The 72,089-nt window shown below is 37.2% G+C and overlaps 1 pseudogene; it reads left to right on the top strand.

The window, feature by feature from the left end:
• Window positions 1–7,861: 7,861 nt before the first annotated feature.
• Window positions 7,862–24,275, top strand: LOC122031804 (annotated as a pseudogene).
• The last annotated feature ends 47,814 nt before the right edge of the window (window positions 24,276–72,089 follow it).

A 72,089-nucleotide genomic window follows, 5' to 3' on the forward strand; every position in this document is an offset into this window, starting at 1 on the left:
AGTCCTGGTGTGTGAAGCCAGGGAAAAGGAAAGTCCTAGTGAGTGAAGCCAGGCAGATGAGAAGTCCTAGTGAGTGAAGTTAGGCAGAAGGGAAGTCCTGGTGAGTGAATCCAGGCAGAGGAAAATCTTGGTGAGTGAAGCCAGGTGAAAATCCTAGTGAGTGAAACTATGTGAAAGACCTGGTGAGTGAAGCCAGGTAGAAGAGAAGTCCTAGTGAGTGAAGCTAGGCAGAAGGAAAGTCCTGGTAAGTGAAGCCAAGCAAGGAAAATCCAGATGGGTCAAGGTTGACCAAACATCCGGTGGAAGTCCAAGTAGATCAAAGGGATTGACCGGATACTTAGCACGAGGAGAAAAGTCTGAGTGAGTCAAAGGGATTGACCGGACACTTGGTGAGAGAGTCTTAGCTGGTCAAGGGTGACCGGATGCTAGGTTTTATGTACCAACAAGTCATGGGTGACTGGATGTTGGTTTAGGAGGCTTTAGACTTGATTTTAGGGAGAAATCATGAGCTGGATCGATCAGCCGATCAATTGGCTCATGCCCAATCAATCGGCCGATCGATTGGGTGAGTCTTCGTGACAAGCCTCTTCCCAATTGATCAGTGGATCAATTGGGACAAGTGCGCGATCGCACAAAACGGCGCTGGATCGATCGGTCGATCGATCCAGATCCCCCAATCGATCAGTGGATCGATTGGGAGCTGTGATTTCGCGCGACAAGCCCTGGATCGATCAGCCGATCGATCTAGGCTATTCCAGAGAGAGCACAGAGGTGCTCTGGATCGATCGGTTGATCGATCCAAAGCCTCCCCGATCGATTAGGAGCAATCCAATCGATCAGGATCCGACCGTTGGCACAGATAAAGGTCGTTGGCGTGCGTCTTCTTCGATAGAACTTCACCAATTCATTTCAGATCTTCACTGTGCTCCCAGAGCTTCTCCACAAAGTTCAGATCGCCAGTTCTTGAAGGATCTTGGAGGTTTTCCAAGTCAAGAGGCGGATCTACAGCTGAAGAAGAAAGCTAGGGTTAGGGTTTTCTATACTCATTGTAAGCTTTTGCTTGTATTTGTGTATCCTTTCCCTTTATTCTTGTAGTGTGAACTTGTAGGGCTTCTCCACCTTTGGTAGTTATCGAAAATGAGTGTTGATTAGTGGAGGTGTGTGTGAGTGTGTGGATCCTTGGACTAGTCACCTCCTTTGGAGGTGGATACCAAGTAAAATCTACTTGTTAGCGTTGTGTGTGTTGTTTCTTGTATATTTCCGCTGCACATCTTTGAAGAAACAAGTAACGTCGACCACGAGCACGCGACGATCTATTCACCCCCCCCTCTAGCTACATATTTGGTCCCAACAGAGAGAACCACTTAGAGTATGCTAGCACTCTTGAGAGGTCTCGGTAATGGAGGAGAAGGAGAGAAAAAGAAGAGAGGAAGAAGAAAACACCTTGAATAAGCACACCCTTTCTTATTCATTATATGTGGTCGGCCACTTATTAGAGCATTTTATACCTCCATGTAATACCAAGAGTCATGACTCTTAGTCTTCCTCATGAGGTGACACACAAGGATGTAGCCTTGATGATGTGGAACATCATCATTGGTCGGGCCATGCCAAGTCACAATGAGGTGGCATTTAGTCAAGTCAAACTTGACCCTTCATCTTCCCTCTCAAGTCAAGTCAAACTTGACCTCTAATCTCCCATGGTTGATCAAATCTACCCTTTGATTCAAATCAATTTAATTTAATGAATCTCTATTCATTGGTTTAAATTTGCTCAATGAATTATAGTTTAAATTAGACTCATTTGACACATGAATCAAAGTGAGTCAAACTCAATTAGTCTAATTTGAATTACTCTTAATCCAATTTGGTTCATCACATGAACATAATCCTCTTGGTCCATCATATGAACCTAATCTCCATCTAACTAGCCTTTGTGTGTGACCCTATAGGTTCTTGTAACGTTGGCAATGCTCCTAAACCATTTAGAAACATAAGCAATGAGCGGTATCTAGCAACACATCATTACTACCCAAGTTACAAGAATGTTGAGATCCAACATCACCATTGTGACTACTAATTATGACTCTCACAATATGTGACAATGTCCTTCTATCCTTGACATCTAAATTGATCAATTGAGGCATAGACCGTGTCATCCTCTAATCAATCTATGTCTTGAACTCTAAGTAGACTCACTCTAATCTAATGAGCTCAATATCTTATATTTGACTTATTTGGGCATGATCATGCACTTAGTGGTCTCACTCTATCAAGAATCATGATATCACTGTCGTCATATAGGAGGGATAGATCCCTTCTACATCACTCACATCCCTCCGCATAATTTGTTACATACCCAGTAGTTGTCTTTATAGTCCACCCATTTATGGGCGATGTTTGACGAAGTCAAAGTATGCAACTCCTTATGTAGGGAACCATGGTGACTTTAGGTCCAAGGACTGATAGTCATACTAATAGTTATATGAGAAAGTATATGACACTCATATAACGATCCATGATACTTTCTCATGGTGGGTCATTCAGTATATATTCTCCAATGCATACCCATGTGCCAACTTGATATCTAATATCCATGACTTGTGAGATCAAGTCATCGAGGTGACCTACATGCTAGTCTCATTGCATTAACATTGTCCCTGAATGTTAATACTTGACTAGAAATGATTAAGAGTAGTGCTCTCTATATCATCTCATTATCAATTTAACCAATCGATTGATATAGATAAGAACCTTCTACTCAAGGATGCTATTATATTCAGTTATTTGACACCAATACAAGTAAGTATAATAATCATAAAGAAATGTCTTTATAAATATATATATATAGGAATATGATACATTGAGTCCATACAACAATCATCACATGATCGGCTCTAGGGCTCTCACTAACATAATGTTCATTCAAATCTCTAGTATGATAATGCTTGTGTAGTTGAATATAGTGTCAGTGCTGCAACTGTTCCATGTCTATGTTACTTGGACTTGAAATAGTGTTCAACATGAGTATGATCACAATCTCTGACATGGCTATTTTTACAAATTGTACATGTGTTCAATAGGATTAGTGATTATTCACTCTTAGTGTCACTGTTTGAGTGTCATTATCCAAGCATCTATATCCAACACAGATTAGGGTAGTTATTTCATGCTTTGGAAATTTTTATTTTTTTTAAATATTTGGTTGAAGGAAATTTCTATATCCAACACAGATTGGGTAGACATTTCCCTTATTTATTGCTTCTCTTTGTTCTCATCTTTTACTTTGATATGTCAATACCTAATATACATCCATGTGTTATCTTGCTGATTGAACATTTTGTAAATTTAGTTATAAGTAAAGTTGGGGTGTCCTTATAATTTTATTTTTGTTTTGTCTATTAAACTTTTCCTTCGGGAAATAAGCTCGTCGTATAGTGATTTGGCTGAATTAGTAGATGGAGTCTGTTACATGTTGACTGGAATTATGAGTATGTTTTGTATATAAAGATATTTTTCTAGGAACAAAGCATATATCAAATTCCTTGTCTATTTTTAACATTTGTCTAGACAAGTTCTTGTCATTTTGTTAATTTTGCCTATAACTCAGCAAGTCCGCAACCTAAATCGATATTTAAATAGCTGATTTGTTATGACCTCCTGCAGGCTCCAGGTTTAGATGCATTTTTTGCAGGGTTCGATGATTTCTTATTGCCGCCACGAGTATCTTTTAAGAATGTTCTTGATTGATTATTTATAAACTCAATGGCAAGGTCAATGAAATTCATTGATTAAATATAAACTTATCTTGCGAATTTAAAGCTACGTGCATAAGTTTTCCAATGGAAGTTACCAAGACAACTCTAAGTTGGTTAAATTGCTTGTATTGCATAAGTTTTAGTTCTTAGAGACTATAAGTTTGTATTGCATAAGTTTGTATTGAATAAGTTTTTTCTCTTCCGTTTTGCAGACATTAAGTGTTGTCCTAGAATTCTGGAAATCCTTCTCTCATGTCCAGATATTAGAGCTATGCGAAATATTTATTCTCTGGTTACAGTTCATGCAATACTTACTACAATTCTCTTTTTTCTTATATTTTATATTTTTCTTTGATAAATTTTGTTTAATTTTTTTCTTACAGGTACGTAACTCAGGCAATTCGTGAGGCTTGAGATTTTTGATGCAAGGAGTGAGCTTTGTTAGGTTCTAGTTGCCTTGCTAATGTGTAAAAGTCATATGGAGAACAGTAATGAAAATCATTTGATTTATGATTTGATACTACTATGTTTGATGAGTACAACTCATTTTGTATATTTTAGCTAGCATATTTTGGATTGAATGTAGTAAATATTTAGTTTTGTATTGGTGGTTTGCTTATAGTAAAAAAAAGATTGGTTGTTTGTTATTATCATGTTACAACATGAATATTAAAGACAATAGTGAGAAATGTTGTAAAAAGTCCGTAATCACAACGGAATTTTTTTTATGGAAAGTGATAAAAGACAACGGTTTTCTATATTATAAAACATATTAAAATTATATACCACAATGGTTTATAACTATTGTAAAATTTAAAATCACAACGTTTTAAATTATCTACCACAACAGTTTATATCTGTTGTAAAAAGAGTCTACCACAACGGTTATATCTATTATCAAAATTATCTACCACAACAGTTTTAAAGCGTTGTCATATCAGGTAAAATTTTTTTGAGCATATAAACAACAACGGATAAAAACCATTGTCAAATGTCTACAAAGACAACGGATTCAAAACCATTGTCGTAGGGCAATGCCTTTTACAACACAGTCAATTATAACAATTTTTTGACCCTACGACAATAGATAATATCCGTTGTCGTTTGCAATTTTTGTTGTAGTGTTCCTGTGCTCCTAAGTTTCTGCACACTTAGACATAAAGATCAGAATATAACAGGACCTAACCTAACTTGGTTGATCATACCAAAAATAACCTTGGGGTTTTAACACTTAGTATGACAGGTAGTTCAGAGGCTGTAGGGCAAACCTTAGCCTCTTAATTCACTTAGAGGAAAGGGGGGGGGGGGTGTTAGGAGGGCCTATGACCATTCAAAGACTCTAGAGCTAGGAAACCATGGGTGAAGACAGTGTGACAGAAAATACCTCCAGTTGAGCCATGCTTTCACCTTATGGTTGTTGGCACATGGGATCCTTCCGGTGCAGGCTAGATAGGATTATCTAGAGGATAGACGATGCACCTTCTGCCAATAGGAGGAGACATTGGATCATGTCTTCTTCAGATGTGAGCAGATTAGTCAACTATAGGGGAGAATCAAAGTGTGTCTATAGATGCAGCCTAAGAGGGTCACTTATCAGCGCATGCTATGGATGTTCAAACTATAGTATTGGGGGACCTCTATCTTGACTAAGGCACTTCACCTTGTCATGTCAGTGATGGTACATCATGTTTAGAGTGCAAGGAATCACAACATATTTGAGGGGATGCAATTTGATTTGGAGCTAATCTTCAGGAAGATGTCTTAGGACGCTTGAGGTCTACTTGGATCAAGTACTTAGGAAAAGATGATACAGAAGCCATGCAATTTTTTGGGTTATTAGCCTACCACATATACACACTCATAGATAGATCCCACTTGGGAGTATACATTTTGCTATCATATAGGTTAGATAGGACTGTAAGGGCATGCATTTTGTAGCAGGATGAATGTAGGGCTTAGAATATACACTTATCGAGAGCATGCATTTTGAGCTTATAGTGACCATGCATGTAGATAGGATATCGGCAAATCCACTAATGAGCATGGGAGCTAGCATCCTGTTGTTGTATGGAGTTTTTTTTATAGTAGGGTCCTTGGTTATTTATAGACATGAGTAGTTGACATAGGTTGTAGTAGTAGCTGAGTCCATTTCGAGCATTTTTGGTACACCACATAAAGATTTGCTAACCATACATTGCTTTGACACAGATTCTATAAAACTGGGGAGGCTACTCTAGTTAGCACCTTGTCAAGCTAAGGTAAACAACCTTGATAATTTTTTTTTAAAAAATACCTAATTCAGGGATAGCAACATCATGGGATATCATTTGGAGGGGTATATGCATAGACAGTTGGAGATGAGGCATCTCACTACACCGACATGGCCGATGGAGTATACCTCCTCATCAGATACACCCAGATACAGATGCTTCAGATACAAGGAGACCACTTCAAAGATAGCATATATGGACATTGGAGACTGGAGTGGGCATACAGATGAGCATCTAGAGTAGAGAGCTAGATAAGATGGAGGACACTTCAAGGAGCATCTCGTCGACATTGATGAAGTTTCACTAGATTTTTTTTTGAGAGAGTGTAGTGTGAGAGATAAGGAGAGAGGCCACGCTAGAGCATAATGTGGAGTGTGAAGACTCTACGAGGGAGAGTCTTATCTTGATGATGAGGATGTATAGTGAATATATTCACCTTGAAATGATCTATCTAGTCAGCAATAAACGACTTATGGTAAAGATGTTTCAAATCCGTTTATGATTGAGATTTTATCAAAAAACCTAAGAGGGTGAATGTACTCATCAGAAAAATCTATCTAGTCCGTAGGAAATGACTCATGATAAAGACATGTTAAATTCATTGATAGTTGGTAACTTGCTAAAAGTGACTATGGGAACATTGTGGATGCAATTTTTGGATGATCCCATGTATGTCGGTCGAGACCTTGGCTTGTGGCTTGAGCTAGGGGATGACACAGATACCAGACTTGTAGAAGATGGAGGATGATAGAGATGATGCTGGACCACATGTGGGATAAACATAGATGATGTTGGGCCATATGCAAGATAAACAAAGATGTAGAGACACATGTGAGTTAGAGAGGAGGCGATGTTTCTACTTTGAGCTAGATATGAAGCTTGGTCGACACCTCATCTTCTATTCCCATATCAAAGATGAGTGATGATACCCGAGTGAGTACATGCAGTCATATAACTAGTGCTAGGTTGCATTGGGCTCCAGCTCAATTTATCCCTATAATTTTTAGACTTTAACTATTCCTTTTTTGCCAGTTGAGAAGCATGACGTTCACCGACACCAATTACCTCGCACTCTTTCCAACGCTAATTGTTAGCCCAAGATAGAAAAAGATCTTTGCTACGTCATTAAGCACATATACATTATACTACCGTTTGTCTCCCAGATTTGATACATAATATGAAGGGATCTTGGTTGCTTTGCATGTATGTCTATTTTCTTTAATAATGTATATTTATCTTTTTCTTAAAAAAATAAATCAAGAATGATTTTTTAAATACAAATTAAATATAATTAAAGAAAAATCCTAGTAACCACTCATCCCAACACCTTCATCATTAGGCATGATAATTTTATCCGTGGGGTTGGAGTTCCGTGGAGAAAATCCGAAATGAGGACGGGGATCTCCGATTTATTCGGGGATGGGGACGAGTTCGAGGACTTTTTTCGGAGATGGGATCTGTATGGGGAAATTGTCCTCATTTTCGAATCCGTTTCGAAAATAATAATAATAATAATAATAATAATAATAATATATTATTTTTAAAATATTAATAATAATATTGATAATAATATTAATATTAAAAAATTTTAAAATATTAATAATAAAAATTAATATTAATATTAATATTAATAGTAAAATAATAATAATATAAAATTAATTTGAGGATATGATAAGGATGGAGATGAGGATGAAGATTTGATGCTCCATAATTTGAACCCTAAAAATAAAGATAGGGAGAAGGATAGAGATAGGATGAAATTGGAGGGCAAAAATATAGATGATAAATCCATCCTCATCCCATCACAATCCTTATTTACCATTCCGTCCGCTCCACACACACACACAACCCTACTGAATCGAGGGAGGCCCTTTCTCTCTCGTGTCTCTGCCATCTCCCTTTTAATTTTACCCTCCACACTCAACTAATCCACATCTCTCTCTTCCCCTCTCTCTCTCTCTTTTTAGGCGGCCTTTGAGTTCAGCCTTTGTGTCGGACCACGGTCACTGAAGGCGCTGCTCTCCGGCTAACTTCCAGCAAGCGTCTCCCGATGGGGACCCTTCCCTCCGACGACGAGGAGGAGGAGTTCGTCTCCGACCTCCACGGCGACCAGTGCGGCACCTACAGCCCCAGCGCCGACGTCAGCGAGTCCGACTCCTCCAGCTGCTGCCTACCCTCTGTCTCATTTACTACCGTCGCCGCAGGCGCCTCTAGCTCCTTCACCTCTTCGCCCCTCGCGCCTCCCCTCCCCCCTCATTTCCTCTTCTGGGACCCCAAGTTGGAGAAGAGGCCGACTGATTTCTCCGGTTTGTGTTTTTTACTATGTTCTTCGCCTCTTCTCTACTGAACTGCGTTTGGCTTCGAGATCTGAGGAAGTTATGCCCTCCCGACCTTTCTTCTTCAGAAGTGGAGATGATGAAGGAGAGATTCGCTAAGCTTCTTCTCGGAGAAGACATGTCCGGCGGTGGGAAAGGAGTCTGCACCGCCCTTGCTATCTCTAATGCCATCACCAATCTTTCTGGTGAGATCCATCTTCCTCCATTTGCCTTGCATCTCTCTTTTTATAACACACACACACACTAAATTTGTGTACTCAGCCACCGTGTTTGGGGAGCTGTGGAGATTGGAGCCCCTGGCGCCGCAGAAGAAGGAAATGTGGGTGCGGGAGATGGATTGGTTGTTGTCTGTGAGTGATTCCATTGTGGAACTCATCCCTTCCATCCAAGAGTTCCCTGGTGGGGGCACTTTTGAGGTGATGGTCTCCCAGCCTCGGCCTGACCTCCACATGAACCTTCCTGCCCTCAAGAAGCTTGACGCCATGCTTATTGGGATTCTGGATGGGTTCTTGGACACTGAGTTCTGGTACGTGGATAGGGGGATTTCGGTTGCTGCTGATGCAGATGAGGATGGGAATGGATCCTACCCATCTTCTTCCTTCGGCAGGCCATCTTTGCGACAGGAAGACAAATGGTGGTTACCTTGCCCAAGGGTCCCACCCAAAGGATTGCCAGAGGATGCAAGGAAGAGGTTGCAGCAGTGCAGGGACTGTGTGAGTCAGATACTCAAAGCAGCCATGGCCATTAATAGTGGGGTGCTCATGGAGATGGAGATCCCTGATGTCTATATTGAGACCTTGCCTAAGGTAAAGTTCAATTATGATTTACCTTATTGTTTGATCCATTCTACATAGAATTCAAAGCAATATTCGAATGACAACTTAACTTTGTAGTCTTTGGATGTGCCTGGTGGCATATTTCGCATGGCTTTGAAGCTCAGCAATGTTCATGATTGCCCAAGACCTATTGATTATCATTATAAGATTCTATGAAGTGTGGTTGTAGATATTATTGTTCATCATACCAATAAATTAAATGTTGTTGTATGCAACTCAGATCATACAGAATATTTTTAGACTATTGGTAGGTTATCTTTCCTTTGTTTTATCTGCTGAAGGCAAGAGCAAAATTCACCTTATGTTGTCAACAACTTTGGTGATAATATAATATTAGACCCGACAATAACCTTTTGTATGCTATGTATTACCGTCGAGGTGAGTTCATTTTTAAGGCATTGGAAAAAAGGGTGTAATTATATGAAAATAAGTTCTATTAAATATTATTGATCAACTTGATAAGCTAAGGACATAACATGTTTACTGAGTGGTAGCGGAGCTAATTCCAAATGCAGTAAATGTGTTTCACAAGTTGGTCTGAATGGCAATTAATTCACTTGGAAATTGGTGGCATCTGTTAGATATCATTTAATTACCCAATCATATACAAAGAAAAATGAAGTGTAGAATTTGATAATTAACGGACAAGTATAGTCCCGTTATTTTGGTTTTTGAGGATGACATGAAAATTCTTTTCCTAAGCAATGTGAATTGGTGGAAAGAAGCATTATTAGATTGTCCTTGTCCTTTGAAATGTGAATCGTGAAACTGGTTGGTTCTAATTTTACAAATGTGATGTGATAAGGAGAGTAGGCTGATGAAAACATGAGATGTTGAAATGCTGCCAGCTTCCCATTTTATGAAATACTCATGCAGGATACTTGAAATTGGCTCAGATTAAGAAAGGGGAACATGCCCATGCTACTGGAAGAGGAAAAACTGCAGATGGATCTAGGTTGGTGCTATAGTGCTGCCTTTTAGCAGGTCTGCATTTGGATTAAGGACAATGTGCATGCCATAACCTTTTCCTATAGTTAAAATTTAAAGCGGAAAATGTGTTTCACATGTAAGTTTCATCGATAATGTTAAATCAGACTAGCTTCTCTTCACTTGCAAAAAGAAATCACTGAGGAATCTTGAGGAATTTGAATCTTTGAAATAAGATGTTGAGCATGTAATACTAAAACCACATTAAGTATAAAACCAGATGCCATAATGATTCAGGTTATTAAATACAAGAACAAGCAAATCTTAAGTAGGGAAACCTTTAATAATAGATAGCTGCATTTAACATTGGTTAGCAAAGTTATCTGCTAGGCTTGGACCTAGTAGGAGCATTGAGTCATTCAGTTGAGAGTACGACTACCAGAGATTCATAACCTGGTTCCTGAAATTTGATAGGTCAAGTGATGAGTATGGCAACTGGAAATAAAACAAAATCCCAAATTTCAACACGACCATGGAGTATCTGCCTACCGTACATTTTGGCCTCTTTAGTGTTCCTATATGTGTCTCCAAATGTTAGTTCAAACCAATTGTCAATACTTTGCAATATCTAGTGCCTTCAGAAAAACCTAGTTTCCTATTAAATGAGAATTTGCAGAAGTATAATTTAATTGAAAGAATGTTTATGTTAAAGAATATTGTTATATCATATAAACTCGAGCACGACCTATCTTGTTTAATTCTAACTATAAAGTACAAACCAAATGATTTCTTAAAGTTACTACATATCATCTAAATTTTATTTGCTTGGTTTGAAACAACAAATGTTGAATTTAATATCTCTTAAGGTGGGCTCACATGTGTCAAGAGACTTGCGATACCGAAACCTGTTAACTGATTTAACTTAAGGTTACTGGGTTATCGGATGTGGGTTCAATGTGTAGGACCCTTTCGTCCAATCCATTATTATCTATGCGCTGATAATGGATTGAATTCCTATATAAGGGTTTAGGGCAATCTTGACAGAGCTTTTGATTCCCTATTGACCTAGAGCTTTTGGGCACCGTCATCCCCTAAACCCCTTGAAAGACCTTCCTTTCTACCGCATCTTCTTCCACAGGAATTAAGTCGACGACGCTAAAGACAAGGAATGACTCTTCAATCAGGTTCCTTGTCTATTATGCTTTCTTATGTTATGTTATGTTTTACATTGAAACTAGATTTTTTTTGTTCTTGTTTTTCCTATTCGAATTCTTATTTTGGTTGTCTAAAATTGCTTAGGTTTTATAAGAATGAACATATGGTATCATAGCGAGGTTCGATTTCTTCGTTTTTCATGATAGTAAAGGTTGAGTTTTGCGTCGATCTTTATTTTTGTATGCTATATCAAGTTCTTTTAGTATAACACAATTTTTTTGATTATCGAAAAATATGTAAGAAAGAACTAGAATAGACTTATTTTCTGCGTTTTTCGTGTTTATTTGAAGAACACAAAACACAAAGAACGGTGGAAGAACTGCCACATTTAACCTAATTTTTAGGTCAAATCGCGATGGCTTAATCGATTGGTTCGGTTGGACAATTGATTACCAAGCCTAAAATTATGAATTGAATCATCCGGGATCGATTGAAAATTTTTCCAATCGATTAAAAGTCTTGAGTCGCGATAAAATCTTGTTGTTAGTTGATTAAGAATTTTCCTAATCGATTAATAGGTTAAAATCACAACAGACTCGATTGGAATCGATCAACTAATCGATTAGTGCCTTCAATCAATTAGGATTGAAGTCCAATCGATTAAACAACCTTAATTTTGTGACAGATCGATTATCAATCGATTAGTTGTTTTTTAATCGTCCATTGATTTTTAACCAATTAAAAGTTAAATGGTAATCAATTAAGATTGTTTTAATCAATTAAGTTTGCTTTTAATCTATTAAAAGATATTTTTACGTGAAACAATGCAATGCATGCATGTGAATCGATTATTAGATTTCATGAATCGATTAAAAACATTAAAATAGTGAAAGTGCTATTAAAAGACATTAATAATGTTTTAATGAACATGCATGATAATAAACATTGTTTCATGGGATTAATTGAAATTAAATAATGATTAACTTATAGAACTTAAAGGAAGCTTTTTTAAGTACCCTGAGATAGTTTTGATGTGGTCAATCGAGTTAAGTTAGGTCCTGTTGTGTTTGATCCTTGTGTCTAAGTTGCAATAGCTTAGGAACATAAAAAAGTCTAGCGGAAGATACAGCTAATGAAAAGGATGGGAGTCGACGAGCTCGGTGCATCCGAGGCATGAGATACTGCGGAAGAGTACACCGACGGACGAGAAGGACGTACACGACGTTTTAGGGGCGAGAAGCCGGGAAGGAAGTCTGCTTGAGGAGGTCAGAGTTGGGTTTGGGTGAGCTCAACTCCGGTTAACGGGAGCATCATCTACGCGAATAAGATCAACTAAAAGGCTGATCTACTTTATGGAAGGCGCCTTCAATAGATTGGAAGGCGTCTTGCATGAACAGTGTGAAGACGTCTTCCAACATGTTGGAGGCGCCTTCAATAGCCGTTCGCTGAAGATCAAATTTTATCTTTAGCGGATAAAACTTATCTTGTTGGAGATGCCATGGACCTCCTTGGAGGCACCTCCGAGCAATGGATAATATTTTTTAGGAGCTATAAAAAGGTCATTGGAGCTAAGAATTAAATAACAACTTTAGTATTTATTTTCTAATATCTTTCTGAGCTATTAAAGAGTGTAAGAGACTTCTTCGCTTTCAACGAAGGAGATTTTTCTAGTGCTTTCATTTGCCTTGGATTAACAACCACTTAGGTTGTAACCAAGTAAACTCAGACCTTTTTTCTTATTATTTTACTAATGTTAATTGCTTATAGTTGCTTAATCTAATTGTGCATCCTTGCTAAGTAAAAGCAAGAGATTGTTTTATTCTAACTTTGATCGTAGGCTATTCACCCCCTCTAGCAGGTCACACCGGGATCAACAATTGGTATCAGAGGGAGGACGCTTAGAAGGACTAACCCGCCGACTGAAGCACATAAGAAATGACCGGACCAAACATCTATTTGCCTAAGTTCGAGGGGGAGTTCACGACTTGGAAAAAGAAGATGGAGATATTCTTCAAAATTGATTTTGAATTATTGTTAATAATGAAATATAATTTTGTAGCACTAAGGATCAGCAAGGAGCCAATAAAGAAGAATATCAGTGGACGTAGAAGGAGCAAGCTGAGTTCATGGCAAACGACAAGGCATAATTTCATCTGCTGAGTGTTTTACCATCATAAGAAATCAACCGGATCGAAGCCTACGAGTTAGCCAAAGAGCTCTAGGAGAAATTTTTGGAATTTCATGAAGAGACCTCGAAGGTGAAACTTGCAAGACGGGACTTGCTCCGGAACCAAATCAGCAACTTCCAGATGGAAGAAGGTGAAATAGTCGCACATCTACACGCGAGGATCAAAGAACTGATCACCGGACTCATGAATCTCGGAGAGACGGTAACAAATCGAGACTCAATAATGTACACATTGAATGAATGGGTGTTAATCGTAGACGCCTATTATATATCCAAGGACCTAGAGGTAAGTAGTTTAGAAAATCTATTTTTAACCTTTGAACTACATGAATCTAGATGTGCAGGAATCAGAAAGAACAAGGCGCCAAACAACGTCACCCTGAACACGAGAAGGGTCGAGTTAAACACTGACACTTCTTTCGACGAAACGAAAAGGCTTGTGGTAAGAAAATTCTCAAATTTTTTTGAAATTAATAAATTCAATAAGTCTCAAGCTAAGAAGTTTACACGGAACAAAAGACTAGTTCAATGCTATAACTGTAATGAAGAAGCACATATCAAGGATGATTGCCCAAAGCTGGAGACAAAGGAGAAGAAAAAAGAGCCAACCAAATCGAAGCACAAAACCTTAAAGGTAACATAAGACGAGTCATCATCAGAGTCCGAAGTTGAAGAGTATGTCGGACTAGCACTGATAGCAAGTTACCCAAAGAAGAGCATCGAAAGGGGGAGCTACTTCAGAGGAAAGCAGCAGTGAAGGGGAAGAGTCAAATTTCAAAATTGACATGGTAAGTGAGGTATGCCTACTTCCTCCCAATCAAGTTTACGAAGATATTAAGTCCATGTCTAAATTGTTATGCAAATTAAAATAAAAAAATAATAAATTGAAAAATAAAATTTTAGAATTAAAGGAAATTTTAGCACATTCATGCCCATTAGAAATATATGAAAAATAAAAAATTGAAAATAAAACTTTGAAGGATTAAGAGGAAAGCAGCAGTGAAGGGGGAGAGTCAAATTTCAAAATTGACATAGTAAGTGAGGTATAACTACTTCCTCCCAATCAACTTTATGAAGGTATTAAGTCTATGTCTAAATCGTTATACAAATTAAAATAAAAAAAATAATAATTTCATAAAAGGAATTTTAGAATTAAAAGAAATTTTAGCACATTCATGTTCATTAGAAATGTATGAAAAATAAAAAATTGAAAATGAAACTTTGAAGGATCAAATTGAAAAATTTTAAAAATAATTCTGCATGTTTTAATCTAAATATTTCAAAAAATTATAGAGGTCTAAATTGATACTTTAAATTTTATAAGGGTTAAATTAAAAAAGTATCACAAAAATATGTTTTAAAGTAATTCCTTATTAATTAAGTAGGTAAAAATTTATTTTGAATCTCTAAATCATGCTTAGTTTAAATAAAAAATTATGCATATATTTTAATTTTGTTTGCAAAATTAATTTAGTACACTTACAGTCCAGATTTTTTATTGAATTTTTTTCCAAATTGTAACAATAAATAATCTGTTCATATAAATTTTTTTGGGAATTTTCATCGATTAAATTATTTTTTTAAAAAAATTTTAATTGAAAAATTATAATTTTAAATTTCAAATTTTTTATTTATTTTGAAAAACCTGATTTTTCTTATAACTAGCGTTATATTTTGAACATTTCGAAAAATTAACCAGATTTTAGAATAGAAAAACTATTTTTAAACATTCATTTTCAAAAAATAATGTTATCTGCTTAAAATATTTTTCGTGCAAGTTTTTGTTTTAGAATTTCTTATTCAGAATTTTTTGGTAATAAAAAGGATGATTCTTTGTCTAGAAATTTTTTTCGAAATTTTCTAGTCTTTAATAAAATTTCTATGGATTATTTACATAACAACTAATTTTAAGTATAAAAACTATGTCTCTTTATAAAATAAATTATTTCTGTTAAATTATTTGGATATTTTTCATGAAAATTTTTTATTGAACGTTAAGGAAAATTTTTAGAATTTGGATAAATATGGTTATTAATCTTAGTAATTAAATAAAGCTTTAAAATTTTTTCTCTCATGTTTTTTCCTAATTTTGTTTTGATGTGATTAAATGGTGAGAATTGAGCTTAAGTCTAGGGGGAGGTTAACTTTGTAATTTTGTAGTTAGTAAAATTCCAATTCTTATTGTCAATTTATTGGTAAATTCTATGTCTTTACTTAATTCTAATTTGAGTTGATGCACATCAAAAAAGGGAAGATTGTAAGTACACCGAGGTAGTTTTGATGTGATCAACCGAGTTAAGTTAGGTCATGTTGTGTTTGATCCTTGTGTCTAAGTGTGCAAGAGCTTATGAACACAAGAAGCCCAGTAGAAGACACAGCTAGCGAGAAGGATGAGAGTCAATGGGCTCAGTACATCCGAAGGACGAGGTGTTGTAGAAGAGTTCACTGGTGGACGAGAAGGACGTGTGCGACGTTCGAGGGATGAGAAGCTGAGAAGGAAGCCTGCTAGAGGAGAAGGTCGAAGTTGAGTTCGGGTGAGCTCAACTCCGGTTAAACGGAGCATCACCTACGTGAACAAGATCAGCTAAACGACTGATCTATTTTATGGAAGGTGTCTTCAATAACTTGGAAGACACCTTGCATAAACAGTGCGACGACGCCTTTCAGCTTGTTGGAGGAACTTTCAATAGTCATTCGTTGAAAATAAAATTTTATCTTCTGTGGATAAAACTTATCTTGTTGGAGGCGCCGTGGATCTCCTTGGAGGTGTTTCTGAGCAACGAATAATATTTTCCTGGAGCTATAAAAAAGTCCCTGGAGTTAGGAATTAAATAACTTAAGTATTCATTTCCTAGTATCTTTCTAAGCTATCAAAGAGTTTAAGAGGCTTCTTCGCCTTCAACGAAGGAGATTTTTATAGTACTTCATTTGCCTTGGATTAATAACCATCTAGGTTGTAACCAAGTAAACTCAGGTCTTATTATTCTTTTTAAGTTATTATTTTTATTAATGTTAATTGCCTATAGTTGCTTAATCTAATTATGCATCCTTGCTAAGCAAAAGCAAGAGATTGTTTTATTCTAACTTTCGAAGGCTATTCATCCTATCTAGCCGACCGTATCGAGACCAACAACTTTAGCTTCTTAAGTGAGGGTTATATATATAATCATGTAGTCGCATATTGGAAACTTTCGGATTGATTGGGATAATTGATTGGATTATACTAATTTATTATCATAAGGCACAATTGATTAATAAGTCTAATTTTGTATTGTTAAAACTGATTAATAATTTCTGTTCGAATAAAGTTCCTAAGGTTTTTTTTGGGTCTTTCTACATAACGTGCTATTAAGTTGAACTAATGTGTCAGCCTAAATGAAGACACCTTAGGTAGGTTTAATGCGTTTTTTGTTGGTAGACGTATATCTATGCTAAAAGTAATCGGGCAAAGGAATGTTACTTTTATACTAGATATATGCTCAAGGTAGCTTATAATTATAGAACAAAATTTTATTTTCTTCAGATTATGTATAAAATATGTCGATTCAAAGGAAGATATATTATATTGCTGATTAAAGTTTTAAGATATGAACTAAAATATAACTCATATAAAGTATCATATTATGTGCACAATGGGTCGACCAAAGGAAAACACATTGTGTGGCCAATTAAAATTTGAGTTATATTAGAGAGTCCGCTAACAAATTATATTTTTAGTCTATAGAGTAAAATGCAATATTGTATCTGGTATCTCATAAAAAGCTTATATATATATATATTTAAAATTTTATTTTATTTGTATAATTTTATATTATACATGTTCTTGACGTTAAATCGTGAGCTTAAATTATTTTCTCTTTTATTTTCTATCTTAATAACCATATTAATAACATCCAAACTTTTACTAAATGGAAAAAATACGTTATCTTACGTAGTCTTAGGCTGCATGAACTTAGATTATGTATTAAGGAACGATCGCCCCGCACCTCTGACCAATGCTAGCACTATATAGCAAAGGGTTGAATTTCAACTGTGGCAGAGATCAAATCGTATATGTCTAAGTATTATGAGATTTTCTATACTGGCACAACTTAAAGGCTCAATAACTATGGGAGAGGATGTTAGGATTTTCCTTAGTCAATTAGCAGATCGTTTCGTAGCAAATGAAAAGGTCGAGACTACCACACTTCTTTCGAAGTTGGCAACCATACAGTATAATGACTAGGGAAACATAAGGGAGACACCTATAAGTGCTCACTTAGCATCTAGGTCCTAAGGCTTGAGCAAGAAGAGGAAAATGATCAATAAAGAAAAAGAAAGCAAACTGCATATGCTGTGACTATAAGGTGCAAAAGAAACAAGATAAGGAGCCTACTTGTTTCTTCTGCAAGAAAAGGTCATATGAAGAAAGATTGTCCTAAATACACCAACTAGCGTGAAAAGAAAGATAAACTTCTTAACTTTGTTAGTTTGGAAGTCAATTTAGCTATTATATCCACTACTACTTGGTGGATAGATACTGGTGCTACTATTCATATAAGTGTCACTATACAGGGTTATCTTAGGAGCTGACTTTCGTTTGATGGTGAAAGATACATCTATATAGGAAATTGAAAGAACACTAAAGTCGAATCGATTGGTGTTTTTAGATTTTGTTTAGGGATCGATGTCTTTTTAGATTTAGAAAATACATTTATTATACCGTCTTTTCAACAGGATTTAATTTCAATTTCTTGTTTGGACAAATCACAGTATTTTCTTTAATTCAGTGTTGGTTGGCAATGGTTCCTTGGTTGATAAGCTTTATAAATTAAGCACCTTTATTTCTACGATTGACAACATAATAATGCATAGTATAGGTACAAAACGTAAATTGATCGATGAAAATTCTTCCATGTTGTGGTATAGGCGTTTAGGATATATATCTAAACAACGTCTAGAAAGGTTAATGTCACATGAAATTCTCGATTCCCTTGACAATTCAGATTTTGATGTCTGCATAGAGTGTGTTAAGGGGAAGACCACGAACAAAAGGGAATAAGGGGGCTAGTTGTTGTAGTGACATTTTAGAGATAATACATATAGACATTTGTAGATCATTCCCTAAGACATCTTGGAATGAATACATATTTTATTAGCTTCATAGACGACTATTTCAGATTTGGTTATCTGTGCTTTATTTATAAGAAGTCATAATTTTTGGATATGCTCAAAATTTTTAAAGCCGAAGTTGAACTTCAATTAGATAAGAAAATTAAAGTCGTCCAATCCGACCGTGGAGGTGAATATTATGGTCGATATGATGGATCAGGTGAATAACGTCTCGGACCTTTTGCGAATTATCTTATTGAGTGTGGGATTGTGCCTCAATATACCATGCTTGATATTCTTAATCAGAATGGTGTAGTTGAACGTCGCAATTATACCCTAAAAAGCATGGTATGATGATTTTCACTTCTCTTCCTGAGTCTTTGTGAGGTGAAGTATTCAAGACTGCAGTCTATTTACTCAACAGAGTACCTATTAAGACAATAACTAAAATTCCATTCGAAATATGGACGGGTAGGAAGCCTAACATTAGACATTTACACGTCTGTGGTTGTCCAGTTGAAGCTAGGCCTTACAGGCCTAATTAAAAGAAACCAGACTCAAGAACAATTAGCTATAATTTTGTAGGTTACTCTGAGAAGCCAAGAGGGTATAAATTTTATGATTCCTTTAATAGATTCTTCTTCGAAACGGGAAATGCCAAATTCATTGAGGATAGTGGGAGTGATAAGGTCAAGGAAGTATCTTTTCTGGAATGCATTGATGATCCTCCTGTTGTCACTATTAGTGTGATCAGTAGTGGTGTGGGTACCATACCATATATTGTAGGTATCACACATCCACTGTAGTGAACCAAGATATTCTCATGACATCTCCAATACAATTGGAGGGGCCTACAAATGAAATTGAGGTATTACCTCATATTCATAAGCAAATACTTCAACAACACAAGTGTCTTTAAAATGATCCACAAGGGAACAGAGAACCACGAATTCTCATTATTATGTTTATCTTCAAGAACATGATTGGAAAGTGATCATATATCTTTCTAATAAGTCAAATAATATTTTAATCCTGAAAGGTGGATTAACGCCATGCAAGAAGAGTTGAAGTCTATGACAGACAATGATGTTTGAGAACTTGTCAAATTGTCTGATGGTTGTAAATGGATATTTAAAACCAAGTGGGATTCAAGGGGCAATGCCAAAAAGTATAAGACTAGTCTTGTTGTCAAGAGATTCACTCAGAAAGAAGACATTGATTATAAGGAGACTTTCTCACCTATGTCGACGAAAGACTTTCGTAGAATAATTATGCTACTAGTAGCTTATTATGATTTGGAGCTAAATCAAATGGACGGAAAGATTGCATTATGATGCAACCAGAGAACTTTGAGTCACCTAGTATGTAGATTAAAGAAGTCTATTTATGGTTTGAAACAGACATTTCGACAATGGTACCAGAAATGTGGTTACCTCATATGGTTTTAAAGATAACTCCATTGATCAGTGCATATATGTCAAATTCAGTAGAAGAAGTTTGTTATACTTGTTTTTGTACGTGGATGATATATTGCTTGCCAGCAATAATAAGGGTTTGGTGCATGAAACCAAGTCATTTCTATCTAGTAATTTATAAATGAAAGATCTTGGTAAGCATAATTTGTTTTAGGCATACAGATCTATCATAATCGTTCAAGAGATATTCTTGTACTTTCACAATATACCTATATTGAAAAGTCCTTATAAGGTATGGTATGAAGAACTGTACACCTGGTGAGTATCTTGAGGTGATAAGTTCAGCTTGTAGCAGTGCCCACGACTTGAACTTAAAATAAATGAGATGGAATAATTTTCATATGCGTCAGTAGTGGGAAGTCTCATGTATGCATAAGTTTGTACTCGATCAGATATAGCATTTATAATGGGGATGTTAGGCAGATATGTTAGTAACCTAGGATCGTCATATTAGAAGGCGGTAAAGAGAATGATGTAGTATTTGCAAAGAATGAAAGGACACATACTCACGTATCGGAGATCAGATCATCTAGAGGTGATTGGATATTTAGACTCAGATTTTGTTGGATGCTTGGATAGTAGAAGGTTCATATTTTCATGCTTGTTGGAGGGAGTATATCTTGGAAGAGCGTCAAGCAAACATTAGTAACTGCTTCTACTATGGAGGCAGAGTTGGTAGCATACTATGAAGAACTTCATCACAACATTGCAGATTGTTGATGGCATTGACTGGCCACTAAGGATCTATAAAGCCACAAAACTTTATGCCAAGAACAACTTCAGTTCGTCGAAGTCCAAGCACATCGACATCAAGTTTCTAGTGGTTAAAGAAAGAGTTCAAAGTTGTCAGATCATAGTAGAGCACATTAGCACATTTCATGTTGGCCAATCCACTTACCAAAGGCTTGGTGCCTATGGTGTTTCATACATGTGGATATGAGAGTCTTTATGGAAGAAGAACTCATCTAGTGGGAGTTTGCATTTATTTTATTGCTATATATTTGATAATAAAGGTAAATATTTTGTTTTGATTATTGTATGTACTTAAAGTTCAAAACATCCATGGAATTTTATTTGTTTGTTGGACACTTTGAAATACAATATCATGATTTACTGTTGTTGTTTAACATTTGGTTTTTTGTAAATATGTTATAGATTTCATTTAGGAATTATAAGATTTAAATCATGATTTGCTATTGCAGTTTAATATACAGTATTTGCAGATCCTTTTGGATCACTTAGGATTAGTTGGAAATTGATATGTATTGATCATATTTCATGTAATTTTCACTCTACACATCGATATCTTGATCTATGTCATTAATGACATTGGTGTTGTGCTTACTATTGGGGCTTGTTATGATCATATATCGTAGTTATGACCTCTTTATTCCTATAGCAATGAAATTAATGGACTAGATTATTTACAAGGGTATCTTGTACCCATAAAATTTGATATCAACTAAAGTTGCATTCGTGTGTTGTCTATAATCACATATAGGCCAAGTGGGAGATTGTTGGATTTAATATCCCTTAATGTGTGCTCATATGTGATTTAAAAGACTTGCGATATCGAAACATGTTAAGTGATCTAACTTAAGGTTATTGGGTTTCGGGTTATTGGATGTGAGTTTAATGTGTAGAACTTTTTAACTCAATCCGTTATTATCTATGGGCTAATAATGGATTGAATTCCTATATAAAGGGAAGGTATCCAAGGGTTTAGGGCAATTTTGATAGAGCTTTTGGTTCCTTATTGACCTAGAGTTTTTCGACGCCGTCATCCCCTAAGCCCCTTAGAAGACCTTCCTTTCTGCTGCATCTTCTTCCATAGGAATTAAGCTGACGACGCTAAAGATAAGGAATGACTCTTTAATCAGGTTCCTTTTCTATTATGTTTTCTTATGTTATGTCATGTTTTACGTTGAAACTAGATTTTTTTGTTCTTATTTTTTCTATTCAAATTCATATTTCGATTATCTAGAATATATGCTGCTTAGGTTTTATAAGAATTAATAGCAAATCCCTTGTTGAAGTGGTCAGTACTTTTTTGATTTAGTGGGGAAGCATGTTTATGTTAAAGCATATTGTATGAAATGGAATAATGATTTCTTAAAGTTACTACATATTGATAAGTGTCTGTTGTTTGCCAATGTAAACATCATTGACCAATAATGTCGGACAGGATAGCGATTATAGGAGGAAGAACTTAAAAAGAGAGAACGTTAAAAAATAAGGGAAACTCTTTAGATTTACCAGAAAAAGAAATTTTGTTTAATAAAACAGGGATCAATCCTCATACAAATAGACAAGTATTTATATAGACTCTAGATCTAAGATAAAGAAAGAAAAGAAATCTATCTTAATTCCAATGTTGTAAAGAAAAAAAGAGATCTTTCCAGAAAAGGAAATCTCTTCACAGAAATTAAAATTAATAAATTATGATATTGTTATAGACTAATTATGATCCATAATTACCAGGAATACCAAACATATCCAAAATATCATAAAATTAGAAATTATTAAAAATATAGTAATAAAATCTTCGGAGATTCGATTGAGGGCCTAAACGGTGGAATTTGGGTCTGAAAATTGATGATTATGGATACCTTGTAATAAATGTAGATTTTTAAATTCTGCATGTATGATCACCGACAGAGCTTGATTCCGAGTTTCGAGTCAAAGGTTATGACCATTTAAAGTTCAAAGGATCATGTTGGGTTGGACCTGCATCATCCTGCCACCACACAGACCTGTAACTACAGGATGTTTGTATCAGCTGATATATAAGCTAAACATTTGTTATTGAATTTAAGTCATATCCTTGGCTCAACTGAGTTAGCATGGACAGTGATGCATTTACCATATGATATCATCAAAATTTTCTGGGGGTGTCCTAATATTGTCTCTCTATTCCATTCACAAGACATGTATGCACTATTGCTATTCATATTTGCTATAAATCCTAAAATATTAATCTCTTCAAATCTTCTGCAAGTGTAACTGCACTCATCACTATAATTACCTTTCCACAGACTGGAAGATCATGCTTGGGTGAGATTATATACCACTATATAACGGCTGAACAGTTTTCACCTGATTGCCTTCTGGATTGCTTGGACCTTTCATCCGAACATCATACTTTAGAAATAGCAAATAGGATTGAAGCAGCAATTCATATGTGGAGGATGAAAAGTCATAGGAGGCATCCCCAAGTGAAGACGAAAAAGACTTCTTGGAGAGGAAAAGTGAAGGGTCTTGTTGCTGACACTGAAAGAAGTCAATTTCTGGCAGGACGAGCAGAGTGTCTTCTGCAAAGTTTAAGAATTCGTTATCCTGGACTTCCTCAGACTGTTCTTGATATGAACAAAATTCAGTACAATAAGGTATTTTATTTATGATTGGTCAGTAGTTAGTAATACTGACAAGGTCTGTTCAAGAAATATCTATTTATTGCGATATTATTTAAATAGTTCAGATCCTAGTGTAAGATTGAAGCCTACTAATTTGCAGGATGTTGGGCAGTCTATCCTTGAGAGTTATTCCAGAGTCATGGAGAGCTTGGCATTTAACATCATGGCCAGAATTGATGATTTGATCTTTGTGGATGATGCAACTGAAAAATGTGCCACTGCAGAAGCAGTTTCTATATTTAACCGGGGAGGATTAGGACTGCCAGTTCAAAAAAAGATCTCACCCAGTCCCTTCTCGATTCAAAACACACCTTATGCTTCACCCTTTGCAACTCCTGCATATTGTTCAACTCCAGTAAGTGGGAGCCCTGGAAGGCTGCAAGCTTCACAAAGCAAAGAGAAATACATTAATTCAACCAGAGGCCAAGACAGATAAGATCATCCCGGGTGATCTGGAGAAGGTATGGTCATACACCGGCAATGTGAGTGCTAGGAAAGATGCAGGAGATGCCCCTGAAAGGGACTGACTCAAAACAACGGTTCAGTTGATACGAATGCAAAGCATAGAGAGGAAAATGATTGTTACCCATCAAGGTGCTGCTTTGTTTTGTACAGATGCACAAATTCAGATATCAGGTTTGTTTTGTTTAGAATTAACTGCAAGTTTGAATCCCTTTAGTTGTGTATCGATCTATTATGAGTGCAGCTTAGATGCTGTTTTGAAGAAAATTAAATCTTTATGAGCCTTTGGTGCAACTTAAAAGCTGACCTTGGTCGATCCCTGTGTAAAATTAAATAAACTCATTAAATTTGGGCCTAGTATATATTTCCAGGGTGTGTTCAAATGGAGGTTATTACTCATTTGTGTGATATGTTCTCGTACTATCTGCGTGATTTTCCTTGCGAAAACGTTGAAAATTTAGGGGACTTGGGGCAATGGAGCATCCGAAAGGGTTGAGATTAGAGTTTCCAAAAGAGAGCTTGATTACAAGATCTCCACCTTGGAAATGATTAAAGCTTTTCTACTATGATGAGGTTGATATTCAAATTCTGGTCATCCAATGTAATGGGTCGACTAATTAGAAAATTTTAATCAACTAATTCTAGAACTGCAGATAAACAAGAGATTTTCTGAGAATTCAATTTGGTTTCCGATTGTCGTTATCTGGTTTTAAGTTTGTGGAAGAAACAAAACCAAGCGAAAGCTAACAAAATCTTTTAATGTAGTTCAGAACCTAGATTTCTATGCCATGACCTACGACGTGAAAGGTGGGTCATTCCTCGAATCCTTGATACACAAATAAGTTCTTCAAAGAGGTGGAAAAACATCGTTCAAATTTTTTCTTCTATAAAAAGATTTAGTACAAAATAGAAAGTAAATATAAAAAAAAATGAATGTCTCAAGAAGCATTTCATTAGGGCGATGAAAGCACTTCCGAATAGACAATATAAAAAATTCGATAATTTATTAAAAGATGTACTTAGATTTTTGAATTTATCAAAAGGTGTATACTACTTTAGTATTTACCAAAGGGCGCACCATTTTACAGTAGTCTTCCTATTCTACCCTCCCGATTTCCCTTTTTTTTCTTTGTCATTTCTCTCTCTTCTCTTTTCTACTATGCATATAACATATCTTCTTTTTTTTTTTTCAAAATTTTCTTAAACCTGTTATAGGATATCAGACCCACGTTGGGCCTGATATCTCTCCTTATCAGGCCCAATGTGGACCTGATATGAGGAGATATCAGGTCTAACAATAGGGGAAAAAAAGAAAGAAAGATAGATTTAGGTTTTTTAAAATCTCTGGTCCACCATTAGGAATGTCGAAAATAACAATGGAGATCATATTTAGACTCATTGTAATTTTAGAAATCTATAGAAACTGAAATTGGTGCAATCGGAGCTCTCTAGTTCAAATATACTCTCTATTGTTATTTTCGACATTCCTAGAGATGGACCAGGGGTTTTAAAAAACCTAAATTTTTTTTTTTCCTTTTTTTGTTATTGGGCCTAATATCTCCCCATATCAAGCCCAATATGGGCTTGATATGGGGAGATATCAGACCTAACAAAAGGAAAAAAAGAAAAAAAAAAAAGAGAAATAGAAAGAAAGAGAGATTTAGGTTTTTCAAAACTTCTGGTTTACCACTAGGAATGTCAAAAATAATAATGGAGAGCATATTTGGGCTCCTTGCAATTTTAGAAATCCACGAGACTTGAAATGACTGCAATATGAGATCTCTAGGTCGATCAGTGAGTTTCGGTCAAAATCCACTAATGGACCTAGAGAACTCCGATTGCATCCATTTAAGTTCCTATAGATTTTTAAAATTACAAGGAGTGCAAATATACTCTCCATTTTTATTTTCGACATTCCTAGAGGTGGACCAAAAGTTTTGAAAAGCCTAAATCTCTCTTTCTTTTTTTCTTTTGTTTTGTTATTGGCCTGATACAAAGAGATATCAGGCCCAACATGGGTCTGATACCTCTTCATATTAGGCCCAATGTGGGCCTGATATCTCTTCATATCAAGCCCAATGTGGGCTTGATATGGGGAGATATCAGGCCTAACAAAAGAAAAAAAGAAAAAATAAGAAAAAAAAAGAAAGAGAGATTTAGGTTTTTCAAAACCTCTGGTCCACCACTAAGAATGAAAAAAATAATAATAGAGAGCACATTTGAGATCCTTGTAAATTTAGAAATCCACGAGACCTGAAATGACTGTAATCTGAGGTCTCTAGGTCGATAAGTAGATTTTAGTCAAAACCTACTGATGGACCTAGAGAGCTCCGATTGCACCATTTCAGTTCCTGTGGATTTCTGATATTTCAACGAGTTCAAATATGCTATCTATTATTTATTTCAACTTCTAAAAGATGTTAAAATAAAATAAAAAAGAATAAGCAAAACAATCCCCATACATTTTAGGTTTTTCAAAACCTCTAGTCCACTACTAGGAATGTCGAAAATAATAATGGAGAGCATATTTGGATTCCTTGCAATTTTAGAAATCCACAGGACTTGAAATGGCTGCAATTAGAGCTCTCTAGGTCCAGTAGTGGATTTTGACCATATTTGGACTCCTTGCAATTTTAGAATCCACAGGACCTGAAATGACTGCAATTAGAGCTCTCTATGTCTATTATTGGGTTTTGGTCAAAATCCACTTATGGACCTAGAGAGCTCTGATTGCAGACATTTTAGGTTCTGTGGATTTCTAAAATTACAAAGAGTTCAAATATGCTCTCCATTGTTATTTTCGGCATTCCTAGTGGTGGACCAGAGATTTTGAAAAACCTAAATCTCACTTTCTTTCTTTCTTTCTTTTTTTTTTGTTATTGGGCCTTATACAAAGAGATATCAGGCCCATGTTGGGCCTGATATCTCTTCATATCAGGGCCAATGTGGGCCTGGTATCTCCCTATATCAGGCCTAACAAAAGAAAAAAAAGAAAAATAGAAAGAAGAGAGATTTAGGTTTTTAAAAACCTCTCGTCCACCAATAGGAATGACAAAAATAATAATGGAGAGTATATTTGGACTCCTTGTAATTTTAAAAATCCACAGAACCTGAAATAGGTGCAATCTGAGTTCTCTATATCGATAAGTGGGTTTTGACCAAAACTCAGTGATGGACCTAGAGAGCTCCAATTGTATCCATTTCAGTTTCTACAGATTTCTGATGTTGCAAGGAGTTTAAATATGCTATCTATTATTTATTTTAACTTTTAAAAGATGCTAAAATATAATAAGAAAGAATCAACAAAATAATCCCCATATGTTTTAGGTTTCTCAAAACCTTCGGTCCACCACTAGGAGTGCTGAAAATAATAATAGAGAGCATATTTGAACTCCCTGCAATATCAGAAATCCACAGGAACTGAAATGGGTGTAATCGGAGCTCTCTAGGTCCATTAGTGGGGTTTGACTAAAATCCACTGATCGACCTAGAGACCTCATATTGAAGCCATTTCAGGTCTTGTGGATTTCTAAAATTGCAAGGAGTCCAAATATGCTCTCCATTATTATTTTTAGCATTCCTAGTGGTAGACCAGAGATTTTGAAAAACCTAAATCTCTCTTTTTTTTCCTTTTTTTTTTGTTATTGGGCCTGAAATGAAGAGATATCAAGCCTAATGTGGGCTTGATATCTTTTCATATCAGGCCCAATGTGGGCCTAATATCTTCCCATATCAGGCCTAACAACAAGAAAAAAAGAAAAGAAAGAAAGAAAGAGATATTTATATTTTTCAAAACCTCTGGTCCACCACTAGGAATGCTAAAAATAACAGTGGAGAGCATATTTGGACTCCTTGCAATTTTAGAAATTCATAGGACCTGAAATGGCTGTAATCTAAGGTCTCTAGATCGATCAGTGGGTTTCGGTCAAAACCCATTGATGGACCTAGACTGCTCTGATTGCACCCATTTAAGTTCTTGTGGATTTCTGATGTTGTAAGGAGTTCAAATATGCTATCTATTATTTATTTCAACTTATAAAAGATGTTAAAATATAATAAAAAATTAGCAAAATAATCTCCATACGTTGGGCCTGTAAGGAAATAGGTTGCTAAACATGCAAACGTGCAGCGAAAAAACCTATTTCCTCCAGAAGATCCATGTGAAGAGAGAAGAAAAAATATACTAAGTTTACATAGGAACATGAGAGATTATACCTTTGTAGCGTGCTCACGGACTACCGACAACTCGGATCACAGCACGATCCCATGTTCGTGCCTCTACGGTATCCACACGAACAAGCATTCATTTGTCTCACAAACTCACAAGATGGAGAAAGGTTGTGCTAGCAACCTATAGAGTGGATTTTAACTCAAGTCTAATTCAATCGAGTCTTACTCAATTAATCTCATACAATTCAAATTCAATGAATCACATTTCATTAATTTGAATTGACTCCTTGAGTTTAGTTTGAATTGGACTTAATCCAACAATTAGATCCAATTGAGTCTAACACAATAAGTCCAATTCGGATAAGACTTAATCCAATGATTCATCATATGAACCCATATCCAAATCTATTTGTTCTTTGTGTGTGACCCAATAGGTTCTCATAACATTGGCAATGTACCTAAATCAACATTTAGATACATAAGCAATGAGTGACATCTAGTAAGGCATCATTGCTACCCAAGTGACGAAAAGGTCAAGATCTGACCTAACCTGTCCTTTGCTATTATCTTGTATGACTTGGTCCTTCTATCCTTGATATCTAGATTGATCAATGAGGCATAGACCGTGTCATCCTCTTATCAACCTTTGCGTTTCTTGATCTCTAAGTAGACACACTCAATCAAATAAGCTTAATATCTTATATTGACTCATTTGAGCATGACCATGCTTTCTTTGTGTCCTACTAATCAAGGGGCCCATAGATATCGCTTCCGTCATATGGAAGGGATAGATCCCATCAACATCACTCACATCCCTCCGCATAATTCATTGCATATCTAGTGATCGACTTTATTGTCCACCTTGTTATAGGTGACGTTTATCGATACCAAAGTACACAACTCCTTATGTAGGGAACCGTAGTGACTTTAGGTCTAAGGACTATTCATACTAGTAGTCACATGAGAATGTTTATGACACTCATATAATGATCCATGAAACATTCTCATGACGGGTCATTCAGTATATATTCTCTAATATATACCCATGTGTCAACCTGATATCTCATATCTATGACTTGTAAGATCAAGTCATCCGTTGACATACATGCTAGTCTCAACGCATTAATATTATCCTTGTATATTAATGCTCAACTAGAAATAGTTAAGAGTAGTGTTCTCTATAATATCTCACTATTAATTCAACCAATTGATATACTGTAGATAAGTACCTACTACCCAAAGACATTATTATACTTATTCAATTGTCACTGAACTAAAATAAATTTAATAACCAACTTTGCCTTTTATTAATAATGATATATGATATAAAATGAGCCCTTTACAATCATCTCATAATTGATACTAGGGCTAATACTAACAATCTCCCACTAGCACTAGTGCTAATCACTGAGATATCGAATACCCATTGACCTAGTGTGACCATCATGCTTTCTCTGTGCTAAAGCCTTGGTCAAAGGATTTGCAATGTTAGCATCGGTCGATACTCTGCATATCTTCACATCTCCTCTATCGATAATCTCTCGAATGAGATGAAATTGCCGTAGTATGTGTTTGGATCTTTGATGAGAACGAGGTTCCTTAGCCTGTGCAATCGCCCCATTGTTATCACAATAGAGGTCTATTGGACTCGCTATACTAGGAACAACATCAAGCTCTGTAATGAACTTCCTGATCCAAACAACTTCCTTTGCTGCAGCTAAAGTAGCAATATACTCGGTCTCTGTTGTAGAATCAGCGACTGTGTCCTGCTTTAAACTCTTCCAGCTCACAGCACTACTATTTAAGCAAAACACATACCCTGACTGTGATCTATAATCATCCTTGTCTATTTGGAAGATAGCATCAGTGTAACCCTTTACAACAAGCTCTTCATCACCTCCAAAGATCAAGAAATAATCTTGAGTCCTTCTCAAGTACTTAAGAATATTCTTGATTGCTGTCCAATGACCTTCACCTGGATCTAACTGGTATCTATTCGTTATGCTTAACGCATACGAGACATCTGGGCGAGTACAAAGCATGGCGTACATGATAGTGTTGGTGCAATAATGCCCTGGAAGTTTCAATGTGTTGACAATTATTTAAGTTTAGGTTAATACGTTGGAACTAACATGTATTGTGAGTTTGCCGGAGGAGTTTCTTGCAGGTCGGAAGACCAGATGCAAGAGAAGTCCAAGAAGGTCGAGGACTGGATTCTTGGGAAGGTTTCTTGTAGGTCAGAAGACCAGATGCAAGAGAAGTCCGAGAAGATCGGGGACCAGATTCTTGGCAAAAGAAGCTCCTGCAGGTCACAAGATTATATGTGTGTTAGGCTCACTATCAGAGATCGATTGGTGAATCGATTCAGACATGGCTGTGAGGCAGAATGCCTTTGAATCGATCAGCCGATCGATTGAAGGTAAGTCAATCGATCAGCCGATCGATCGGAAAGGATCTGCGCGAAGCACAGAACCCTTCTGAATCGATCAGCCGATCGATTCAAGGTATTGAATCGATCGGCCGATCGATCCGTGAACATTCTGTGTGAAGCACAGAATCATCCTGAATCGATCAACCGATCGATTCACAAAGCTGCGATTTCATGAGCAAGTGGCTGAATCGATTCAAACTCTGCCTCAATCGATCCAAGTCAAATAAAAGAATCTGCACCGTTGATCTTGACGTGATGGCTTCCAACGGATACTTGTGAATCGATTGGGACATAATCTCAATCAATTCACGACGACGGCAGCGTGAGAAACGGCTAGTTGTCTTGATGTTTAAAACGCTAGAAGAAAGAGGAATAAGCACCGATTAACGAAAAATACTGTTCTATTGTTCTGGTGTGAAGAATCCTTGAAGTGCTCAAGATCTCTCAAGCATTGGAAGTTAAAGCTCTCAATCTCTCCAAGCTTTCAAATCTCACGCCACAAGGAAGAAGCTATTTCAAGTTTGTAAATCTCTTCTCTTCCTCATTGTAGTGAGTGTGAGCTATTTCCTTTTGGAGAGGAAGTATTGTAAGTGTTGTAAGGTTTCTCCACCTTCGGTATGATTCTGAGAAGGAGGGTTTTTGAATAGTGGAAGTGTGGTGAGTGGCGTGGATCCTTGGACTAGTCACCTCCTTGAGGAGGTGGATACCAAGTAAATACCGGAGTTAGCATTGGCTTCAAGTTTCCGCTGTGCAAAATCAAAGATCAAGAAAATGAAGTGAGCCATTCACCCCCTCTAGCTCAACCGATCCTAACAAGTGGTATTAGAGCATTGGTTTGCTTTTGAGGATTCATTGTCAAGAAAGCACGAGTTAAAGAGCTACAAGATGTCAATGAAGGAGGGACATAGTACTTCACGACCACCATTCTATGAAGGCTGCAATTTTTCTTATTGGAAGAGCCGCATGGAACACTATCTCATGACCGAAATTGATATGTGGTTCTCAATCACGGAGGGATTCATGGCGCCAACTGAAAATGAAAAAATGCTTGAGTCATCAAGGTGGACTGTTGAACAAAAAATGAAGGCTCAAGCAAATGCAAAGGCGATTGTGACTCTTCAATGTGGATTAAGCTCGGAACAACTCAACAAAGTTGGACCTTTTAAGAGTGCCAAGGATTTGTGGGATAAGCTTATTGAACTAAATGAAGGCACCAAGGATTCAAGAATTGCAAAGAGAGATTTGTTGATAAATCAACTTCAAAACTTCACCATGAAGGATGGAGAAACGGTAAGCTCACTACATGGGAGATTCAAGGAACTCCTAAATGGTCTTCATTCAGTTGGAGAGAGTGTGGAGAACCGAGATCTCATAAGGTATGCTTTAAAATCTTTCCCAAGAAACTCTTTATGGTCATCCATGGTGGATGCTTATAAGGTTTCAAGGGATTTGTCAATAGTGAAATTGGATGAATTATTTTGTGAACTTGAATTGCATGAGCAAGCTAACACAAGCCATAAAGAGAAAGGTATAGCCTTGGTTGCAGGTAAAAAGAGCAAAAAGAAGCACAAGGAAAAGAAAAAGGAGAAGAAGGAGTCATCTTCAGAATTCGAACAAGATAGTGATAATGATAGTGATGAAGAGCTATGATCAAGTGAAATGGCAAACTTCGTTCGAAGAATGATGAGACATTCAAGGAAGTTTGACAAGAAGGATGTTAAGAAAATCTTCAATGATGAGAAGAGAAAAGGTAAATCTCTTGTGGATTCTAAGAATAAGACTGATGTAATTTGCTATGAATGCAAGAAAAAGGGGCACTACAAAATGGAGTGTCCAAAGTTGAAGAAGCAAGAGGAAAATATCAAGAAAAAGAAGAAGGCGTTGAAATCCACATGGGATGACTCATCATCAAGCTCATCGGAAGAAGATGAAAGGAAGAGCTCAAAGCACATGGCTCTCATGGCCTTAAGCCATGTAGAAGATAGTGAAGATGAAGATAGTCATGAAGAAGATGTGGAGTCTTCAAGTGAGTCATCATCTAGTGATGATGAGGTAATTTCTCCCAAGCTTGATAAGATGTATGCCACCATTGCATGCTTAACCAATGCACTAGCTAAATCAAAAGGGAAGGTTAAAAGATTGCAAAATGAATTGAAATCAGTCAAAAATGAAATTGTGCCATGTGAAAGTTGCATGCTTCATGAAAATGACAAAAATGATGTTGATGATCTTGAAAAGAAAATGTATCATTGAAATCACAAGTTGATGATCTTAGATGTGCTCTAGAAAAATTTACTTCAAGCTCAAAATACTTAGACATGATTCTAGGAGCTCAAAGAGGCGTGTACAACAAAGCGGGACTAGGTTTTAAATCACAAGATAAGGAAGTTAAATTCATGTCTCTAATTAGTAGAAACCATGCTTCAAGGGTTAAGGTTGTTCAAGCTTGGGTACCCAAGCAATTTGTTATTGATGCTACTGGACCCAAAGTGTGGGTACCAAAACATTTGGTTCATTGTGTTTAAACAGGCATGCGCGAAGGGGGAGCATCCAACAACATGGTTCGTAGATAGTGGATGCTCTAAGCATATGACGGGGGACTCATCAAAATTTTCATCATTTAGACACAAAAGTAAAGGTACCGTTTCTTTTGGTAATAGTGGTAAGTTAAAAGTTATAGGAATAGGAGATATTAGAATTTCTGAAAAATTTATAATAAAAAATGTGTTACTAGTAAAAAGCATGGCTTTTAATCTTTTGAGTGTTAGTCAACTATGTGACTCGGGGTATAGAGTTGAGTTCAACTCATCTCAATGCCTAGTCAAGCATAGTGAACTAAACACCAATGTTCTCATAGGCCATAGAAAAGAAAATATTTATCAAGTTGAACTATTTGGTGCTACTAATGTGTTTGCTAAGTGTCTCATGTCTAAAGAGGAGGAGACTTGGCTTTGGCACCGGAGACTTGCTCACACCAACATGAGGAATATCAAAAATCTTTCAAAGAAAGAGTTGGTGCAAGGATTGCCAAAGTTGAAGTTTCAAAAGGACAAAATATGTGATGCGTGTCAAATGGGTAAGCAAACCAAAGCTACTCATAAAGGTAAAAATATTGTAAGTACCTCAAATGCTTTGGAGCATATTCACATGGATTTGTTTGATAGTAGTAGGTATACCTCCTTGAATGGTAGTAGATATTGCTTTGTGATTGTGGATGATTACACTAGATATACATGGGTGTTCTTCTTGAAACATAAGGATCAAACTTTAGATACTTTGATTGCCTTTTGTAATAGAGTAGAAAATGAAAAGGCTCATAAAATAAATAAGATAAGAAGTGATCATGGAGGTGAGTTTGAAAATGATAGATTCACAAGTTTTTGTATGGAAAAAGGCTACAAACATGAGTTTTCAACCCCTAGAACACCTCAACAAAATGGAGTTGTTGAGAGGAAAAATAGGGTTTTGCAAGAGGCCTCTAGGAGCATGTTAAATGAATATTCACTACATAGTTTCCTATGGGCTGAAGCAATTAATACGGTTTGTTATGTCCAAAATCGAACTTTAATACATAGGTTTCTAGGAAAAACACCTCATGAATTGTGGTGGTAAACAACCTACAATTAAACATCTTAGAGTATTTGGGTGTAAGGTCTATATTCTAAACACCAAGGATTACTTGGGAAAGTTTTCCGCTAAGGCGGATGAGGGGACTCTTGTAGGTTACTCAAGTCATAGCAAGGCATACCGAATTTACAACAAAGATCAAAACTAGTTGAAGAATCACTAAATGTTGTATTTGAAGAAAATCCTTCTTTCAACTCTATAAGAACAAACGATGAAGAATTACAATTTGAGTTAGAGAAACTAACACTAAATGAGGTAAATCATCAAGGAGAAGAAAATCAAGAAAGTGATGGTGAGAAAAATGAACCTTTGCCACTTGAACCCGAAATTATAACAAATCAAGACTCAAGACCTACTAGGATTCATGTAAATCATCCCTTAGATCAAGTAGTAGGAGACATTACTCAAGGAGTGAGAACTCGATCTTACTTTAGAAATGAAGGAAATCAAGTTGCCTTAATATCTCAAATAGAACCAAAAACCATTGATGATGCCTTGTTTGATCCGGATTGGATTTTAGCAATGTAAGATGAATTATCTCAATTTGAGAGAAGTCAAGTTTGAGATTTAGTTCCTAGGCCTAACAACAAATCAATTATTGATACAAAATGGGTCTTTAGGAACAAACTTGATGATAAAGGGATAGTGGTGAGAAACAAAGCTAGATTGGTCGCTAGGGGTTTCAATCAAGTAGAAGGGTTGGACTATGATGAAAATTATGCACCCGTAGCAAGATTGGAGTCAATTAGAATGATGTTGGCCTTTGCCGCCCACAAGGATTTCACATTGTACCAAATGGATATAAAATCAACATTTTAAAATGGTGTTATAAAAGAAGAAGTATATGTTGAGAAACCACCGGGATTTGAGAATTTGGAGTGTCCAACCCATATATATAAACTTAAAAAGGCCTTATATGAACTAAAACAAGCTCCTCGGGCTTGGTATGAACGATTGTCAACATTTCTAGTATCAAAAGGGTTTCATAGAGGAAAAATTGTTCCTACTTTATTCTTGAAAAATAGTGGTAATGATATGTTTGTGGGCCAAGTATATGTAGATGACATTATTTGTGGTTCCACAAATAAAGATTTTTTAAATGAATTCATTAATCACATGGAGAGTGAATTTGAAATGAGTTTGGTTGGTGAGTTGACATTTTTCCTAGGATTACAAATTAAGCAAACAAAAGAAGGCATTTACATTCATCAATCCAAATATGTCAAAGAGTTATTTAAGAAATTTGGGATAGAAAATGCAAAGGAAATATCTACTCCCATGGCCACAAATACTATATTGGATAAAGACATTGAGGGGAAAGAAGTTGACTCCAAGGTGTATCGTAGTGCTATAGGAAGTCTTCTCTATCTCACGGCTAGTAGACCCGATATACTTTTCGCCGTAGGTATATGTGCTAGGTATCAATCTTGTGCCAAGGAGTCACATTTGAGTGCCATTAAGTGTATTCTTCGTTATCTCAAGGGGACTCAAAATGTTGGTCTTTGGTATCCTAGAACCAAAACTTTTGACCTAGTGGGCTATATCGATTCCGATTATGCCGGATGCAAATTAGATTGCAAAAGCACTAGTGGTAATTGTCAATTTCTAGGGTCGTCTTTGGTAAGTTGGTCAAGTAGAAAACAACATTGTGTAGCTCTCTCCACAACCGAAGCGGAATATATTGCCATGGGAGAGTGTGTATCACAATTATTGTGGATGACTCATACTCTAGAGGACTATAAACTTACCTATAACAATGTTCAAGTTCTTTGTGATAATGTGAGTACAATCAACTTAACCAAAAATCCCGTTCATCATTCAAGAATGAAACACATAGAGGTTAAACATCATTTTATTCGTGATCATGTAACTCGAGGTGATACCATTTTAAATTATGTTGGATCAAAATCAAACTTAGCGATATCTTCACCAAACCTCTTCCCGAAGTTGAATTTAGCTTTCTTAGAAGGGAGTTGGGAATGTGTTGTATTGATTAAATCATATCCTCCATGATCACTTCATAAGTAAAGCTCTTTAAGTTTTATTCACCTTAAGTTTTGCCTCTCACAAAAACATAGGATTGTCCTCTTAATGTGATTTAGATGGGGGTGAGAGGTTAGAGACATTTATTTTGATCATAATGCTTGTTATGATGCATTATTTTGGTCAAGAAAAATAGTTTTCATATGAAATATTCATTTATCCAATCATAGGGAAAGCAAGTGTACAAACCATGTGCACTTTGCCCTACGATTTTGATTAGAAATTTTAAAATTACAATATGTATAAAACTCGTTTTAAAAATCCTGGTTGACATGTGTGATTGGATGCAAGATATCATTGAACCATTAGATACGGACTTACTCAAATTGTTGAAGATTTCCACAATCTTTGATTTTGTGTAAGTCTTCACTAAGACGAGTTAATTGTTGTTAAACTTTATTTTTCGTTGATAATTTGAGACATATATAGTGTCTACACAAAGTTTCATGATTTTTAGAGGAGTGTACAATTATTTGTGCATTTCCAAAACTTGGATCTGAAGAGTTTTTCATAAGTACAGTAATATCAGACTTCTCAATCGATCGGTAGATCGATTGGGAGGCTCGCATTTCACTTCAGAAAACATCTGAATCGATCAATGGATCGATTCAGAGAAGGTGAATCGATCACTGGATCGATTCAGAGAGGGTCAATCGATCGATGAATCGACTGGGACGCTCTTTCGATTTTCACAGAAGGTTTCTTAATCGATCAATGGATCGATTCAATGTCGATTCTCCAGAAAGCTTCTGAATCGATCAACGGATCGATTCAGTGCGGTTGAATCGATCAATGGATCGATTGAGCCGCATCTCTGAATTTTCACAGAAGCTTCGTGAATCGATCGACCGATCGATTCATCTTTTCTCAATCGATCGGTCGATCGATTGAGAACTTAAAACCCATCTTAAACCCCTGGTTCTTGAATCGATTCACTCCCTTCTCTCTCTCGACCCTATCTTGCCCTAGGCGACTTCCCAGGCGACTCTTTCGTCTGCCTCGATCGTTCACTCCGGCGTGCTTCTCCGGCGAAGTGGAGCTCTTCCACTTCTCTTCCAGTTCTACTCGACGTACTGGGCATCCCTTCTTCCTCGTCACCGCGTCCTCACAAACCATGCGGTCTCAAAACCCTAACCCTAAGTAAATTTCTCTGCTCTCTTCTTTTTTTTTTTTTGGGTTTTTCTCCTATATTTGACCTAATCTATATGTATTTTGTGTGTCCTTCTGCATTATCCCTCATGCATTGCATTATCTGCACTGTCCTTGCGTTTTTACATCTCCTTTCCTGTTTGTGGTTCTAGTTCATTTCCTATCCCGCAGAAAGAAACAAAAGGTTCGTGCATTGGGTGAAGAATCGTCCGTTCCTCCTTCCCGTCCTCAACCTCCTACTGATCAAAGATTTCCTAATGCTGTAATGCAGCACGCCTTTAGCAAACACGCTTTCAAACTCATAACCCCTAGACCAGTTGATTTGCAATACTATAGGACATCCTGTTTTGATACCTATAACTGTTTCAAGCACTATAAACTTGATTCCTTGTTAACCTATGAGAGAGATGTCAATGTAAGTCTTGTCTCCGAATTTTATAATAATTTGCACACTTCTGATGGTGTAAATTATCACACTCGCGTTGTGAAACGGAGCTTGGACTTCTCCTATGCAATTCTTCAATCTTTTCTTGACTGTCTACCATCCACAAATGATTTTGTCTTTTATCCAAATCTTCCCGATGAGTCGCCTCCACCTTTTGCGCATATCAACATTGCATCCATGCATCGGTTCCTCTTTGGTCATCCTCGTCCAGATGGGCCAGATGCTCATATCACTAAGTTTTCTTCTCTTGAGTTATCGGCTGAAAATGTCGCTTTGTTTAAAGTGATCATTAACTGTCTTTTCCCCATTGTTTCTCGTGCCTTAGCCGCTCTGCGACCTCCTCACATGTTTGCCCTCTATGCCATTCATCATTCCCTTGACATCAACATCGCTTTAAACATTTTTCATTGTATCATTCATTTTACCCAGCCAGTGCAGCAGACGGTCCACATGCCTTTCGGGCATCTTATCACAGACTGGCTGGAATCTCAGAAGATTGATGTCTCCCGGGGACGGCTGGAGCACATGACCGTGGCTTATTCTCGGATTTCTTCCCGCTCTTTCAAGAAGACGGGCTTGATTGGTGGTCCAGCAGGAGTTCGATGGCTCGATGGCCGTGCTTTTGGTGAGGGACCCCGTGCTCGCCATAGGGGGGATGCACAGGCCTTGGTCCCGCGGCGGATGATGTTGAGGAGGATATTCCCGAGCCAGCTTCTCCGACATTCGAGGAGACTGTCGACACTCGTCTGAAGGAGCTGACCATGGAGGTAGCCGACTTGCGTATCTCGATGGATACCATGGTCCAGCAGCAGACTTCGATGCAGGCGACTCTGGAGACACTGGTGGACTTGGTGGGCTCATGGGTGACGGTTCACCCATCTCAGTCTGGTCCATCCACCGCCCCTGTTCCCCCTGCTGAGGATGCCCCTGTTCCTGAGTCTGCGGTTGCTCTAGCTCCGGCCACTACGTCTGCTCCTTCTGCTGAGCCTGATCCCACCCCTCCGGGGGATGATCTTATTGAGTTCTATGTCCCGCTATGACATGTTATTTTATGCTATATGGATGGTTGTTGTTATGGAGTCCCTGTATGAACTTCGTCTCTTTTTGAATGTATGATATACTCCTTATGATGTATTTCATTTTATATATATATATATGTCTATATTTCAGTGTTGTTCTATTATGTGGATATATGTGTTTTAGAGGGAGCACCCCTCGAATTTATCGTATTTGCCTCGTGCACTTATTGAGGGAGAGTTCTGTTTTTTTTTGATTTTTGACAAAGGGGGAGATATATGTTGAAGTTTACGCTTAAGATAATTAAAATCAAGCTTACTGCTTAAATATGTTCATGTTTATTGTTTATGTTTAATTTAGATAATTTTCAGCGTTGTTGCAATCATTATCTATCATTATATCATTATGATATTTTGGAAGTTAGCCTAAACTTAAATAGATTGTCAAATATCAAAAAGGAGGAGATTGTTGGTGCAATCATGCCCTGGAAGTTTCAATGTGTTGACAATTATTTAAGTTTAGGTTAATACGTTGGAACTAACATGCATTGTGAGTTTGCAGGAGGAGTTTCTTACAAGTCGAAAGACCAGATGCAAGAGAAGTCCAAGAAGGTCGAGGACTGGATTCTTGGTAAGAAGGTTTCTTGCAGGTCAGAAGACCAGATGCAAGAGAGGTCTGAGAAGGTCGGGGACTGGATTCTTGGCAAAAGAAGCTCCTGCAGGTCACAAGATTATATGTGTGTTAGGCTCACTATCAGAGATGGATTGGTGAATCGACTCAGACATGGCTGTGAGGCAGAACACCTTTGAATCGATCAGCCGATCGATTGAAGGTAAGTCAATCGATCGGCCGATCGATCCGTGAACATTCTGTGTGAAGCACAGAATCATCCTGAATCGATCAACCGATCGATTCAAGGTATTGAATCGATCGGCCAATCGATTCACAAAGCTGTGATTTCATGAGCAAGTGGCTGAATCGATTCAAACTCTGCCCCAATCGATCCAAGTCAAATAAAAGAATCTGCATCGTTGATCTTGACGTGATGGCTTCCAACGGATACTTGTGAATTGATTGGGACATAATCTCAATCGATTCACGGCGACGGCAGTGTGAGAAACGACTAGTTTTCTTGATGTTTAAAACGCTGGAAGAAAGAGGAATAAGCACCGATTAACGAAAAATACTGTTCTATTGTTCTGGTGTGAAGAATCCTTGAAGTGCTCAAGATCTCTCAAGCGTTGGAAGTTAAAGCTCTCAATCTTTCCAAGCTTTCAAATCTCACGCCACAAGGAAGAAGCTATTTCAAGTTTGTAAATCTCTTCTCTTCCTCATTGTAGTGAGTGTGAGCTATTTCCTTTTGGAGAGGAAGTATTGTAAGTGTTGTAAGGTTTCTCCACCTTCGGTGTGATTACGAGAAGGAGGGTTTTTGAATAGTGGAAGTGTGGTGAGTGGCGTGGATCCTTGGACTAGTCACCTACTTGAGGAGGTGGATACCAAGTAAATACCGGAGTTAGCATTGGCTTCAAGTTTTCGCTGTGCAAAATCAAAGATCAAGAAAATGAAGTGAGCCATTTACCCCCTCTAGCTCAACCGATCCTAACAGATAGACCCTATAGGAGATGCATAAGGAATCTGATTCATGTGGTCCCTTTTTACCTTAGAAGAGGGACTTTGAGTCTTCGAAAGACTCACACCATGTGACATAGGCAAAAATCCCTTTTTGGAATTCTCCATGGCAAAACGTTTAAACACCTTGTCAATATATGTACTCTGGCTTAGGCCAAACATCTTTTAGATCTATCTCTATAGATCTTAAGGCCTAAAATATAAGCTGCTTCACCTAAGTCTTTCATTGAAAAACAATTCCCTAGCCAATTCTTCACTGATTGAAGAGTAGGGACATCATTTCCAATGAGTAGTATGTCATCTACATACAATATGAGAAAGATGACTGTGCTTCCACTAACCTTCTTGTAGACACAAGGTTCATCTTCATTCTTAATGAAACCAAACATTTTGATCGCATCATCGAATCGAAGATTCCAGCTTCTAGAAGCTTGCTTTAATCCATAAATGGATCTTTGCAACTTACAAACCTTTCTAGCATGCTTTGGATCTACAAAACCCTCAGGTTGTGTCATGTATACATCCTCGAGTAGATTTCCGTTAAGAAATGCGATTTTGACATCCATCTGCCAGATCTCATAATCATAGTAAGCTGCAATAGCAAGTAAAATTCGAATGGACTTAAGCATCATAACTGGTGAAAAAGTTTCATCATAGTGTATACCATGAATTTGCTTGGAACCTTTAGCTACCAATCTACCTTTATAGGTATGCTTATGCCCATCCATGTCAGTCTTCACTTTGAAGACCCACTTACACCCAATGGGTTTGATCCCTTCAGGTGGATCAACCAAAGTCCATACTTGGTTAGTGTACATGGATTTCATTTCGGATCTCATGGCCTCTAGCCATTTCAAAGAAACTGGGCCCTGTACAGCTTCCTGATAAGATGTAGGCTCATCATGACCAATAAGCTCTACATCACCGTGGTCAAACAAGAGAAATGAATATCTCTCAGGTTGACGGCGGGTCCTATCAGATCTGCGTAGAGCGTGTGCTACTTGAACAGGTTGTTGCTTCATAACTTCTTATGGTGTCTGTTCAATTTCCATCAAGGCATCGGTGCTAGTTTGTGTATCTTGAATTTCTTCAAGATCAACTTCCCTCCCACTAGTCTTTCTAGAAATAAATTCCCTTTCTAGAAAGACACCAGTTCTGGCAACAAACACCTTGCCTTCTGTGGGATTATAGAAGTAATATCCCTTTGTTTCCTTGGGATATCCTATAAAATAACACTTGTCTGATTTGAGTCCAAGTTTATCTGAGACCTGTCATCAAACGTAAGCCTCACAACCCCAAATCTTCATAAAAGATATCTTGGGACTCTTCCCAGTCCATATCGCACATGGTGTCTTTATGACGGCCTTAGATGGAACTCGGTTAAGTGTGAAAGTGGTCATCTCTAGGGCATGTCCCCAGAAGGAAGTAGGAAGATCTGTATGACTCATCATCGATCGTACCAATCTAATAAGGTGTGATTTCTCCTTTCTGATACACCATTCCATTGTGGTGTTCCAAGTGGAGTGAGCTGAGATATGATCCCACACTCAATGAGATGGTTATGAAACTCTTGGCTAAGGTATTCCCCACCTCGATCTGATCAAAGCATTTTAATACTCTTACCAAGTTGGTTTTGTACTTCATTCTTGAATTCTTTGAACTTTTCAAAGGATTCTGACTTGTGTTTCATCAGATACACATAGCTGTATCTACTGAAATCATCAGTGAAGGCAATGAAGTAATAATAGCCTCTCTAGCAGCTATTCTGAAAGGCCCACATACATCTGTATGTATGAGTCCTAACATATCATTAGCCCTTTCGCAATGTCGACTAAATGAAGCCTTTGTCATCTTGCCTCGAAGACAAGATTTGCATGCCTCATATGATTCAAAATCAAATGAGTCCAAAAGTCCATTCTTATGGAGTTGGGATATGCGACTCTTATTTATGTAACCTAGGCGACAATGCCAGAGATATGTTTGGTTCAAATCATTAGACTTGAACCATTTGGTATTTATGTTATAAATTGGGTTTTCAAAGTCTAGAACATAGAGACCATTCATAAGAGGTGCACTACAATAGAACATATCATTGAAATAAACGGAACAACATTTGTCCTTTATTACAAATGAAAAACCTTTCTTGTCCAAACAACAAATAGAGATAATGTTCTTTGTCAAAGCGGGTACATAACAACACTCTTCTAGTTCTAAAACAAGCCCAGTGGACAAAGATAAAGAATATGTTCCTACAGCGACAGTAGCAACTCTTGCACCATTGCCTACTCGTAGGTCCACTTCGCCCTTGTCAATGCTCTACTATTTCTCAGCCCCTGCATATTAGTACAAATGTGAGATGCACATCCGGTATCTAATACCCATGAAGAAGAAATAGATAGATTGACTTCTATAACATATATACCTGAGGCAGAAGTCTCACTTCTCTTCCATTTCAGTTCCTCTAGGTATACTTTGCAGTTCTTCTTCCAGTGTCCGGTCTCACCATAGTGGAAGCAGGTTCCTTCCTTAGCAACCCCACGTTTGGGTTTCAGTGCATGAGCCTTGCCCTTGCCTTTGGAATGGGTCTTACCCTTACCTTTAGGCTTCCACTTGCCTTTGCCCTTAGACACCATTAGAATGGAACTAGGCTTTGCCTTCTTAAGGTTTAGTTAAGCAGTTCTTAACATGCTCAACATCTCAGGCAGTGGTTTGTCAATTTTATTCATGTTGTAGTTTATGATAAATTGACTATAGCTATCGAGCAAAGACTGCAAGATAAGATTAGTGGCCAATTCTTGGCCTAGTGGAAATCCCAACCGCTGTAGGTTTTCTACATACCCAATTATTTTGAGTACATATGGCCCTACAAGACTTCCTTCTTGCATTCTGCATTGAAACAGCGCTTTAGAGATCTCAAATCTCTCATGCCTTGCTTGTCCTTGATATAGTTGTCTAAGGTGTTCAATCATATCATAAGCATCCATATTCTCATGTTGCTTCTGAAGCTCAGAGTTCATGGTGGCGAGCATAACGCATGACACATCTAATGCATCATCTTGATGCTTCTTGTAAGCATCCCTATCAGCTCTAGTGGTAGTAGCGGGGGGTGCTTCAGGAATGGGCAACTCTAGGACGTACAGTTTTCGTTCTTTCTTGAGAACTATTCTCAAGTTTCTGTACCAGTCCAGGAAGTTAGCTCCATTGAGCTTGTCCTTATCAATAACAGATCGTAGAGAGAGAGAGTGTTCGGCGTATTTGATGACATGATTATCTATAACAACATAATGCAGAACTTAGTATCATATATCGATCATTTAATTAGGTCTTTAATTAAATGATTCTCCCACAGAATTATAAAGCTTGGTTGGAGTGAGTCATGGTTGTGGTTTTACCCATACTACTAGCTCCAATTCCAATCGCGATAACATTCATGTGGGACAAGACCCACATTATACCTCATCTTGAGTTAGCTTTGGCTAATCGCCCAAGACCCGTATAATGTAGGTAGGCATCTTATAACAATTGCATCAAATGCAACTCTTGTATAGCTAGATGAACAATACTATTTGTTCATTTGCCCATCTTATGAAATTCATATTATAGCTCATCTTAAGTTAGATTTGGCTAATCGCCCAAGACTAGCACAATTTTAATTTCATCTTATGGGGTATGCCTCTAAACTCTCATTCTAAATGAGACAACTTAGTTAAGTCACACCCAAGTTTAATAGTCGGACATCATAATTGTCCTGTCGTACTCTAGCAAGATAAATTAAGTCACTTTGCTTTGGCAAAACCTGACTACAATTGATCGAGCTAGATGTGAGTATTAAACTTTTGGTAGGCATATTCTAAAAGGACCTAATTATATATATTAAACATGTATCGAATACATCACAAAGCACACATCACACATATATGCATAAACCAAAATGTGACACGGTTATGGCCCCTATAAACTACGATTTTCTCAAAACAATGAGAAGAGCGATGAGTCCACCTAGGTCAAAGCAGCTTCTCCAAGCGCTCCCTTTTGTCGTCATGTGTTGTTGTCCTTCCTTCCTTCCTTTTCACCCATCGTCCAGTAGACTAAATTTCCAATTTGTACATTACAAAATCTAAAGAAACTCGATTTACATTCGAGTGTAGTCTAAAATTACAACTAGAATGAAAGGGATGAAGGCACGACATGCAGGCCGTATTATGAATTACAACAACACACACAAACACATAGGGGGTTCAAGGGCCATAACCATGCACCATGCCACATATATTCACAATATACCTACGACATAAATTTACTATGATTGCAACTATAAATTATGAGCCACAACGCCACAGTGGTCCCGCTATGTTTCGTTCCGAACAAAACACCTTTGGTCGAGACCTTGTTGGTCACATACCAACTATGTTTCATTCTCAACAAACACTAATTTTTGGCTAAAACTCATAATTCTATAGATCATAATAAATCTATCATGCTTTTCTATATCACATATAAAACTCTAAAACTTAGTATATCCCTTTGCAAGTGGCTCTGATACCACTGTAAGGAAATAGGTTGCTAAACACGCAAACACACAGCGGAAAAACCTATTTCCTCCAGAAGATCCATGCAAAGGGAGAAGAAAAAATATACTAAGTTTACATAGGAACATGAGAGATTATACCTTTGTAGCGTGCTCACGGACTCCCGACAGCTCAGATCACAACACGGTCTTGTTAGCAATTTCGAGCCGCAAAAAACCGCTTTTTACGTTGCGAAAATCTCGAAGCTAGCCATGGATCCATGCAAAGATAGATAAATAAAGGTTCATGTACATGTTTGTCTACACTAGATCTACCTTAGATCTACATGAAAAGGAAGTATTACCATTATAGCGATGCCCTTCGCTTATCCCGCTCGTCCAAATGGTTGCCGGATCTCATAGAGTGTCAAGTGTACACTCCTCTACACGTATCCACATAGACAAAAGGTGGAGAGAACCACTTAGAGTGTGCTAGCACTCTTGAGAGGTCTCAGCAATGGAGGAGGAGAGAAAAGAAGAGAAGAAGAAGAAGAGATCTTGAATAAGCACACCCTTGCTTCACACTTATGTGGCCGACCACTATTAGAACATTTTATACCTCCATGTAATACCAAAAGTCATGGCTATTGGTCTTCCTCATGAGGTGGCACACAATGATGTAGCCTTGATGATGTGGAACATCATCATTGGCCGACCCATGCCAAGTCACAATGAAGTGGCATTTGGTCAAGTCAAACTTGACCCTTCATCTTCCCTCTCAAGTCAAGTCAAACTTGACCTTTTATCTCCCATGGTTGATCAAATCTACCATTTGATTCAAATCAATTTAATTTAATGAATCTCTATTCATTGGTTTAAATTGACTCAATGAATCATAGTCTAAATTAGACTCATTCGACAAATGAATCAAATTGAGTCCAACTCAATTAGTCTAATTTGGATTACTCTTAATTCAATTTGGTTCATCACATGAACCTAATCCTCTTGGTCCATCATATGAACCTAATCTCCATCTAACTGCCCTTTGTGTGTGACCCTATAGGTTCTTGTAACGTTGGCAATGCTCCTAAACCCATTTAGAAACATAAGCAATGAGCGGTATCTAGCAACACATCATTACTACCCAAGTTACAAGAATGTTGAGATCCAACATCACCATTGTGATTACTAATTATGACTCTCACAATATGTGACAAAGCCCTTCTATCCTCGACATCTAAATTGATCAATTGAGGCATAGACCGTGTCATCCTCTAATCAATTTATGTCTTGAATGTTAGTAATTAGCCCTAAGAGCCAATCATGAGATGATTAGGCCTTTTGGTTACTAATTGAGTTAGACTCAAATGAACCCACTCATTGGATTGAGTTCAATCCGAATTAGACAAATTGGATTGATGGGTTACACTCAATGGGTTAGACTTATTGGGTTATTGGATTAATGGTTAATCCAATATAATAATCCAACCCATTAAGAGGAATACAAAAAGACAAAAACCCTTCATATTCATTGGATGAATATATATAGGTTATTGGTGAGATTTTTCATTAGATGAGATGGGTGTCTCTTGATCTTCCTCCTCCTTCTTCCTCCTTCTTCCTTCTTCCATGGCTGAATTTTCTTCCATGGCCGAACCATACTTTTGCTAGCACAAGAAGATGGTTCTTCTCCGAAGGCTTTATTCGTGGGACGAACGAAGGATATGTTCGTGTGGATACCATAGAGGCACGGGCACTTGAACGCGCTGAGATCTGGATCTAAAGAAAAGGTTGCTGTCGGGATTGCGAAGGGCATGCAACAAATGTATAATCTTATCATGTAGCTTAGCATAGATTATTTGTCATAAAAATTATTTTCTTCCCTTCGCATGGATCCGCTGGATAAGAGGATCTAGTATTTTTTCGCTGTGCTTTCGCATGTTTAGCGCACTAGATCCCAACATTGAACTCCAAGTAGACTCACTCTAATCAAATGAGCTCAATATCTTATATTGACTTATTTGGGCATGGCCATGCACTTAGTGGTCTCACTCTATCAAGAATCATGATATCACTCCCGTCATATAGGAGGGATAGATCCCTTCTACATCACTCACATCCCTCCACATAATTTGTTACATACCCAGTAGTCGTCTTTATAGTCCACCCATTTACGGGTGACGTTTGACGAAGCCAAAGTATGCAACTCCTTATGTAGGGAACCATGGTGACTTCAGGTCCAAGGACTGATAGTCATACTAATAGTTACATGAGAAAGCATATGACACTCATATAACGATCCATGATACTTTCTCATACCGGGTCATTCAGTATACATTCTCTAATGCATACCCATGTGTCAACTTGATATCTAAATCCATGACTTGTGAGATCAAGTCATCGAGTTGACCTACATGCTAGTCTCATCGCATTAACATTGTCCCTGAATGTTAATACTTGACTAGGAATGATTAAGAGTAGTGTTCTTTATATCATCTCATTATCAATTCAACCAATAGATTGATATAGATAAAACCTTCTACTCAAGGACGCTATTATACTCAGTTATTTGACACCAATACAAGTAAGTATAATAATCATAAAGAAATGCATATATATGTATATATATATACATCGAGTCCAAATAACAATCATCATATGATCGACTCTAGGGCTCTCACTAATAGATCTCACGTTCGCGCCTCTAAGGTATCCACACGAACAAGCGTTCGTTTGTCTCACAAACTCACAAGATGGAGAAAGGTTGTGCTAGCAACCTATGGAGTGGATTTTGGCCAAGAGGAGAGGAGCAATGAGAATGAAGAGAATTAAGCAAAAATGAAGAGAAATGAAAATACTTAATTAGAATTAATAGCCTTAATGAGCATTTACACTCCATTAAGGACCACACACTTGTTACTCCTCATTTCAAATTCAATTTCGAAAATTAAATCAAATGAATCATTAAATTTTGAAATTCTATGAATATCTCATTAATCCTCACTTGAGTCTAACTCAAGTCTCCTCACTTGAGTCTAACTCAAGTCTAATTCACTTGAGTCTAACTCAAGTCTAATTCAATCGAGTCTTATTCAATTAATCTCATACTATTCAAATTCAATGAATCACATTTCATTAATTTGAATTGACTCCTTGAGTCTAGTTTGAATTGGACTTAATCCAACAATTAGATCTAATTGAGTCTAACTCAATAAGTCCAATTCGGATAAGACTTAATCCAATGATTCATCATATGAACCCATCTCTAAATCTACTTGTTTTTTGTGTGTGACCCAATAGGTTCTCGTAATGTTGGCAATGTACCTAAATCAATATTTAGATACATAAGCAATGAGTGACATTTAGCAAGACATCATTGCTACACAAGTGACGAGAAGGTCAAGCTCCAACCTAACCTATCTGTGGCTATTATTTTGTATGACTTGACCCTCTATCCTTGATATCTAGATTGATCAATGAGGCATAGACCATGCCATCCTCTTATCAACCTTTGTGTTTCTTGATCTATAAGTAAACTCATTCAATCAAATAAGCTCAATATCTCATATTGACTCATTTGAACATGACCATGCTTTCTTTGTGTCCTACTAATCAAGGGGCCCATAGATATCGCTTCCGTCATATGGAAGGGATAGATCCCATCTACATCACTCACATCCCTCTACATAATTCATTACATACCCAGTGATTAACTTTATTGTCCACCTTGTTACAAGTGACGTTTGCCGATACCAAAGTACACAACTCCTTATGTAGGGAACCGTAGTGACTTCAGGTCTAAGGACTATTCAAACCAATAGTCATATGAGAATGTTTATGACTCTCATATAATGATCCATGAAACATTCTTATGGTGGGTCATTCAGTATATATTCTCTAATATATACCCATGTATCAACCTGATATCTCATATCCATGACTTGTGAGATCAAGTCATCCGTTGACCTACATGCTAGTCTCAACGCATTAATATTGTCCTTGTATATTAATGCTGACTAGGAATAGTTAAGAGTAGTGTTCTCTACAATATCTCACTATCAATTCAACCAATTGATATACTGTAGATAAGAACCTACTACCCAAGGACATTATTATACTTATTCAATTGGCACTGAACTGAAATAAATATAATAACCAACTTTGCCTTTTATTAATAATGATATATGATACAAAATGAGCCCTTTACAATTATCTCATAATTGATACTAGGGCTAATACTAACAGGGCCTGATATGAATCAGATCAGGCCTATGTTAGGCCTGATATGATTCATATCAGGCCCATGCATGAGGATTTTTATCAATTCATCATTATTACAATTTTACACCTCAGGAGAAGCTGAAATAAATAATGGATCAGTCTCTATTGATTTATGGGGTTGCAAAGAATTTAAATATGTCATCTATTGATTATTTCAACTTCTCCAAATGTATTCTAATGTTATAAAAAAATCAACTAAACTCTAAACGAGAGAGGAAAGGGAATTTTATTAAAAATAAAATTTTGATAAAATCTTTCCTTTTATGTTTTTATCCACATTGTTTTAAAAGAGAGTTTTTAATTTTAAAATCTTTCTTTTTATAGATTTACTACAAAGGATTAAAAGAGATTAGATATCTTTCCTTATTTGTAGATATCTATAATGTTAAAAGAAAGATTTTAATTTTTAAGAAAACTTTCCTTTTTGTAACCATGATATAAAAGGAGTTTTATTTTTAATCTTATCTTTTATAGATATCCATAAAAGGATTTTAAAGAGAGAGATTTTAATTTATAAACCATTCCTTTTATAGCTAACCACAAAAGGGATATTTTAAAAGAGAGATTTTAATTTTTGTTTAAAATCTTTCCTTGTTTGTTTTGTAAGAGGTGGTTGGCCATGTCATGAATAGAAAAGGATGTTTTATTTTTTGTTATAAAACTTTCCTTTTTTGGATTCACCAAGGATTATAAAAGAGAGGTAAAGGGTGTTTTCATGAAACACAACTTCTATTTTATTGTTCCTCTCTCTTTTCCTTTGGTGGCCGGCCCTCTTCCTTTCTCTCTTCTCCTTTTGTTTTCCACATTGTGGCCGGCGGCATCAAGTCTACTAGGAGCTTTGGTGATCGGTTACTAGGAGGAGAAGAAGAAGAGAAAGGAGGCACTCTTGTCTAGATCCCTTTGGTGGTCGGAGCTTGGAGGAAGAGAAGAAGGCTTTGGTAGATTTCTTCTTGGTAGATCGTCGCCCACACGACGTCTAAGAGAAGGAGAGGAATACAATAGAAGATCAAGTGATTTTTGTTAACAAAGAAAGGTATAACTAGTTGTCTTATTCCGCATCATACTAGTTTTCTTTGTACGGATTTTGAATTACCAAACATAAGAGGCTAACAATTCTAAGTAATCGATTTTATGTTTCGATTTTGTGTTTCTTTTATTTTTTTCAATCTTGTGATTCGATTGTTCTTGGTGGTTAAACTTAGGGTTACTTGAAGGAGATTAAGTATTGAATTTTGTTGAAAGACTTTGTCTAGGAAGTGGTGGATGATCCCATACCCAAGAAAGTCTAGTGCCTCACCATATTTAACCTGGAAGGCGATCTTTGAAATAAATATTTAATCAACTTTGTAACATGGGTGGATTTGGATCAATAATGTTAAGTATCATTTAAGATCCAAGTCTAAATCTCTAAGAACAGATAAGTTAAATTTGGAATCAATAATGTTAAGTTCTTTTTGCGATTCCAAATTTAATTTCTAAAGAACACAATAGGTTGTTAGGAAAGGTTCAGGACTTGTACAAAATTTTTGTACAGGGGAACCAGTATGATATTCCAAGTAGCAACCAACAATTGGTATCGAAGCTAGGATATTGCCTCTGTGTGTTTGGTTTTTTAGTTTAATTATGCACATGTCATACATATTTTAGGTATGATAATAGTAGGATATGCAAATAGATTAACTCTGTGGTTGCATGCATCCTAGATCCAACTATTATAGCCCTAATGTGTTTGTGTGTGATTGGACTCTCGGACATGTCAAGGGGATTTTATGTGTGTGCATGATTGTATGTATTAAATATAGCAGGAGCTGTATTAGTTTTAGGATTTTACTTTTTGTTTGATTTAGATTACATATACATTCCTTCGTGGAATATAGGATCAATAAAAGTAAAATTTTATTTTTATCACAGATCGTATCCTTGCTAGGTGTGGTACTATTTAAGGACTAGAGGAGCAACATAATAAGAAGCAAGATAGATGCGATGACTAGACCCGATTGCGATGGCTAAAGATGACAACAGCTAGGGTTGGCAGCACATAGAGGACAATGATGGAAGAGGCCATAATAGTTGGAAAAATTATTTTTTCATATTTATTGCTTTTATTTGTAGTGATGTGTGTGTGCATGATAAAATCCACATCTTAAAAAACTAAGTGGGAGAGTGATTAGTAAATAAATTCCATGGTCTCCATTACTGGTTTGTAAGCGATGCAAACAAACTTGCGTGTTGGCTCTGAGTGTCTTCTTCCACATCGGATGAGTTTGTTTACAGATCGCTAGATCAAACTTTCTTTATGGATGGTTATAGGAAATTATTTAGGAGCATGTGATCTTCTCCAACTGAAGGGGCACAATCCTATTTAATGGATTAAGTATCAAGTAATGGTATACACTTAGGCGCATTTAATAGTGTCCTCCCCATCGGAGTCACTGCTATTATTTGTGTGACCAAAGGAATACCAACTATTAATTTTATTTATCATGAAGTTAGGATGACATGAATAAAATTAATGGGTAAAACCTACTCTTACAAATGTTTGAATTTGTATACGTCCATACTAATGTGGCATACAAAATTCATGGTGTTTTGAGGTGTTATTGAATTTAAATAATATTGTTTGAGAAGTTAATATTATTCTAAATTCTAAAGTATTGACTAAAACCTATTTTGTGATTCTTAGGATGACTTTCAACCCACTGGGTATTATTCTGAAAGAGAATAAACTTACTTGTCCCAATTACATAAATTGGAAAAGAAACCTGGACATTGTCCTAACTGCTGAAGGCTATAAGTTTGTACTGATGGAGGTCTGCCCTAATGTGCCTAATGATGATTCTAGTGAAGGGGAGATTGAGCATCATAGGAAATGGGTCAAGGAAGATGAGATGGCGCAGTGTTACATTTTGATTTCAATGTCAAATGTACTGCAACATCAGCATCAGGCAATGTGTTAGCTAGAGCCCTAGAGCCAATCATTTGATGATTGTATTTTGGACTTGTTGTATCATATTCTATATAAATAAAGGCATTTGGTTTTTGGTTATTATACTTACTTGTATTGGTGCCAAATAAACTAAGTATAATAACGTCCTTGAGTAGAAGGTTCTTACCTATATCAATCGATTGGTTGAATCGATAGTGAGATGATATAGGGAACACTACTCTTAATCATTCTTAGTCGAGTATTAACATTCAGGGGCAATGTTAATGCAATAAGGCTAGCATGTAGGTCAACTCGATGACTTGATCTCACAAGTCATGGATATAGAGATATCAAGTTGACACATGGGTATGCATTAGAGAATGTATATTAAATGACCCGCCATGAGAAAGTATCATGGATCGTTATATGAATGTCATATACTTTCTCATGTGGCTATTAGTATGACTACTAGTCCTTAGACCTGAAGTCACCATGATTCCCTACATAAGGAGTTATGTACTTTGGTTTTGTCAAACGTCACCCGTAACTGGGTGGACTATAAAGGCGATTACTGGGTATGTAACAAATTATGCAGAGGGATGTGAGTGATGTAGATGGGATCTATCCCTCCTATATGATGGGAGAGACATCGATATTCTTGATAGAGTGAGACCACAAAGTGCATGGCCATGCCCAAATGAGTCAATATGAGATATTGAGCTCATTTGATTTAGTGAGTCTACTTGGAGTTCAGGATTTAGATTGATCAGAGGATGACACGGTCTATGCCTCACATTGATCAATCTAGATGTCTAGGATAGAAGGACACTTGTCATATTTTGTGAGGAGTCACAATTAGTAGTCACAAGGTGATGTTGGATCTTAACATTCTTGTAACTTGGGTAGTAATGATGTGTTGCTAGATACCGCTCATTACTTATGCTGCTAAATCGGTTTAGGGGCATTGCCAACGTTACAAGAACTTATAGGGTCACACACTAAGGACAATTAGATGGAGATTAGGTTCATATGATGAACCAAGAGGATTAGATTCATTTGATGAATCAAATTGGATTAAGAGTAATCCTAATTGGGCTAATTGAGTTAGACTCAAGTTGATTCATGTGTTCAATGAGTCTAATTTAGATTATGACTCATTGAATCAATTTAATTAAATGAATTAGATTCATTATATTAAGTTGGCTTGAATCAAATGGTTGGATTAGATCAACCATAGGAGAGATTTGGTCAAGTTTGACTTGACTTGAGAGGAAGAGGAAGAGTCAAGTTTGACTTGACTATTTGCCACATCATTAGTGATTTGGCATTAGGGGGACTAATGATGATGTGCCACATCATCAAAGTGTTCCACCTCATGGGGGTTACAAAGCCATTCTCTTTAATGGCTACATTTAATGAGAATGGGGGTTACATTTTGGAAAGGTGGCCGGCCACAATTTTGAATGAATTGGATTCATTTTCATTCAAGTGACATTATTCCATCTTCTTCCTCAAGTGCTCTTCTCCTTTCTCCCTCTCCTCCTCCTTGGCCGAATCACACAAGGTGCTAGCATACCCTTTTGTGTGGTTTTCTCCACCTACGTGTTCGTGTGGATACTTCTAGAGGAGTGTCTACTTTGACACTCTCGAGATCCGGCACCGTCGAGACGAGCGGGAACGCAAAGGGCACGCAACGAGGGTAATGAATCTTTTCATGTAGATCTGGGAGTAGATCTAGGTAGAAACTCGTACTCGTAATTTCGAATGTTTTTCTTCGCACGGATCCGTTGGCTAGGGAGTTTCGGGGTTTCCGCGACGCGAAAAAGTGGTTTTCGCGGCCCGAAAAACCCAACAGTGGTATCAGAGCCACGTGCGAAGACTTGTACGAGTTTATTTTGTGTTTTATGAAAAATTTTCAGTTCTGTAATATTCTGTAAATTTATGATTTTTATAGTTTTTATGGGTATTTTTCTCGTAGAAGCGAAGCACAAGTGTCTCGACACTTGTAGGCTTCGACTACCGAGAAGTTTTTCCCAAAACGGCCAAGTTTCACCCCAAAACTTTTTGGGACAGCGGGCTAAGGCGCTATTAGATCTCAAAGGAACCCTCGCGATGGTTAGATCGCAGGTAGGGGCGCTGCCCCTGGCCCCGCAAGGGGATTCGTTCCGTGATTGCGCCCGAAAACCGCTAAACGGAACCGCCGGAAAATTGTACTCGTAAAAATTGTAAAAATTATAGGAAAAATTACAGAAAATTATAGAAATATATAATTTCAAATTATATATTATTTTTGTGATAGTCATGGCCCAAAGACCCAATTCCATTGGATAATTTGTGTTGTAATTCAAAATAAGGCCCGCGTGCCATTTTGTGTGTTTGCGTGTGCTGTATTTGATACACGACCTGCGCGTCGTGCCTCCCTATTTATATTCTGGTTGTAAATTAGATTTAGACTCGAATGTAACTCGAGTTTCAAAAATGTAATGTAAATTTTGAAGCGGTGGAAGGTCCACTCAAGACGGAGTTACGAGGAAGGCGCAAGCAACACAAGGTGGTCAAAAGGAAGGCGCTTGAGAAGCTGTTGACCTTAGGTTGACCATCCGATCTTCTCATTGGCTTGAGAAGATCGTAGTAGGGCCATGACATAATCATAAAATTATTTAATTAATTACTTTTGTGTGTATGTGATGCATTCTAGTTAATTAAGTAATTAATTAGTGCCTAACGATTAGATTAGATCTAAGTCGTGCACATGATGCACCCTTCGATTAGATTAGATCTATCGAGTATATGATACGGATATTCGTTTAGATTAGATCTAAATCGCGACAAGTCGTAATGCCTACCATGCCGTGATACCTACCACTACCTCTATCGCATGTTGTTGTTGAATCTGCCAAAGTAGAGCAACACATACTATCTTGGTAGGGTACGGAGCGACAATCTTGGTCCCGCCTATCAACGCATGGGTGAGTACAACTCAATTAGATTGAGTAACTAGTTAACTCAATTGGATCGAGTTTAACTATAGGCATTATCCAATGGTTGGTAGATAGGTCAAAATCACGTTTATATTAACTCTTGGGCGTATTAGCCAAAGCTAACTCGAGTTTTAATATAAATGCAGATTTTGATCCTATAAACAAGAGTTGCATAGAGATGTAATTGGTAATTAGTTACCTACTAATCATACTAAGTCTTGGGCGTATTAGCCAAAGCTAACTCAAGGGTTAGTATGATATGGATCTTGTCCCACATGAATTATAGAATTCAGTGGGAGCATCATTTAGTTAAAGGCCTAATTAAATGATTTAAAGAATATGATATTTATTTTCTGCATTTTTCTGTTGTAGATAACCATGACGTCAAATACGAACACTTTCTCCCTGCGATCTATTCTTGAGAAGGACAAGCTCAACGGAGCAAACTTCCTGGACTGGTACAGAAACCTGAGAATAGTTCTCACTCAGGAACGTAAACTGTACGTTCTGGAGCAGCCCATTCCGGAGGCTCCTCCTGCCACTGCCCCGCTAGCTGACCGAGATACTTTCAAGAAGCATCAAGATGACGCATTAGATGTGTCTTGTCTAATGCTCGCGACCATGATCTCTGAGCTTCAGAAGCAACATGAGTTAATGGGCACTTACGATATGGTTGAACATCTTCGTCAACTATATCAAGGTTAAATGAGGCATGAGAGATTTGAGATCTCAAGGGCACTTTTTCAGTGCAAGATGTCAGACGGGGCTCCTGTAGGCCCATATGTACTCAAAATGATTGGGTACATAGAGAACCTACAAAGGTTGGGGTTCCCACTTGGCCAAGAGCTGGCCACTGACTTGATCTTGTAATCCTTGCCGGATAGCTATAGTCAGTTCATTCTAAACAACAACATGAATGAGATTGACAAGCCACTGCCTGAGCTGCTTAGCATGTTGAGAATTGCTGAGCTGAACCTTAAGAAGGATAAGCCCAACACTGTTCTGATGGTTCAGAAACATAAGGGCAAGGGCAAGCCCAAAGGCAAGGGAAAGTACCAAGCCAAGGGCAAAGGCAAGGCACTGAAGCCTAAAGGAGGGGTCACTAAGGATGCTACCTGCTTCAACTGCGGTCAGACCGGGCACTGGAAGAGGAATTGCAAGGTATACTTGGAGGATCTTAAGAAGAAGCGAAGTGAGACTTCCACTTCAGGTATATATGTTATAGAAGTCAATCTATCTATTTCAACATCATGGGTATTAGATACTGGATGTGCTTCTCACATTTGTACTGATGTGCAGGCGCTGAGAAATAGCAGGGCATTGACAAAGGGCGAGGTGGACCTACAAGTAGGCAATGGAGCACGGGTTGCTACTGTTATTGTAGGGACTTACTTTCTATCCCTGCCCTCTAGGCTTGTACTAGAGTTAGTCGATTGTTGTTATATACCTGCATTAACTAAGAACATTATATCAGTTTCTTGTTTGAACAAGAAAGGTTTCTCGTTTACAATAAAGAACAAATGTTGTTCTATCTATTTAAACGATATGTTCTATTGTAGTGCACCTCTGATAAATGGACTCTATATTCTAGACCTTGAATGCCCTATCTATAACATAAATACCAAGAGGTTCAAGTCAAATGACCTGAACCAAACCTATCTCTGGCACTGTCGCTTAGGTCATATAAATGACAAGCGCTTATCCCAGCTCCATAAGGATGGTTTGCTGGACTCATTTGATTTTGAATCTTATGAGACGTGCGAGTCATGCCTACTAGGCAAGATGACCAAGACTCCCTTTAGTGGGTACAGCGAAAGAGCGACTGATTTGTTAGGACTCATACATAGTGATGTATGTGGCCCTTTCAATGTCGATGCTAGAGGTGGTTATAGGTACTTCATCACATTTACTGATGACTTCAGTAGATATGGTTATGTGTACTTGATGACACATAAGTCTGAATCCATTGAAAAGTTCAAAGAGTTCAAGAATGAAGTACAGAACCAGCTTGACAAGAGTATTAAGATACTTCGATCCGATCGAGGTGGAGAATACCTTAGCCATGAGTTCCGTGACTATCTAGCTGAGTGTTGGATTTCATCCCAACTCACTCCTCCTGGAACACCACAGTGGAATGGTGTATCCGAAAGGAGAAATCGTACCCTATTAGATATGGTACGATCTATGATGAGTCACACAGATCTTCCGACATACCTTTGGGGTTATGCTCTAGACACGACAGCTTTTATACTCAACCGAGTTCCATCCAATGCCGTGATAAAGACACTATATAGGATATGGACTGGGAGAGATGCCCAGGTGTCTTTCATGAGGATTTGGGGTTGTGAGGCTTACGTTAGACGTCAAGTCTCAGACAAATTAGGACCCAGATCCGACAAGTGCTACTTTATTGGATATCCCAAGGAAACTAAGGGATATTACTTCTACATTCTCAGTCAGCACAAGGTAGTTGTGGCAAAGACTGATGTATTTCTAGAAAGGGACTTTGTTTCTAGAAAGACTAGTGGGAGCATGTTCGATTTTGAAGAAGTTCAAGATGCGAACAATAGCATTGATGCCTCGATGGAAGTTGAACTGGAACCACAAAGTGTTGTGGATGATGTTGTTCCACAAAGAGTTGAGGAACAACAACCAGTTTAAGTAGACATACCTCTTCGTAGGTCTGATAGGGTACGTCGTCAGCCTGAGAGATACTCATTTCTCTTGTCTGACCATGATGACATTGTGCTCATAGAGGATGAGCCTACCACCTATCAGGAAGCTGTGATGAGACCAGATTCCGAGAAATGGCTAGAGACCATGAGATCCGAGATGGAATGCATGTACACCAACCAAGTTTGGACTTTGGTTGATCCACCTGAAGGGATAAAACCCATTGGGTGTAAGTGGGTCTTTAAGAGAAATACTGACATGGATGTACTTATTTATAAGGGTCGCTTAGTAGCTAAAGGTTTCAAACAAATTCATGGTATTGACTATGATGAAACATTTTCTCCAGTTGCAATGTTTAAGTCCATTCGGATCATGCTTGCTATTGTAGCTTACCATGACTATGAGATATGGCAGATGGATGTCAAAACCACGTTTCTGAATGGAAACCTACTCGAGGATGTGTACATGACACAACCTAAGGGTTTTGTAGATCCACAGCATACTAGCAGAGTATGCAAGCTGCATAGGTCCATTTATGGACTAAAGCAAGCTTCTCGAAGCTGTAATCTTCGATTCGATGATGCAATCAAACAGTTTGGTTTCATCAAGAATGAAGATGAGCCTTGTGTCTACAAGAAGGATGTAGGGGACTTAGTTGTCTTCCTCATATTGTATGTTGATGACATACTGCTCATTGGGAAAGACATCCCTTTGCTACAGTCTATCAAGACTTGGCTAGGGACATGTTTCTCAATGAAGGACTTAGGTGAAGCATCCCTCATTCTAGGGATACAGATCTATAGAGATAGATCTAAGAGATTGCTTGGACTAAGTCAGAGTACATATATTGACAAGGTACTCCTTCGGTTTGCCATGTAGAACTCCAAGAAGGGATTTCTGCCGATGTCACATGGCGTGAGTCTTTCGAAGACTCAAGGTCCCTCTTCTAAAGAGGAGAGAGACCGCATGGATCAGATCCCTTATGCCTCAGCCAAAGGATCTATGTACTCGACCTGATGTCTTGTATGCTTTGAGCATGACGAGCAGATACCAGTCAGATCCAGGTGAAAGTCACTGGATAGCGGTCAAGAATATTCTTAAGTACTTAAGAAGGACTAAAGAATATTTCTTGATATATGGAGGCAATGATGAGCTAGCTGTAAAGGGTTACAGTGATGCTAGCTTCCAGACCGACCAGGATGACTATAGATCATAGTCGGGGTTCATATTTTACATTAATGGTGGTGCTGTGAGCTGGAAGAGTTTGAAGCAGGACACAGTAGCTGATTCTACATTGGATTCGCAAGTTCATCACTGAACTTGGGGTGGTTCCTAGCATTGCTGACCCTATTGAGCTCTATTGTGACAACAATGGAGCTATAGCACAAGTGAAGGAACCTCGCTCACACCAACGGACCAAACACATACTACGGCGCTTCCATCTTATTCGAGAGATTATTGAGAGAGGAGATGTGAAGATTTGCAGAGTACCTACAGAGGCTAACATTGCAGATCCCTTGACCAAGGCTTTGGCACAGAGGAAGCATGATGGTCACACTAGGTCATTGGGGCTTAGAGCCTACACTGATTGACACTAGTGCTAGTGGGAGATTTTTAGCTAGAGCCCTAGAGCCAATCATTTGATGATTGTATTTTGGACTTGTTGTATCATATTCCATATAAATAAAGGCATTTATTTTTTGGTTATTATACTTACTTGTATTGGTGCCAAATAAACTAAGTATAATAACGTCCTTGAGCAGAAGGTTCTTACCTATATCAATCGATTGGTTGAATCGATAGTGAGATGATATAGGGAACACTACTCTTAATCATTCCTAGTCGAGTATTAACATTCAGGGACAATGTTAATGCAATAAGACTAGCATGTAGGTCAACTCGATGACTTGATCTCACAAGTCATGGATATAGAGATATCAAGTTGACACATGGGTATGCATTAGAGAATGTATACTGAATGACCCGCCATGAGAAAGTATCATGGATCATTATATGAGTGTTATATATTTTCTCATGTGGCTATTAGTATGACTACTAGTCCTTGACCTGAAGTCACCATGGTTCCCTACATAAGGAGTTATGTACTTTGATTTCGTCAAACGTCACCCGTAACTGGGTGGACTATAAAGGTGATTACTGGGTATGTAACAAATTATGCAGAGGGATGTGAGTGATGTAGATGGGATCTATCCCTCCTATATAACGGGAGAGACATCGGTATTCTTGGTAGAGCGAGACCACGAAGTGCATGGCCATGCCCAAATGAGTCAATATGAGATATTGAGCTCATTTGATTTAGTGAGTCTACTTGGAGTTCAGGATTTAGATTGATCAGAGGATGACACGGTCTATGCCTCACATTGATCAATCTAGATGTCTAGGATAGAAGGACACTTGTCATATTTTGTGAGGAGTCACAATTAATAGTCACAAGGTGATGTTGGATCTCAACATTCTTGTAACTTAGGTATTAATGATGTGTTGCTAGATACCGCTCTTTACATTGCTCCTAAATGGGTTTAGGGGCATTGCCAACGTTACAAGAACCTATAGGGTCACACACTAAGGACAATTAGATGGAGGTTAGGTTCATCTGATGAACCAAGAGGATTAGATTCATTTGATGAATTAAATTGGATTAAGAGTAATCCTAATTAGGCTAATTGAGCTAGACTCAAGTTGATTCATGTGTTCAATGAGTCTAATTTAGATTATGACTCATTGAATCAATTTAATTAAATGAATTAGATTTATTATATTAAGTTGTCTTGAATCAAATGGTTGGATTAGATCAACCATGGGAGAAATTTGGTCAAGTTTGACTTGACTATTTGCCACATCATTAGTGATTTGGCATTAGGAGGACTAATGATGATGTGCCACATCATCAAAGTGTTCCACCTCATGGGGGTTACAAAGCCATTCTCTTTAATGGCTACATTTAATGAGAATGGGGGTTACATTTTGGAAAGGTGGCCGGCCACAATTTTGAATGAATTGGATTCATTTTCATTCAAGTGACATTATTCCATCTTCTTCCTCAAGTGCTCTTCTCCTTTCTCCCTCTCCTCCTCCTTGGCCGAATCACACAAGGTGCTAGCATACCCTTTTGTGTGGTTTTCTCCACCTACGTGTTCGTGTGGATACTTCTAGAGGAGTGTCTACTTTGACACTCTCGAGATCCGCACCCGTCGGGACAGAAGCGCGCACCACGCAACGAGGGTAATGAATCTTTTCATGTAGATCTGGGAGTAGATCTAGGTAGAAACTCGTACTCGTAATTTCGAATGTTTTTCTTCGCACGGATCCGTTGGCTAGGGAGTTTCGGGGTTTCCGCGACGCGAAAAAGTGATTTTCGCGGCCCGAAAAACCCAACACAATGACCACTGCCTATGACATGATGTAAAATCTTAAGGAACTCTTCGGACACCAGAATCGGGCTTCTAGGCAAGAGGCTATCAAAAACTTAATGACAGCCACCATGTCTAAGGAGGCACCCATAAGGGATCATATTATAAAGATAATGGATTACTTGAACGAGATACAAATCCTTGGAGCTGAAATCAATGGGAAACCCAGGTCGATATTATTCTCCAAACGCTACCCAAAAGTTTTGAGCAGTTCTGCCTGAACTACAATATGAATAAAAGTATTTATTCAAGCAACAGAAGGGCTATTTCATCATAATTCTCAAATTCACTTAAAATGTTTCTACTTCTAAGTCGAAGGCAAGAAGAAAACAAAGAAAGTGAATCGATCTCTAAGTACTGGACTAAAAGCTGGAGTGAAGAAGCCGAAAGGCAAGTGCTTCATTTGCAAGCAGTCTCAACATTGGAAAGCGGACTGTCTCGTAGGAAAGAGAACAATAAAGGTATATCTTATTCTCTATTAGTTGAAACATGTTTAGCGATGTTATCTACCAGTACCTGGTGTGTAGATACAGGAGCCACTAATCATGTTTGCAATTCATTGCAGGGGTTCTAGGAAACTCAATGACTATATGAGGGAGAGATAACCGTCTACATGGGCAATGCTACGAAAGTGGCGGCTGTTGCAGTGGGAGACGTCTACTTATCATTCGATAGGAATATAACTTTGATTTTGAGGAATTGCCTTTATGTACCAAGATTTAGAAAGAGTTTAATTTCAGTTTCTAAACTATTTTTGGATGAATATACTGTTTCTTTTGTTGACAAAGTGGTTGTCAAGAAAAGTAGGATAATTATCTGTTCTGGTACATTAGTTGGCAATTTGTATACTCTAAATCTGATAACTCCCACAAAGCAACAAATGGAAATTATTAACACATCCTCTAATTCTATTAAGAGAAAGGAACTTTCAAATATGAACCAAACATATCTTTGACATTTAAAACTTGGTCATATTAACTTGAGTAGGATTCCAAGGCTAATAGCCGATGGACTCTTGGGTTCATTATTGTTGGAAAACTTTCCAACTTATGAATCTTACTTGGAAGGAAAAATGACCAAGAGACCTTTTAAGGCCAAGGGGTATAGAGAAAAAGATGTGTTGAAATTGATTCATTCTGATTTGTGTGGACCTATGACTATCCAGACGAGAGGTGGTTTCGAATATTTCTTCTCTTTTATATACGACTATTCGAGATATGGGTACATTTACTTGTTGCGCCATATGTCTGAGTGCTTTGATAAGTTCAAAGAGTACAAAGCTGATGTGGAGAAATGTCATGGTAAAAGTATTAAGACACTACGGTCCAATCGTTGTGGCGAGTACCTCTCAGGAGAGTTTTGGAATTACTTATCAGAGGTTGGGATTCAATCCCAATTGTTTGCACTTGGTACACTCCAACAGAATGGTGTGACAGAACGAAAGAATAAGACTCTTATGGAAATGGTTAGATCGATGATGAGTTATTCAGAATTATCAAATTCGTTCTGGGATATGCTTTAGAAATGACAGTGTACATTCTGAACCTGGTACCTTCTAAGTCAGTATCCTCTACTCCCATGGAATTATGAAATGGGTGTAAGTCTAGTCTGAGTCATATTTGGATATGGGGTAGTCCAGCACATTGCTGAAGGGAGATACTGATAAGTTGGAATCTCGTACAAAAGTTCGCTTGTTTATAGGTTATCCCAGAGGAATGAAAGGTGGTTTGTTTTATAGTCCTAAAGATCATAAGGTCATTGTTAGCATGAATGGCCAATTTTTAGAAGAGGACTATGTAATGAACCATAAGCCCATGAGTGAAATTATTCTAGAAGAAATGAGAGAGGGCACACCTACTTTAGTACCAATAGTACAAGATGTGATACCACAAGAAACTACAACACGTGTCACAAATGATACATAACTACAGACAGTACCTCATCGTAGTGGGAGGGTTGTTAGGCAACCTGAAAGATTCATATTTTTGGGAGAGTCTTCGAACTTGATCGTAGGTAATCATGAACCTAATCCCCAAACATATGATGAAGCACTCTAAGATAAAGATGCAGCATCTTGGCAAAGAGCAATGAATTCAGAAATAGAATCTATGTATTCTAACAAAGTCTGGGAGCTAGTAGAACCATCAAATAGTGTAAAAGCTATTGGATGTAAATGGATCTACAAAAGGAAAAGAGGGGCAAACGGGAAGGTGGAAACCTTCAAAGCAAGGCTTGTTGCAAAGGGATATACTCGGAAAGAGGAAATCGATTATGAGGAAACCTTTTCGCCAGTAGTTATGCTTAAGTATATCCGGATACTCTTATCTATTGCTACTCATATAGATTATGAGATTTGGCAAATAGATGTCAAGACAGCTTTCCTTAATGGAAGTCTTGAAGAAAACATCCATATGAAGCAACCAGAGGGATTCATTGCGAAGGGCAAAGAGCATCTTGTATGTAAACTCAAATGGTCTATTTATGAACTGAAACAAGCTTCGAGATCTTGGAACATCCAGTTTAATGAAGTTATCCCGTCTTAAGGATTCATTCAGTATCCGGATGAGTCTTGTGTATACAAGAAGTGTGACGGAAACGTGGTGGTATTTCTTGTACTATACATAGATGACATTTTATTAGTTGGCAACAATATCAAAGTGTTGTCAGAATTAAGGGTATGGTTGTCCAAGCAATTCGATATGAAGGACTTGGGAGAATGCAGACATATTCTTAGATCAAAGTAATAAGGGATCGCAAGAAAAGAATGTTGTGTTTATCCCGAACTTCATATATCGATACTATCCTAGCTCGTTTTAGCATGCAAGACTCCAAGAAAGGTTTTCTACATTTTCGGCATAGAGTATCTTTATCTAAAGAGATGTCTCCTAAGACATCAAAAGAGATAGAGGAAATAAAGGCAGTTTCTTATGCTTCAGCTGTAGGAAGCCTAATGTATGCAATGTTATGCACGAGACTGGATATCTGTTTTGTCATGGGCATGGTTAGCAGATATCAAAGTAATCTAAGATAGGAACATTGGACTGCCGTAAAGCATATATTAAAGTACCTGAGAAGGACTAGAGATTATATAGTGGTTTACCAGCCAGATAATTTGATCCCTGTAGGTTACGCGGATTCTGACTTCCAATCAGATAGGGACTATAGTAAGCCTACCTCGGGGTTTGCGTTTACTTTAGGAGGTAGAGTCATAACACTGAAGGAGTGATAAGAAGAAATGTGTTTTAGACCCTACCATGGAAGCTGAGTATGTGGTAGCCTCTCAGGCAGCCATAGAAGCTGTTGTTGGTTGCTACTCGGAAAACCTAGAGGTTCCACTGTACAAAAATTTTGTACAAAGGTCTGAACCTTTTCCTAGCTACCATGTGTTCTTTTAAATTAAATTTTGGATCGCCTGCGGAACTTAACACGTTTGATCCAAAACTTAATCTATTTGATCTTTTAGGTTTTAACTTGGATCTCCTGCGGAACATTACACGTTTGATCCAAATCACCTAAGTTATTAATTCCATTAAATATTAATTTCTAGAATTGGTTCCCAGTACTGACGTGGCGAGGCACATAGCCTTCTTGGATATGGGAACAACCACCACCGACTAGACAAAACCTTTTAAGGAAAGCTAATATTTAATTTCCTAAAATAACTTTAGGTTAACTGAAAAGAACAATCAAATCACAAGGAAAAAAAAACAAAAGAACACAACATCGAAAAACATATTCGAAATACTAGAATCGTAAGCCTCTTGTATTTGGTATTATTTCCAAAAATAACTAGTATGATGCGGAAAGAAAAATTACTAGTTATATGTTTTAGAAAAACCTCTTGATCTTCTACCGTATTCCTCTTCTAACCTCGGACGTTGTGTGGGCAACGATCTTCCAAGATGAGAAACCACTTAAGCACCTTCTTCTCCTCCTTGCTAGGTTCGGCCAAAACAAAAGCTTCACCAAGGATGAAGAATAACACCAACCAAGCTCCAAGGGATGCAAGCTTTCTCTCCTTCTTCTTCTTCTTCTCCAAGTAGTATCCGGCCACCACAAGAGCTCCAAGCAAGAGATAGGTTTTGGCCACCACAAAGAGGAAGAGAGGGAGGGAGGATGGCCGGCCACAACACCAAGGAAAAGAGGGAGAAAATAATAGAAGTTGTAACCCATGAAGGCACCCCAACCCCTTCTTTTATATTCCTTGGCTTTGGCAAATAAGGAAATTTATTTATAATAAAATTTCCTTAACTTTCCTCGACAACAATTAATTAATAAAAATTAAATAAAATTTCCTAATTAATTGTATGTGGCCGGCCACCTCATGTAGAGCAAATAAGATAATTTTTAATCAACAATTAAAACTTAATTATTTGTCTTTGGAAATTTTAAAAAATAAAATTTCCCTTTAAAATCCCTTCATGGTTGATAAAAAGAAATTTCTATAATTTTAATTTTCAACATGTGAATAATTTTCAAAGAGAAAAAATAAAATATCTTTCTAATCTACAAATAAGGAAAGAAATCTAATCACTTTCTTTTAATCTTTTGTAGATCTTTTAAAGAGAGATATTTTAATTTTAATTTTCTGTAATAAATTGTAACTTCCACATAATAAAAAATTAAAAATTAAAATTCTTTTAATTTAATGGGGGCCGACCACCTAAGCTTGGGTTCAAGCTAGGGCCGACCACCCATGAATCAAGGCTTGGCCGGCCCTAGCTTGAACCACAAGCTAGCTTGGCCGGCCCCCTTATCATGGGTATGAAGGTGGGTATAGGTGGGTATAGTACTCTATAAATAAGAGGCTACGATAGGGACCAAGAGGAGGAATTGGTTTTGATCTCCCGATAAAATTAAGCATCCCGTGTTCGCTCCGAACACACAACTTAATTTTATCAATAATAATTCATTTCACTAGAGAACTATTATTGAACTACCGCACCAATCCCAAATTACATTTTTGGGCTCCTTCTTATTATGAGTGTATTATGTTGGTTGCTACTCGGAAAGCCTAGAGGTTCCACTGTACAAAAATTTTGTACAAAGGTCTGAACCTTTTCCTAGCTACCATGTGTTCTTTTAAATTAAATTTTGGATCGCCTGCGGAACTTTACACGTTTGATCCAAAACTTAATCTATTTGTTCTTTTAGGTTTTGACTTGGGTCTCCTGCGGAACTTAACACGTTCGACCCAAATCACCTTAAGTTATTAATTTCATTAAATATTAATTTCCATAATTGGTTCCCAGTACTGACGTGGCGAGGCACATGGCCTTCTTGGATATGGGAGCAACCACCACCGACTAGACAAAACCTTTTATAGAAAGCTAATATTTAATTTCCTAAAATAACTTTAGGTTAACCGAAAAGAACAATCAAATCACAAGGAAAAGAAAAAACAAAAGAACACAACATCGAAAAACATATTCGAAATACTAGAATCGTAAGCCTCTTGTATTTGGTATTATTTCCATAAATAACTAGCATGATGCGGAAAGGAAAAATTACTAGTTATACCTTCTAAAAAGACCTCTTGATCTTCTACCGTATTCCTCTTCTAACCTCGGACGTTGTGTGGGCAACGATCTTCCGAGATAAGAACCACCAAGCACCTTCTTCTTCTCCTAGCAAGGTTAGGTCCGACCACCACCACCAAGCTCCAAGGGATGCAAGAAACAAAACCACCTTTCTCTTCTTCTTCTCCTAGCTAGAACCGGCCACCATCAAGAGCTCCAAGAGAGGTTGCCGCCGGCCATAAGAAGAAGAGAAGAGGAAGAACCTAGGGCCGGCCACCAAGGAGGAAAAGAGAGGAGAAGAATAATAGAGTTTCACCCGTGAAGGCACCTCTACCCCCTCTTTTATAATCCTTGGTCTTGACAAATAAGGAAATTTTAATAAAAAATTCTTTAATTCTTTTGTCATAAAAAGAAAAATTATTTTAATTAAAAACAATTTTCTTCTTTTAATAATAATGGCCGACCACTTCTAATTCCCCAAAACAAGGAAAATTTAATTCACACAAGAATTAAAACTTCCTAATTTGTTTCTAGAAATTTATAAAAATTTCTCCAATAATTTTTATCCCTTCATGATTGGTTAATAAAAAGGAAATTTTATAAATTAAAATTCTTCTTCTAAACATGTGGATAATTTCCAAAAGGAAAGTTATCTCTAAAATTAAAATCTCTTTTCAATCTACAAATAAGGAAAGATATCAAATCTTTTCTTAATCTTTTGTAGAAACTAATAAAAGAGAATATTTAATTTTTAAACTTCTCTTTTAAATTATTATCATGGTTAAAAAGGAAAGTTTTCTTAAAAATAAAATCTCCTTTCAATCTACAAATAAGGAAAGATTTCAAATCTTTTCTTAATCTTTTGTAGAAAGCTTTTAAAAGGAAAGATTTAATTTTTAAACTCTTTAAAACTATGATATCCACATAAGAAATAATTTTAATAAAAATCCTTTTTTATGATGTGACCACCTAAGGGCTCCAAGTTGTTAGGACCAAAGGCCACTTTAAGGCTTTTTAGGCTGGCCCTAAGCCCAGCTTCAACTTGGCTGGCCCCTATTGGGGGTAGAAGGTGGGTATGTGGTGGGTATAATCTCTATATACAAGAGGCTACGATAGGGACCGAGAGGAGGAATTGGTTTTGGTCTCCCGATAAAATTAAGCATCCCGTGCTCGCCCCGAACACACAACTTAATTTTATCAATAATAATTCATTCCACTAGAGAACTATTATTGAACTACCGCACCAATCCCAAATTACATTTTGAGCTCCTTCTTATCATGAGTGTGTTAGTCTCCCTGTGTTTAAGATATCGAATGTCCACTAATTAAGTGAGTTACTGACAACTCATTTAATTAATATCTTAATCCAAGAGTAGTACCACTCAACCTTATCATCATGTCGGACTAGGTCCACCTGCAGGGTTTACCATGACAATCCTTATGAGCTTCTCTTGAGGACATTATCAACCTAGTATCTCTAGGATACAGTTTCCTTCTATAATCAACAACACACACTATAAGTGATACCATTTCACAACTTATCGGGCTTATTGATTCATCGAACTAAATCTCACCCTTTGATAAATTAAAGAAATAAATATCAAATATATGTGCTTGTTATTATATTAGGATTAAGAGCACACACTTCCATAATAACCGAGGTCTTTGTTTCTTTATAAAATCAGTATAAAAGAAACGACCTCAAATGATCCTACTCAATACACTCTAAGTGTACTAGTGTAATTATACAGTCAAGATAAACTGATACCTAATTACACTACGACCTTCTAATGGTTTGTTCCTTTCCATTTTGGTCGTGAGCTACTGTTTATAATTTATAAGGTACTGATAACGTGATCCTCTGTGTGTGACACCACACACCATGTTATCTACAATATAAATTAATTGAACAACTACATTTATCACAAATGTAGAAATTTGACCAATGTGATTCTTATTACTAAATAAATGTTTATACCAAAAGCTAGACTTTTAGTATACACCCTAACAATCTCCCACTTATACTAAAAGACTAAGCTGCCATATCTGCTGCCATAAATCTGATTCCTAACCCTTCAACATGTCCATCAAAAGCTCTTGCCTTAAGGACCTCGGTGGAAGGATCTATAGGTCATCACCTGATGCAATCTAGGCAGCAACAACTTCTCCTCGTTTATACGATTTCTCGTATTGGGTGGTACTTGCGCTCTTTTGTGTTTACTTGCCTTTATAGACTTATGGTTTCTTCAAGTTTGCTACTGCACCAATATTATTACAATAAATTGTAATAATCTTTGGACAAACCAGAAATCATATCTAAGTCTATCTTGAGATTATTGAGTCATTCAGCTTTTATAGCTACCTCAGAGGCTTGCCATATACTAAGCTTCTATGGTGGAGTCCAGAAAAACACCTATGCTTATCACTCTTCCATAGTTATGACTTTACCTCCTAAAGTAAACACAAAACCCCGAGGTTGACTTATTATTGTCCCTATCCGATTGGAAGTCAAAATCCATGCAACCCACAGGAACTAAATGCCTTGTAAGCTAGCATATAATCTCTAGTGCCTCTAAGGTACTACAATATATGCTTTACTGCAGTCCACTGTCCTTGTCCAGGGTTACTTTGATATCTGCTAACTATGCCTTTGGCAAAACAGATTTCTGATCTCGTGCATAGCATACATTAGGCTTTCAACAGCCGTAGCATAAAGAACTGCCTATATTTCCTTTATCTCCTTTGATGTCTACAGAGACATATCTTTAGATAAAGTTACTCCATTCTGAAAAGGTAAGAAACCTTTCTTGGAGTTTTGTATGCTTAAAACGAACAAGGATTTTTCCGATGTATGAAGCTTGGGATAAGTAAAATATTCTTTTCTTGCGATCCCTTATTACTTTGATCTCAAGAATATATACATTCTCCCAAGTCCTTTATATCGAATTGTTTGGACAACCATACCCTTACTTCTGACAACATTTTGATATTGTTTCCAACTACCAAAAATGTTATCTAAGTATAGTACAAAAAATACCACCACGTTTCCATCACATCTTTTGTATACACAAGACTTATCCGGTTACTAAATCCATAGATCTGGATTACTTTGATAAACCGGATATTCCAAGACCTTGAAGCTTTGCCTCAGTCCATAGACTGATTGAGCTTACACACAAGATGCTCTTAGCCCTTTGCAATGAACCCTTCTGGTTGCTTTATATGGATGTTTTCTTCAAGACTTCCATTAAGGAATGTTGTCTTGACATCCACTTGCCAAATAGATAAAAGAATCCGGATAGACTTAAGCATGACTACCAGTGAAAAAGTTTCCTTTTTCATCAAGCCTTGCTTTGAAAGTTACTACCTTCCTGTCTATCCCTCTTTTCCTATTATAGACCTTTTTACACCCAATGGCTTTTACATCATTTGGTGATTCTACAAGCTTCCAGATTTTATTAGAATACATATATTCTAATTCTTTTATTCATTACTCTTTGTCAAGATGCTGCATCTTTATCTTGGAGTGCTTCATCATATGACCGGAGATCAGGTTCATGTCCTCCAGGGATTGAGTCCAAAAACTCTCCCAAAACATGAACCTATTTAGGTTGCATAACAACCCTCCCACTACAACAAGACACTTTCTGTAATTGTGTATCAATTTGTGATACGTGTTGTAGTTTTCTTGTGGTATCTCATCTTGTACAGTTGGTACTAGGTTAGACATGTCCTTTATTATTTCCTTAAGAACAAATTTACTTATGAGCACGTGGTTCATTATATAGTCTTTTTCTAAAAAATCAGTCATTGATGCTAACAATGACCTTCTGATTTTTAAGACTATAAACCTACTTTTGTTTATCTAGGATAACTTACAAACAAGTGAACTCCTATCCAACTTATCATTGTCTCTCTTTAACATATGTGCTGGATTACCCGAATCCGAATATGCTTCAAAATAGGTTTTCACCTATTCAGCAATTCTATATGAGTAGAGAGTTCTAACTTGGAAGGTACTATGTTTATCAGAGTTTATCCTTAAAACAAATTTGGTAATTTTCTGAATAACTCATCATCTATCTAATTATTTCATAAGAGTCCTTTACCTTCTTTCTACTACACCATCCCGTTGGGGTGTACCAGGTGCAGTTAGTTGGGGTTGAAATCCAACTACTGATAAGTGACTCCTAAAATCTTTCAAGAGGTACTTGCCACTATGATCTTACCATAGTGACATTTACTTTAACATTTCTCCGCATCAGCCTTGTACTCTTTGAACTAATCAAAGTACTTAGTCTTGCGGTACATTAAGTAAATTTATTTGTATCTTGAATAGTTGTCTATAAAATAGATGAAATATTCAATACTACCTCTTGTCTGGATAGTCATATGATCACATAAATCAGAATGAACCGATTTCAACATATCTTTGACTCCATACCCCTTGGACTTAAAAGCTTCTTGGTTATTTTCCTTCCAAGTAAGACTCGCAGGTTGGAAAGATTTCCACTACTAATGAACCCAAAAGTTCATCAGCTACCAATGAATCATACTTAAGTTAATATAACCTAGCCTTAGATGTCAAAGATATAATTGGTTCATTTTCGAAGGTTGCTTTCTCTTAAGTTAGAAGATGTGTTATTAATTTCCATTTGTTGCATCATGGGAGTTATTGGATTATAAATTGTCAACCAACATACCAGAATAGATAACTTGCCTATTTTTCTTGATAACAACTTTGTTATCAAAATAGACACAATATCTATTCTATAATAGTTTAGAAACTGAAATCAGGTTCTTTCTAAACTTAGTATGTAAAGACAATTCCAAATTTTATTCCTATTAGAGAATAAACCTCTCCCACTGCAACAGCTGCTACTTTTGCAGTAGTGCCCATGTGGACGGTGTTTTTTATTTTCATTTAGTTGTCGGGTTTCCTGGAACCCTGCAATGAATTGCAGACATGATCAGTGGCTCCCATATCTACACACCAGGTACCGGTAGATAACTCCACTAAACATGTATCAACTAATGAATAAAATACACCTATATTGTTCTTAGTTCTAAGAGGACAGTCTACCTTAATGTCCAAATTCTATTTCCAATCAATTATAATTGGGACCACTAAGTCTATCCTAAAGTATATCAGCTAGGGATTGACCATCTTCCTAAGAATCACAAAAATATTTGGTTAAGACCAACTCCTTAAAAATCCCCATGAATTTTGTATGCCACGTTAGTGTGGACGTATACAAAATCAAAGAGGAAATTTTATCATTTAATTTTATTATCTCGTCAACCTTACTTTATGACAAATAAAATTAATAGTTGGTCTATCTTTAATCA

This window comes from Zingiber officinale, chromosome 11A, assembly GCF_018446385.1.
Source record: "Zingiber officinale cultivar Zhangliang chromosome 11A, Zo_v1.1, whole genome shotgun sequence".
In the NCBI taxonomy this organism is placed as follows: Eukaryota; Viridiplantae; Streptophyta; class Magnoliopsida; order Zingiberales; family Zingiberaceae; genus Zingiber; species Zingiber officinale.